The 72,089-nt window shown below is 40.4% G+C and overlaps 2 protein-coding genes across 5 annotated transcripts in view; both read right to left on the reverse strand.

The window, feature by feature from the left end:
* Nucleotides 1-14,310: 14,310 nt before the first annotated feature.
* SERPINB7 (serpin family B member 7) lies at nucleotides 14,311-58,243 on the reverse strand. 3 transcript variants are annotated; one of them, XM_066352697.1, is made up of 8 exons: nucleotides 58,179-58,243; nucleotides 33,200-33,385; nucleotides 30,282-30,332; nucleotides 29,594-29,710; nucleotides 23,496-23,613; nucleotides 21,148-21,290; nucleotides 18,142-18,225; nucleotides 14,311-15,458 (listed from the first exon to the last, which is right to left on the reverse strand). In XM_066352697.1, exons 2-8 carry the CDS (start codon nucleotides 33,365-33,367, stop codon nucleotides 15,060-15,062), a joined length of 1,080 nt encoding a protein of 359 aa, XP_066208794.1. In that variant the 5' UTR covers nucleotides 33,368-33,385; nucleotides 58,179-58,243; the 3' UTR covers nucleotides 14,311-15,059. The 3 variants fall into 3 exon arrangements, with proteins under 3 accessions (XP_066208794.1, XP_066208792.1, XP_066208793.1); XM_066352695.1 differs by having other exon boundaries at nucleotides 18,142-18,288; XM_066352696.1 differs by lacking the exon at nucleotides 58,179-58,243 and adding an exon at nucleotides 38,653-38,693 and having other exon boundaries at nucleotides 18,142-18,288.
* A 7,610-nt stretch (nucleotides 58,244-65,853) lies between these two features.
* SERPINB11 (serpin family B member 11) overlaps nucleotides 65,854-72,089 on the reverse strand; it is a 12,475-nt gene continuing 6,239 nt past the window's right edge. The window contains exons 5-8 of one of the 2 annotated variants that reach the window (XM_066352499.1): nucleotides 70,568-70,685; nucleotides 69,685-69,827; nucleotides 68,869-69,027; nucleotides 65,854-67,385 (exon numbers count right to left, since the gene is read on the reverse strand). In XM_066352499.1, coding sequence (XP_066208596.1) covers nucleotides 66,981-67,385; nucleotides 68,869-69,027; nucleotides 69,685-69,827; nucleotides 70,568-70,685 — 825 coding nt within the window. In that variant the 3' untranslated portion in view covers nucleotides 65,854-66,980. The remainder of the gene's footprint in view (nucleotides 67,386-68,868; nucleotides 69,028-69,684; nucleotides 69,828-70,567; nucleotides 70,686-72,089) is intronic. The other variant, XM_066352500.1, reaches the window with a different exon arrangement.

The following is a 72,089-nucleotide window of genomic DNA, read 5'->3' on the forward strand; positions in this document are numbered from 1 at the left end:
AGAGACAGCACTTATACCAACTAGGCTACCCAGCCAGCACTCCATTGCTTCTTCTTGATTTTACACCTGAGCAGCCCCACCAGCCTGATAAAATATTTAATGATAATAGTATAATACACATGGCCCTGGCCAGTTGACTCAGTGGTAGAGCATCAGCCAAGCATGTGGAAATCCCAGGTTTGATTCCCAGTCAGGGCACACAGGAGAAGCAACCATCTGCTTCTACACTCCCCTAAATCTCTCTCTCCATTCCCCCTCCCACAGCCATGGCTCATTTGGCTCAAGCTAGTTAGCCCTAGGTACAGAGGATGGCTCCATGGCCTCTGCCTCAAGTGCTAAAAATAGCTCAGTTGCCGAGCAACAAAGCCACGCCCCATAGGGGACTTGCCAGGTGGATCCCAGTCAGGACATGTCTCTCTGCCTCCCCTGTTCTCACTTAATTAAATAATAATAATAATAATGATAATAGGATACTTATAATGTACATCTTAAATAATTTTGTAATATATTACAATAACATATAATGATATAATACGATTGAGTATGTGGAGTCTTATTTACACTTTGCACTAGAGCTTATTGCTCTTGTTGCAGAAGAGAGCATTGCAAAAAACAATTAATTCTCTGATTTATCTCTAAAATCTACATGCAAAAGGAGATACTAACATAGTTTTCAATATCTCTCGTCACTTTATGAACTCATACTTTATTAACTCACATAGAATTATAACATAATGAAAAGAACATTATAACTTAAATGAAGGTTCCTGGCCAGTTCAAAAATTAAACCCGTGAGCCTGGCTTGTTTCTTCAGGGAGAAAATGCCACAAGTCATGGAAAGGAAGACATGGGTCATGGCAGGAAGTATTTTCCACTCCTGAGGAGAGCAGCACACATTCAAGTCATTTGCCTCATTTCAATTTTCTTATTTTATTTCTTTTGTATTTCTTCACAGATCAAAAGCCCAACCTAATTTTGGAAATAGTAGTTCACGCCACTGACCTAAGCAAATCCTGACCCAGATAAATTTACTAATTAAAATTGGGGGCAAAGAAATATCATTCCTCTTGTTTTTGTTTTCATCGTTATTATTGTTATTGCTTGCTCTTACAGTTTTATTGACTATATTAAAATTGCTCATCAAGATGATGGAAAAGTGTGTGTCATAGGTTGTTAAAATTCTGTAGAATTATCCCAGGGGTGAAGGGAAAATGGGAGATTGCACAAGTTACAACCGTAGCTTTTTTGGTTCTTTGTTTTAGAAACAATTCTTAAGTAGAATACTTGTTTTCAAAGAGCAACTTGTGAAAACATTTGAGGTTTATTTTTCAGACATTTTTCTTTGTAAAGAAATATGTGATTATATCTGTACTGAAATTTTAATTACTACTTTAAAATTAATTACAAGTGTTTACTCCTGATCCTCTGGCCATCTAGGTTGTCTTGGTTTGAGATGGTGCCGGGTGAAGCTTATTTTAAGTGTTCAACTTAATGATAATGATTTATTTGTTCCTTTGGAAGATTTCCTCCTCCTATTCCTTGTCCTGAGTTTTTTAACGTCGAGATCAAAGAGATTAATTCATAAGATATTTTCTTCAAACTTTATCTTTCATCTTCTGCCATATTTTTCTTAAAATAGAGACACAATGAACCAGCACAGATCTGCTAGGACAGAGTTGCACCCAGAACAGCCCTCAGGCATCCGCCCTGGAATGAGAGCTGTGAGGGAAGCGAAGCTTCTTAAGCAACCCAGTCTCCCTGTTGCTGTGTTGAAGGCGGAGCCGTCTGTGGATGGCGCCATGTTCCCTACAGATGCTCAAACAACAGGTGGTGGCTGACCAATTTCTCTAATACTCTTATTGATTCATGAGTAAATCCAAATGTAACGACGCCTTCATGAACTGTGTCAGCTGTATATAAGGCATGGAAACATGTAAATGTTGATGAATAGAAATAAAATATTTCTATCAAGTATAAAATAAGGGTTTTTTGAACCTATTATTCACGCTAATATCTGTAGGCAACTCCATGGTCACTTTTGCCTGCTTGTGTGTAGTCCACACACATTTCTGACTCTTTTGAAACATTGCTTCAATATTTGAAGTAAAAACATTTTTCTTTACTCCATGCTATCTATCAAAGCCACTGCTGGTCTTTTTTTAAAAGTATTTATTTATCATAGTAACTATGTATGTTGCCAGGTGGATACTGGAAATATTGGGTGGAACACTTTATGAAGTATATGATTGTCTAACCACTATACTGTTCACACAAAATGAATACAAAATAATATTGAATATAAAAAATGTAAATTTATAAATCTCTATGAAGAATAATTTGGTGATGTATATCAAAATCACAAATGCACATTAAAGTTTACCTAACAGATAAAATTTGCACATCATGGCTAAGTTATACAAACCCAGAATGGAAGACTCTCTAAGATGCCCTGTTAAGTGAATAGAGCCAAGTGACAAATGTTAACATTTGTTTAAAGGGGAAGAGAAGGAGAAAATTAAGCAATTTTGATTATATATATTTTACATGCTTTTGGAAAGAGACATAGAAACTCACAGCATTCGTCACTTTTAAGGACTGAGGTGCTCGGGACTTGGTGAGAAGGAGGTTTCTCCTTATATCTTTTGAGTAAGAATCATATAAATGTAACATTTATTCAAAAATAAATGATATTACACTTCTAAAAAAGTAAAACAAAAAATTTATCTTCAAAAATCAGTGTTTGTTAAGGGTCATCCTAAATGGTATTTAGATTTCTAAGTTTTCTTTATTTTTGTCATGATTTTCTTTTAGTATATTCTTTTCTGTTTTACACAGATATCCCCTCTCTCTCTCTGAGTGGAGTGTTTTCTTCTGTTTTGTTTTGACACATCTGCGTCAGGCAGATGGAATTCACAGAATTCTATTTACAATTTCTGTCTTTGGGTGTTGAGAAGCTTAGCATCCTCATGGGAGGTGGTTAGCTCATGTGACTCTTGGCGTGTCCTCTATGCAACATTCTTATCTCTACTTGTGTTCAGGAAATAGAAACTGCCACCTAATTCTGACTGCATTGTGTTTCTGTGTACCAAATGGATCCCATGCTGTTTCCAACAAAATATATTCATCAAAGCTGTGGAACTACTCAGATAGTCAGCAAATACTTTTATGATTAAAGTGAAGCCCAAACACATTTTAGTGGAAAGAAACTGCCTTGTTCTCACATAGTGGTCCCATCATTTAGTATCATTGAGTAAGATTTCAGTTTTCTTCTAGGGGAGGTAAGTGTATGAGGAAGTAGTTGTTCTTCCAGTGGACATAGAAAAACTTCTCTTTCCCTGAAGGAGAAGCGGAGAATAATCACGGCTAAATGAATAAAAATGGAAGAGAGGAGTAGAGAAGAGGAAAGGCTGGAGAAAAAGCATGAAGATGTGGGCTGGGAGAGGTAAAGTGAGGTATTGTTTGCAGGGAGAAGGCAAAGAAGCCTCAGGAATAAAATGCTGGGAGTAAAGATGAGATCACAAGCCCACATTGTCTCATCAACATCGAGATGCAAGTCGAGCAAAAAAAGTTTTAGTGGTGCTACCAGTGGAACAAGACGCCTGCTCAGGTAACTGAAGACATAACCCAATGTAGAATCAAAGAGTATAATCCACAAGTTCGTTCAGGGACACATCGTGGCAGTTAGTAAATCCATTTATGAAAGAAAAACAATGCTAAAGTGACTTAAATATCTCTTTTTTTAACCAACTACATTTTTTTTATAACTGAAATGAAAGGCACCACATAAAAAATCATGGCCAATTAAGCTTCATGACTTTACTTGTTGGGAATAGAAGGGCTGCCATCCATGACCAAAGGACTCCCTTCAGACCTGGGTACCACACCCTCCAGAAACATGTCCCTGGCAAGGAAAGCCTTGGAGAGGATACCTGTTTGTTTTGTTTACATTAGAGATGCACTGGTTCAGTCCTCAGCCTCTGTGCATTCTGTATAAACTACTCTAGACTCTTGGAATTTTATTTTCATAGAAAAAAGTTCCCAAATTTATATAAGTCCTATATTCCCCAATTATAATGTTCTTTTTCTTTTTTTCAGTATAGCTGAGCAGGGACATGGGTGTAAAAGCTTAATAAGAAGAAATATTTCCAGCACTAAAATGAAAACATTCCAAGTTGAAATGTTTTAACATATTGTATCCTCACCCTGGCCCCTCACCTCTGTTTGACTTCCTCGGCTTGACTGGCATTAATTGTCTTCTTGTACCTCTTTAGCTGCTTCTGACAGCACTTCATTTGGAAACTGTGGTGACTCAGATGTCAGCTTAGACAATGGAAGGTATTTACAACAAATTCTGGGAATGTGTTCTGAGGGTGCACCCTGTGCATGCAAAGTTACTCAATGCAAAGTACTCGAGGCAACTACTAAATGTTTCATAGCACAACATTACTAATACTTTTCCAGTAGTAACACATTATAGAATTTTTGTTTGGTTCTAACTATAACTGCTGTATCCAACCTAAGGCTCTTAAAAATCTGAATTGTGAGGGACTGGAGATTGGGGGGCCATCTCATTGCAATGAACCGGCATCATTGCAATGATTCACCTGACAGAAGTTTCCAATCCAGTGAGTTAAAAAAAAAATAAAGTAGTTAATATGAGATTTATCATATTAGTTCATTTAAAGTTGAATGTTAAAAATCAATTTTTAAGTTTTGACATGAGCAAAAGTGTTGAACTAGTTGTAAACTGGAGTGCAGCCCCAGCTCACTGAAAAGTAAAGATACGATTCAAATTTTAAATGTCTAGGGAAAATATTCAATACTGTTTCTCTGAATCATTGCCACCAGATAAAGACAAAGAAAAAATGTTGTAGGATTGCAAAATTATACCTCCAGGGTATGTAATTGGCACTAGATAATCAGGCCTGCAGATAACACAAAAGAGGAGTACATCTCTTCTTGTAAGAGAAAGCAGAGAGGAAAAGCAAGACCCAGCCAAAGAAGGGGTGACCCCAGAGTGGATTCTTGGGGCCCCCTGCCTTGTCCCGGGATGGCTGTGCATTTTGGCAGCATGTACTTGCAAAGTAACAACCATCAAGCATTTTCTTCTGTGCTAAATCTTGAATCTCTCAGCAGCCTTAGGAGGGGGGCAGGGTTGGAGCATCCACCGTTCAGAGGAGGATGCTGAGCCCTGAGATGTTACTGCCTCGCTCCAGCTTGTCACCCACCAAGTGCATGAAGTCAGGACTTGAACTTGGCCTTTCTGCTGCTCAGCCAGGGCTCTTTCCGGCAGTGCTCAGTGGGATCCTATGGAAAGGGACCTGAGACAATGAGTACCTGGAGGCCGGGAGGAGAAAGAGTTTGATGATCAGAAATTGGGAATTAAGAGGTGGAAAGGGACACGCGCACGCACCAAAAAGAGCATAAAATAACAATACTTTTTTCCTATTAAGCAACTTTCAGTATGAAGCTTCTTTGCAAACATGAAAAATTCTGCAAAGAAAGTGTTATTTCTAGTCCGTGCCTTTTGCTCTGTGAATAAAGGAGGAAATCAATCCTCTCTTCTCTCTGGGTCATGTTTACCGTGGAGGCCCCGGAAGTCTCAGAATGCAGACTTGTGACTAGGACATGGCTGAGAGGGGTTAAGGTCGGGCTTCCTGCGTGTGCAGTGATCAGGCTCAGAGCCCCCCTGGAGGCTGTGGCTGCACAGGGGCAGTGGTTTTCCTGTCCCAGGCCAATGTCCTCGCTAGGCAGGAGGATGACCATGCTCAGGGGATCCTCAAGGGACCTGGATCCCAAGTCCTTTACAAAGCCCAGTTCCAAGTGTCCTTGCAGCCTCATCTCTGGAACTGCTTTGCTTGGGACTGTAAATGCAAAAACAATGAAACAACAAGGCTAATGCCTCCTTATTTTTCCACTTAAGACAGGAAATTTACATTTATACTCATCCTCCAAAATTGCCCACATTGAGAGATCAAAACAAAAGCCATTCATCCTTCCGCAGAATTATGTCCGATCACTATCGTGCTGAGTTAGAGGTGAGGAAGCCCAGGCAAAGCAGCTGTTGAACTGCAAAGGACATTCTGTTTTAGTTCTGCAGTCCGTTCCTGGATGCCCACAAGCAGTTAATTCACTTCAAAGAGCTGAGAACTATGCACCCTATGATCTTATCAGGATAACCATTTCTAAAAAGTCAAATCGGTCCTTTTAAGAAAATAATTTAGGGTTCTCTCCAACTCAAGTAGAATCTGACCAGTCTGCCGCATTGATCTGCAGACTACAAAATAGTCATAAATTAGCTAAGAATGCGACAAAGTGCTGAGCTCTACATAATGAGGCCATTTAAGGAAATTTAGCTAAGAATACACCATATTTTATGGTCCTTCCCCATCACCTGACTTCAGCTCATAATGATGTAAGCTCAGCCTAAAGTCTAAACCTACAGAAAAGCTAGTCAAAGTCTATATTTTACATCAGTTTTTAATTTTACAACTATAAGTCTTTAAACAACAAAAGAACACAACAGCATGTCCACTTTCAAAATGGAGAATTTTTTAAAGGTTCAATAATTTAAAAAAAAAAAGTATCTTGTGAAACTCAATCTGCACTTTATTGCATGTACAGCTAAAACAGCCACTTGAAAAGGAATTTACCTACCTAAGCCCAGAAATATTAATTGAACATACTTGAAGGGCAAAAACTTCTGAGAATTCCCTTTCGTAGAAAGCGAATGAAATCGTGAGACTACGTCATCCAACCTGAAGGCCACAGTTTGGGCAGGGTCGTTCAGAAACAGACTTCCAGGCCCCTCTGAGAGAGGTGACGCCGACCAGCACCCAGTGCTCAGAGGGCGTGAGGCTGCTGGTGGCAGGAGGTCCTTGATTTCACCTTTGGGAAGACAAAACAGTAAGTTCATACCCGATCGGCCATGGAACATGCATGGTTTTCACTAGTGTTGCGTGAGATTGACCTAAGTCACCGCCGCTCAATATCTTTAGACCCACTAAAAAGACTTTTGAGCCAAGACGTAAAGTGTGCATAATTACTTAATAAATGAAGGATGTGGGCCACAGAAGGAAAAGCAAGTGTGTAGCCCATCTGCCTGCTTCGTGGCCACGTGGCTGATGAAGTTTACCTGTCTTACTCTACTAATAAGTGCTATGCTGTTAGTATGTCTTTGTTTTTCCACCTTTGCTAAAATTCTCACACTAATAATAATTTGGATTCCAGATAAAACAAAAAGGTAAGGGACAGGCCACTAAAAATCTCCTGAGAAAAACTTACATGTTTTCTTACATGTTCGTTTACATGTATAATCTGAGAGCGAGGGGAACCTTCTGCAACAATCTGAACACCTAGCAGCTATAGAAAACAAACAGGTCATGTTTGACTACAAAATTGTAAACGTACATGGCAAAAAGAACTTAAAGGTAATTTAAAAAATAACATTTATAAACAGTTGCAAGACATACAATAAATGTTAATATCTATCATATTCCATAAGCTCTGACAAATTCATGGGAAGAGGATTAAGAAACACATTAGAAAATTGAACAGAGGACATGCACAGGTAATGCACAGAAGACTAAGTATATACAACAGTTGTACAGAAGGGTGTTTAGAAAGGCATTGATTAAAATTATACAAACTTATTAAATATGTTTATTTCAGTAATGTTAATATTGCCAAAACATTTTAATAAATTATAATCTATCTACCATAAATTTTTAGAAAGATATTGTTAAAAAATGAATAAGCTCTCAGCCAAGTTGAGATGATGAGATTTCCGTGAGTGAGAAATTTTCTGATTTTACCCACATCACCTATCTGAGAGCAGGTAATCTGAAACTCAAATTCAGGATTCCACACTTAACCTGTGTGAGACCTTCATCAAGTTATTTAAGCCTCAGTTGCTTCATCTGTGAAATGGGGTTAATAATAGTACCTAACTCATTCTCTTTGGGGGGGGGATTAAATGAGGAACAGTGTGTGATATAGATTAAGTATCATCTAAGTATTTACTAAATAACAGATAAGGAGTCTTGAAAGTTGGGTAACCTGTTGAAGTTAATTAAACCTGATAAATTTATATAACAATTAAGCCCTCCAATTAAGAGACGGTTGATAGATATTAACACATTAACCATGAAGGTTTGACTTTCCTGAGACATTTCTCCTGGTACCACCTCTGCTTGGCACGACAAACACCCGACTGGGTGGTCTTGCAGACCACTACTGTTATCTGACAATGAGTTTCTACTAAAATCAAGCAAAAAATTGTAATAATTGAGAAAGTTGCAGAAGAAAAATTTTCCGTTTTTTATTCCTCCTCATATCTCAAGAGTAAAATTAATAAGCAGTCATGGCTCTCTGTTTTATGAAATGAAAAAGGAAGTGTTTAAATCTTCCACATTGGTGCTTATTATCCGTAATAAAGAAGGAAGTGTTTAAATATTCCACATTGGTGCTTATTATCCCTAATGAAGAAGAAAGTGTTTAAATCTTCCACATTGGTGCTTATCATCAGTAATGAAAAAGAAGGGTCTCCACTCTTATCTCACATCTTACATATAAGTCAATTTCAGATGGATCATAAAGCTAAATGTAGACACTAAAGCAATAAATCTACTAAAAGAAAACAAAAGAGAATATCTCTGTGACCTGAGGATAAGCAAAACTTTCTTAAAGAATATGCAGAAAGCACAAACCATAAGAGAAAAATATTGGATTTTATTAAAATTTAAAACTTCTGCACATCAAAAGTACAGTTAAGGAAGTAAATGTATAAGACATAAACTAGGAGAAAATATTAGTAATATATGCACCTGACAAATTATTTGTATTCAAAATATTTAAATAATTCCTGAAACTGAATAATAAAAAGAAAAAAACAATTAAAAATGGGGAAATAACTTGAATAGGTGCTTCATAAATAAAGATATATAAAGACATTTTAAAAAGTGTCTAATGTTATTAGTCATCAGAGAAATGTGAATTAAGACCACAATGAACTACTACTACACACCTACTAGAGAGGTTAAATGAAAAATATTGGTATCAGCAAAAATTGGAGATTTGGAGTAACTGGGACTTTCAAAGTGCTAATAGACTGTAAAATGGTTCGACCATGCTGGAAATCTATTTGGAAATTTCTTTAAAACATAAATATCCACCCAGTCTAAAACCTAGCAATTCTACTAGGTATTTATCCAAGAGAAATGAGAAAATATGCACACAAAAAGCCATTTTACAAGAATTTTTGTAGCAACATTACCCATAATAGCCCCAAACTAGAAATAACCCAGATTTCCATCAACAAGAAAATGAATAAACAGGGGTGTATAGTCATACTCAGCAATAAAAAGTCATGAACCACTGCGATAGCCAAAAATATGCACAGATCTCAAAAATAATATGCTGAGTATAGAAAACAGAACACAAAACAAGTGCAAACTGTATTACTCCATTTACTTGGAATTTTAAAATAAAAGAAACTAAGCTCTGACGACACAATCAGATCAGTGGTTGCTTGGGGTGGGCATGGAAAAGCTTTTCAGGCTGCTGGAAATGTTTGTGCCTTGATCTACATTTGTCAACACTGTCTCTGAGCATTACACTGAATGTAACCTATGCCTAAAATAAGATGGCGGAGAAAAAGAAAGAGCTGTGAGTTCCTTACTTTTGGTCTTATTTTCAATCCATGAGTTAATCTGCATTCTGGCTTCTTCTAAATTATTTTTGAAATACAAACTCTCAGGTTTCAGTTTATATAACTGTTCAATACAGTCTAAATATTTCAATAAATTGATCCCCAAAAAAGAAGAGACATAGCAAGTAAATTATAATTTAGACCATACATGGTAGGAATTATATGTAAATAGAGGCAAAAATATAGAAATGCCATTTTGCAGGACTAGGTCCAATTAATAAAAATATATACATTTGTCATTGAACAAAAATCAAAGACAAATACGTTTCTCTTTCTTTTCGGTCTCTGGAATTGAGCCATACACCCCTAACTGCATAATCAGGATACTCAGAGTTAGGATAATAGTGTCTTCAGCCTGGAGTTTCAAATATCAATTCCTCTTTATTACCAATATCAAAATAATTTCAGTGTTGTTGTTATTGTTTTTAATTAGACACTATGAAAAAATTCTGCTTTTTATGCTTCAACTGGGGTCACCTGAAACACAATCTAGAATATTACAAATTAGCATCTGAAAATTAGAATCCTAAACCATTCTGTGTTTTTATATGAAAAAATGCATATGTGAAGGATATTTTTATGTACTATGTATAACAGTAGCTATCAAAATATATGACATTCTTTCTATTTTTCTGCAGTTTGGATTGCACAAACAATGCTAGAACAGATTAAACAACAACAGAAAAGAAGACTTCTACCTTACCTAAGGAAACCATTCATTTTAACTCACCAGGAGGAATGGAGGGGCAGCGTCTGCAAACATTCCACCCGCCAGGTGGACTTGGCTGTGGCTGGACCAGTTGATTTCAGAGAGGAGTGCTTGAATGTGCGAATGGACCCCTGTACCTTGTTCACACTAAGAAAAAATTAGAAAATACGTACTGGAAAAGGAGTCTGTGGGCCCTGGCCGATTGGCTCAGCAGTAGAGTGTCAGCCTGGTATGTGGAGGTCCCAGGTTCAATTCCTGGTCAAGGCACACAAGAGAAGCACCCATCTGGTATATGTATGTTTTCTGTGCACTCCTTAGCGTCCAGCTTTGTTTGAAGGACTTTACTGTTAGGGTGGCTTTTGGGGTTCCATGATGAAATCTCTTTGAGAAGACTTTCCCTTCGGCCCTTTAGTACTCAAGGGAAGTAATAGCTCTTCTTTGTCTCTACCTCAACTTTTTGACAGTTTTCTCTTTGTCACCTCTTATTTCCAGATCTCAACAAGATTAATCATTTCCCAACAGTATATGCAAGAGTTTGACTGTACATGTCTACATTCTAGACTCAAAGAACATCTCAAATAAATATGCTGTTCTATTGCCCTAAACCTTTTGTCTTTGTGGACTAAAGATCGACTCTGTAAGAGAAGTAAAAAAGAAAGTAAGAACTGTATGTAGCTTTGTGTTTGAAGAATGTTCAGTTCTTATTCATTCATTTGAGGGGAGCATCTTCAAAGGGAAACAAAGAACTATTTTCAAAGGCTATGCAAATGCTACTCCCAAAGACCAGATGGTGTCATAGCAAATCACTTTCTTGCTATAAATGTTAAGCTCTTACATTTTTATGAACTTTGTATTATTCACCCCACCTTTCTCTTATCTGTTTCTTAGTTTTTCTCTTCATTTAAAAAAAAAAGATATTACTTCAAAGAAGAAAAGTACATTTGAAAACCCAAATCTTTCGAGTGCTTTCAGAGCAGAAGCCTGAGCATTAGAGAGTATTGGAGATTGGACAGGTGTTTACTGAGCACTTATTATGGGTAAGACACTTAGGACCTATACTCCCAACACATGGAAATAGAATTAAATTGAACCCAAGAGCTTCCACATTTAATTTCTCTTCGGTTCAAATATATTATTAAATTCAGAGTTTGACTTCAGATTTTTAAATTCATTTCCAATTTAAATCCTGACCAGAAGTTTTGTTTCATTATTTCTCTATAATAAGCAGAGAAATAGTAAGGCACGTTGAAAGATACCCACTAAGAAATATTTCTTCTAGTCACCCCAGAACTATTGGTTGATGTAAAGCACTGGTGATCGCCTTAGAGTTGTGATTGTACAGATTTTAAACCCTTACAGAATATGTTTGATGTGACCCGCATAGGAAGGCCTTAGGAACCTAAGCGTGTGTATGGTGGGGGAGGAGGTGGGACTCCCAGCTTCCCCGTGGTGATCGGCCTCATCGAGTGCCACTCCCTGTTCAGCCTCTGCTGCACCCACATCCCCTGCCCCTCAGGATAGAGCTTTGGGAAATCTTACCTTTTGCACCCATTTTTGAAAGAGCCAATTTGATAAGTAGCCTGAATTGAAGGTGGACATTCTCTCATGCTTACACATCTGGGAGTTTATGAAATCTCCATAACAAGAAGGGTTTGAAACTATCCCTTGATTGTCTTTTAGACATGGCTGCAAGTATGTTTGTGACACACCTTTTCTATCTGAGATGCACTGTCACATCTGGCCCCAAAGAGCACCATAGCCAGGGAGGACAGGAGACTCAGGGAGACAAGAGGACATTCTCAATTGTGTGGCCAGAGCTCCTCTCTTTAAAGACATCAAAGCATAACTGTGCACTTGTGCACTGAGTGAGCCCATTCCTTTTACTGGCTTCTGAAATACAAAGGCAATCAACAAAAAATCTAGGTCAAAACATCCCCACTTAGCAGTTTACTTCAAATCAGGGAGTTACTTCTATTTTATAAATTCTAAAAGAGTCAAAATGAGGCTTTATGGAAGAAACAAGAACACAGATTTTGGAATCAAATGTATTCTAATTCTGCCACAGTCTAGATTTATGATGGTGAGCCAATTACTTAAGTTTTCCTAGTCTCTTTTCTATTATGCAAAAGTGCCTAAGTAACAGCTTCCTTACAGGATTAGTGTGAGGGTTAAATTATGTAATGTTTGTTTGAACTGTGCCTGCATACGGTAGGTGGTCAAATGTGTCAATGAACATTGTCATTACCATTGTTGTTATGGTTAGTTTAGGTTAGTTCACTGGGTTAGGTAATAACAAAAAGTACAAGGTTATCGTTTTAATCCCAATAGACACACAACTGCTCTTAGTCTTTTGAAAATAAACAAAGGAACTGGCTAAGCAAGAGAGTGAGGACACACCAACCAAAGCCTCTTCCCACCATTGCAAAACCATCTCGGAGGGCACAGCTCCCCCCACAGATTGTCAGCACCATCAACATATATAATGGAGAGCATTGTTTTATAGAGTTCTCTAAGCCATGTGATCAGATGGGATAATAGAGAGAATTTTGAGTAAGATTAAAAAGAGCTTTGGAAACATCCATGTTAAATCAGATTGAATAGACATAACTTTAAAAAAATACGAAGTCATCTTTATATAAAAAGAAATGTATATATTACAAGATCAATGACTTGATCTTATACTAAGTGGTTCCTTAGGGTGTCATTTCCACCCCAAATCACACCCTTGTGATAAACAACAATGTTCATTGGAAAGACATGCTGACTGCCCACCACATGTTAACTATTGTTTGAAGGAAGTGGAGATACTAAGACAAATCAGGCATGAATCCTGCCCCAAGAATCATGAAGCTCAGGGTTGAGAGAAGTTGAACAGCTCTTACCTTCGCTTGATGTGTATTGGCAATGTTCAATTGAAAACATCAATTCTTCCACAACTCCTATTTTCTGAAGCTGTTTCAAACTTGTATAAGTTCCACCAAACTAAGTTTAGACTAGATAGTTCTTCTCTACATGAGCTTGAGGCCCCTAGCAGTGGTGGACATATGGGTAGGATGAGCCAACTGAAATTGTAGTGAAAGCTTGTATTTAGTTCTATGCTATTTTCTTACAGACCTGACTCACTTCCTTTGATGCTTGCCTCAAACCTCAATGACTTTGAGCCCCACCATGGCTTGCCCAGAGAACCCCATCAACAGAGAGGTATGCCCATACTTCTGCCCCACACAGCCACCATCAGGATGCAAGCTCCTGTGACACATTCTTGTACCTTTACTACCTAAGGACAGAGTCTAGAAGTATGTTATTTTTAAATGGCAAGAGGTAAGAATGAAGTTCATCAGAAAAACCAGTTATTCCCCAAAAAAATACCAGTAAAATTCACTCCCTGTAAAGGTCTCTGAAAAACAACATAGTTGTTTTAGGTGTGGCAAGTTAATGACCAAATTATTTCAGTCAGGGGCTTCTCTATATCATGTCACAGGTTCACTCACTCATACCATATTCATGGATTCCACAATACTTGTTGAAAGTCAAACACCGGCCAGGTCCAGCAACCAGCCCCACAGAGCCACGCTATAGGCTACTAGTAAGTTCAGCATGGTCTAGTGATTCTCAGTTTATTTTTAATCTGTTTTGTTAAAGCTACTTGTGACTTATAAATATTCATATATGCTAATCCTATCCTTATGCATTTAAAATTGGCTCATCAGTCTACGTAAGAAGCTATAAAAGGAACTTTTATGTGTGATAAATTAATGACATTTAACAAAATCAGATTTATATTTGAAGAGTATTCTTTCTTTTTCACTGCCTGCTTGCTTGGCATAGAAACAACAATGTACTGGTAGTCTCACAATTTGCCATAGGAGAACAATCACACTCACAATCATGTTGTATTTCTTTATTCTGATAAATAGAGAAAACAAGTGCAAACAACACAGCATACGAAATAATATACTGTAAATAACAACTGGCAACAGTTCAAAGGTATTTAATGTTTGAAAAAACTATGTACATAGTAAGTCTCTATCAAGGAAAAGCCAAAAGACATTCATTGACTTGAAGTTGTAAGTATGGATTTTAGTTGGCCCCTAACCCCAAATCCATATTTTTTGTTTTTAGATTAGACACTGATTTCATATCAATGTTAAAAGTCAACTCTAACATCTTCCTAGGTCAGCAAGGAAAAAATGATCCCTCCCACTTATTTCTACTAGCCAGGCTTACTTCCTCGATTATTGACAGTAAAACTAGAGTATCTGTGACAGCTATAGAGGTTGAGAAAAGACTGCTAGGACTGCTTCTACATTGTCATTTCCAGTGCAGCACGTTCCACGTCCCCAGATGCCGTGCCCAGACCTGTGTGCACGTGGCTTATGGGGCAGGCCAGAAGAAACGAGTGGGCAGAGAGACAATGAAATTGTAAGTGGGTGGGGCAGATGGTGGTAGGAATGCTAAGAGCAAGATCGGGATAATCAACCAGGTGTCTGAGTGGGGTCAAGTCACCAAAACCATCTGCTAGCCAATGTCAGAAGGAAGTAAACTAAAGGAAACACCGTATGCATCCCACTAAACTATATCTATTCACTTCAGTGGTTCCTTGATGCTGATGGCCTGTCATAACAGAAACCCACTAGATTGTCAAGGGCAAGAGACTTTGCCACTAAACAAGATGACGTCATTCTTCCTGATGACAAACAGGAACGGGTGATCAGCTCTGAACACCGTAGATGGGGGGAGTAGCTTTTCTACAATGTTATTTCCTGAGACAGCCGCGGCCTCTGTGCCATCCTCGTTAACCTCTATGTACGACTTGTGTATCAGTTTCGACATATAGAGACGACCCCCCGAAGCGATGCCGGAGAAGTCAGCTCTGGATTCATCAAAGATTTCCATCAGTCCCAGGGCTTGTAAATGGTGCTTGATTTCATAATCCTTCTCTATCTTGAACTGAGGAAGAAACACCTTGACATACTGGTAGGTCATTTTTCTTGGATTGGTCCATTTCATTAGCGTCTCAAAGGTCAGTTGGCTTTCAATCTGGAGGATTTAAAAGGCCATTTAGAGCCACATGGTTAAGAAACAGATGAAACAACAACTACAGAGACATACGGTTTTCCATGATCATCTTCTCCCAGATACTGTTTTTATGCATTAAGTATGTGAATGGGTCCTGGGGAGTTTGGAATAAGAAATGATTAAAACAAACAGTTCAAGCATTCTTTAATAAAACACATGTTTAAGTTGTTCTGCCATGACGAGGTGTGACTTAATTGTATTCCGGGGACTTTCTGTTCTCTGCGCATCTATGCACATAGATAGCCCAAGTGGAACAATGGGCGGGGAAGGAATTTGGGAATCAGAGACCATCAGTGGAAGAAAGAAGGTCAGTAGTCATTTAAATCAGCGTTGCCTGGCCATCTCCTCATCATGAAAGACATAGAAAATGATGTTTGCATAGCTTGCAGGAGTAAACCAATGAAAGGAACCCCAGGTGACCTGAGGCAAGGGACATGGAACTCCATGCTCAAGGACATGGGTGACCAATGCCTCCCAGCACATTCACCCAGCCGTCAGGGAGGCTTGGGTCCCAGCTGACTCTCCTACTCAACACATGACTGCATCTCAGGAGAACATCGGGAGATGTACCTGAGGCACTCAGCTAGGACACTTAAGTCACACAGGAGGGAACCCACGTCGCTCTCCAGTATCATTGCTGCCCCCAAATAACTCACTAACTCCCAAAAACTGGGCAGAGAGTATTCCAGATTTAACATGGGAAGACTTTTCCTGGGCATTGCTTGCAGATCTAATGTGTGGGCAGTTGTCCTCAAGTTCAGGCTTACTAGTATCTTAAACAGATTTTCACAGCTGTTGAACCTTACTTGTAATCTTCTCAAGGATCCAAATTGATATAATCAAATTCAGACTTATTTAAATTTTCTGTGTATAAATTATGCAGTTTGAAGTTCATCTGTAGTAACTTTTTGTGCTAAGTCAGAATTTTTTCTTATTTAGCGCACTGCAAAGCCAACTTCCTCATCATTAGAAATGTAGGATTATGGAGGTATGTGCACTGAGACCAGTCTGATCCACACACTAGGGCAATCTATTACAGAAAAAGACAACTCAAGCAATAAGTACAGAACAAATCTATCTTTTGAGTTATCTACCACTTGTTTTACCTAGACTACTTTTTCTATTATTGCAGATTATTTGAAGTTAAAATAATTGATATGTACTAAAATCTCACCGGTATAAAGATTATCAAGTGAATTATTTAATATGTGTACCAATATTTTATACTGTTACAATTCCAATTTTAAAATGCCAACTTTATGACATTTCACTGGCTGTTCATGTCAAAAAGGTCATATAAATGACGGACCTGGCACATAGTAGGTGCTCAAAATATAGTCCTTATAACTGAAAGTCATAAGGATGATGAGATCTAGGTTTCTGGGATTTCAGGCTGCAGACTGAGGTGGCCAAAGTCACTAGCACAAAGGGTTTCAAGACTATTGGGACCTGAGATACAGTGATGACGCCTGGCTGGCAGGGCCGTCACCGTCCGCCCCTTGCTCTGTGCTGGTCTGTCGCTTTTGGTACATCAGTCATAGGGAAGTCCCTAACCTCTGCTTTTCCTAAACACTCAGCAGCACAGAGTGAGATCATACAGTTTAATTCTCAGCGACTAGGGCTTCAAAACTGCATCATATCATTCCTGCCTGGAAATGCTTAGTCTATCAAAATGTCCATGTATATATGAAAGACAGTTCTCATGGCCAAGGGCAAAGAAGACCAAAGCTCATGCCCTTTTCCCTCCATCGCTGAGATCTGAGAAATTTCCAATTTTACAACTATTTAAATAAAATTATGCTAGACTGGCCGTGGCCGGTTGGCTTAGCGGTAGAGCGTCAGCCTGGCGTGCGGGGGACCCGGGTTCGATTCCCGGCCAGGGCACATAGGAGAAGCACCCATTTGCTTCTCCACCCCCACCCCCTCCTTCCTCTCTGTCTCTCTCTTCCCCTCCCGCAGCCGAGGCTCCACTGGAGCAAGGATGGCCCGGGCGCTGGGGATGCCTCCTTGGCCTCTGCCCCAGGCGCTAGAGTGGCTCTGGTCACGGCAGAGTGACGCCCCAGAGGGGCAGAGCATCGCCCCCTGGTGGGCAGAGCGTCGCCCCTGGTGGGCATGCCGGGTGGATCCCGGTCGGGCGCATGCGGGAGTCTGTCTGACTGTCTCTCCCCGTTTCCAGCTTCAGGAAAAAAAAAAAAAAATTATGCTAGACTGAGGTAAGGCAGTCTCTGCACCTACAACAATGCCTAACACATAGTAAGTATTCCTTCAATATTTGTCAAATAAAGGAATAAGTGGGTAAGTCTCTAATATCCCAACAACCTGCAATGTTAAAGATGATGGGTGAACACACAGTTAAAAGTACAGTGGTACCTTGAGATACAAACAGACCAACATACAAATTTTTTTAAGATATGAGCTGAGACTTGGTCCATATTTTTGTTCGAGATCCGAGCGAAATTCCAAGATATGAGTCATGATTCAGGAAGCTGCGGCTAGTTGGCTCGTTGGCGATGAGTCCAGTATTGGCAGTTTGATATACGAGTTGACTTATGAGCTCAGTTATAGAATTAATTAAATTCATATCTCAAGGTCTCACTTGTATCCTAAAAGTGTCCCCTGGAGTGGAAGTGGGGTGGGGACTTACTTGGGAGAGGTCCCACTCGGGCAGCAGGATGAACATACTCATGCCTCCATCGTATCTGAGTTCCAGAACTTGCAGAGACGGGTTCTGAATGACAGACAGATTGAACATCCGTTCTTGATACATCATGGTGACTGCTCTCCCAAGACACTGGAGATCAAGTCACAAAAACACTTGAATGAGCCCATCTTGTTTTGCTTATTGACCAGGTACAGAAGGAAGAATGTTTCAGTTTTTGTTCAGTTGACTTTTCCTCACATGTTACCCAGAGTGGTTGCACTGGTGTGCATTCTAGTGGCGAAAGCATAGATCTTTTAACTGCCTGAGACAGCTGTGTGACCATGGGCAAGTTACTTTACCTCTCTGGGCCTTCATTTCCTCATCTATGTAATGAGGGTAAGAATAGTCTCTACTGCACAAGATTATGGGAAGAATTATAAGAGTTATTATATCTTGCACTTGGAACATTTCCTTGAGCACTGTGTTTTTTCTGAAAATGTCTGTATAATAAGTAATAAATAATTATTCAATCGGGTTATAATTAAAAATGAAAGCTATAGATTTTTTTCTCTCCTCAGAGATAAAATACAGACTGGTACACACAATTTAGGAATGAGGTCTTACAAAAAAACTATTTTTTAATTCCTGCAAAATATTTGATAATATAGGTCATACTGACTTGGGGAAAACACAGTAGCTCTAACCTCAAGGAATACCATTTGTAGATTTGGAAACACCATAGCGGTGCAATAAACCATCCTTTTCCTAAAAGATGTTGTGATTCTGCAAACTTGTCATCATGCCTGTTGTATCCCCCTTTAGTACAGAAAGTTCTACACGGGGGAGGATAGAGCATTATTTTTGCTGGACCCAAAGGTCCTCCTCCCTCTGGAAAGAATATCCATTTTACTTAGGAGTTTTTTTGTTTTGTTTTTTTCAGAGACAGAGAGAGAGTCAGAGAGAGGGATAGATAGGGACAGACAGGAACGGAGAGAGATGAGAAGCATCAATCATCAGTTTTTCGTTGAGACACCTTAGTTGTTCATTGATTGCTTTCTCATATGTGCCTTGACCGTGGGGCTACAGCAGACCGAGTAACCCCTTGCTCAAGCCAGCGACCTTGAGTCCTAGCTGGTGAGCTTTGCTCAAACCAGATGAGCCCACGCTCAAGCTGGCAACCTCGGGGTCTCGAACCTGGGTCTTCCGCATCCCAGTCCGATGCTCTATCCACTGTACCACCGCCTGGTCAGGCTTGCTTGGGAGTTTGAACCTGCAAAAGAACACACTTGGAACAGTGAAGGGAAAAAGGCACCTGCCTAGTGAGACAGATCAGCCAAACTGAGCCTGGGAAACGGGGACTGGCAAGTCACAGCCGCCATATTGTAGTTCCATACCAGGGCGAGAACCAGACAGTGGACTTACGTTGGAGAAAGACTGAAACAAGACTTCCTAGCCAAGAGGCTAGTTCACCAAAACTGGCCTATCCTATTAGAAGCTATACATTATAATGACATTATAAGGGACATAAGATAGGCAGGAAGATTCTCTTAAGCAGTGATTACATATTAACACTTATGTAAGTAAAAACCTCTCTAGAAGCCAAAACAAAAACCCACAGTGCAGGCGACAGGCACGTGTGTTTTCGTTGAAGAAAATGAATGAACAAACGCAGTCTACATGGGGAGGTGTTGAAGGAAACAGTGGGGAACTAAACCTCACTTCCAAACTCTGCTAACAATGCTAGCCCCGCCCCTAAAATTCCAGCACGGCCTAATATTCTTCCCATTGCAATTATACAGATAATGTCTCTAAGGACAGAGCTACATTTTATTAGGATTGATTATGTTACTATGTTTTTACATACAAATTTCAAATTATTTCTGTGCCCCCTCTCCTTGCTCCCAACAGAGACACCTGCATTGTGAACTTGCTCTGCAAGGCTGTTTTTAGGACCGTCTTGTCAGGGACACAAGGCAGGTCTGACTGCACTCTCTGTGAGAAGGATGCAGGGGACAGTCACCACAGCCAGCCTAAGGGTCATCGTAGTCCCTGTCTCCTCCACACTCAAGTCCCTTCTCCTTCTGTACTGTGGTCCCAGCCTACCCGGGGGGCCCTATCTCCACCTCCTCCCTCACCCGCTGAGCTTTCATTTCTACCAGCATCCAGCACTCCTATGTCTTAGACTTCTCATGTGGGAACATGCAGAAAGAACAAGGCAATAGCATTTGCCACTTAAAAAATACAACTAAGTTTAAAAAGTTACATCTGAATTTCTCTACATCAACATCATAGACTGAGTGATTGAGAGGGAGATGGAGTTGTACTGATTTATCTCCCTTGTGGGGACGTCTGCAGTGGTCACATTAACATGTCTAAGTCACGGCGGCATCTAGAGGCGAGGCCAGGACCCCAGTGCCATATTTCTGGCTAAGATTATTATGCGCAAATTGTAAAAAATGTAAAAAAAAAAAAGATCTTTTGAAGAATATATATTTTATAAAGATTGTCTTCAATCAAAGAGAATTAAATGAAGAAATGGATATAACTGATACTTGGAAATGCATTTTATTACACATAACTTTATGTTTCCTAAAATGAAACACATAGTTTCTTTGACTCTGGAAAAACCGTCGGTGTTAGATGACTCTTAACTGTGCACCCTGCAGCGAGAATCATGAAAAGTAAAATTTTTTGTCCTATTTTCTTCCTACAGGCAGGCCCCCTTACTGCAATATCGTCAAATAAATTCAGATGTTGTTACTCTTCTCAATTTCAAATATAGTTTAAGACATATCAACTTACAGGACACCTCTGGTTGTCTCCTATAACCTACATTAGCAGAAGAGTAGAAAGTTTCCTTTAGAAGCACTTGATTGTATAATATGGTTAATGCAGTAGAACAATGAGTAAGGAATGGGAAAGCCCAGCATTGGTCTATATAAATACCACAATTGCTATAAAGAAATACTATAGGCAAAAAAACGACCGAAATTAACTAGATTTCCATACCTTGGGCGATTTGAAACGGCAATTTACTGAGTCGCTCTTGCTGAAGGCCGACTCCCACCTGCCCTTGAAGTACACGGCGTTCACCAGCACCATGATGGCGGACGAGCTAAGGCTATCATCACGAAGGATGTTCCTGACCTTGCCTGTTGAGAAAGAAATGGACAAAGTTAATTTTTTCATGGCATTTTTTTTTACTTCAAAGATGAGATAAGCATATTTTTCTTATCACTTCATTATAATAATTATTACATTAGCAGTCATCTATGGACAGTTACTCTGTCCCACACTTTTTAAATACTTTATGTGCAATATTAGGTCTACTCCTCACAAAATCCCTGCGAAAGAGGCCTATAATTGTTTCTGGTTCCTGTCAAATAAAAATGGGGCAGAGAGAGGTAAAGTCATTTGTACAAAGTCCCACAGGAAATCCTGGAAGGTGGATTCCGATGTAGGAGGATGACTCCCAGAGTCTCTACCTGCTCATAGGCACATCACTGGACCGCAGCACTCCACATAGAAGGTAACCCATTCTGATGAAAGAGCTAATTCCTTCCCCCATTCCTCGTTAATGAGATTTTTGCAAATGCTTTGAACTATTCCAGATAGTTGAATCACAAAAGTGAAAGGCACAGTCCATGCCCTCCCTGGGTCACTGTTGCAGCACAGGGAGGCACAGCCAGATGCGGGGGCAGCACACCATAGCCGCGTGCTCAGGGTGCTGTGGGGTCACAGGCCAGAGGCACCCCTCTCCAGCTGGGCCGGCCTGCTGAGCTGAGGGCAAGGCCAGCATAGGGTGTGAACTTTCATAGAACAGGACTGCTTATTCAAAGACCTGGAAGCCTGGAAGAGCAACGTGTACCTGGGGAACGCTGACTCATCCCGATGTTATAAAAAGAGTAAAGCTGGAAAAGTTGGAGACCAGATAATGAAGAGCCTTCAATGTCCAGTAACAATCTTGGATTATCCTGAAGGCAGTGCAGAAGTATTGATCGCGATTCATTGGAAGACCAGAAAGGTTGTGGTCATGACAGATTAGATTTGTCTTTCAAAAGGATGGCTCTGGTAGTGTGTGAAGGAATAGAGATCGATAAGACCTAGGCGGGTTTGTTACAATCTGAAGTGTTTTCACAAATGAGAATTGAATAGATATGTTTATCAAAATGGTATATGTGTGTGTATGTCTATATGTATATATATATGATATATAGACATACACACACATACCCACACACGCATTTGTATGGAAAAGGAAAGAACAGAAGTAAGTAAATGTTCCAAATGGAGAAAAGTATTGGTAATCTGAGATCCTTAAATACTAAACAGTAAATAGAAGCTGTTTTCTAATACACAGGCATTAGAAAAGTTATTGCATAGTTTTTTTGATGTATGAATAGTATATTTGAAACATGTGATGGTTAATGGTCAAAGTAACCTTCTACTGACATAATGATAAATTGAACAAAAGGAAAGTTGAGACACCATATTCTTGTTAACAAGACTAATTGCATGCTGTTGAATGTTTGCATTTACATGTACAAATCCCATGTCCCATATTTCTAACACAGAGCCAGACTCAGCAAATACATGTACATTGTTCAAACAAAGCCAATCTTAGGAAAAGAAATAGCTAGCTTGAAGTCAGTCAATTAAGAAAACAATAAGAAAGAGATTTTCTTATTTGTTTTGTACAGAACATTAGCTGTTTTTCAGTGTTAAGTCGTGCAAGAGATTTACCAATAGAGAGATGTCCTTTCACTTGAAGGTACTACCTGTGCCATATATACTATTTTGATAAATAAAAATAATATTTAAGTTAAAGTATGCATACTTTAAAATAAATAATGATATGAAATATATTTTTTAGACATAGGATGTTATAATTTTAATAAGATCCTTCAGTCCAAGAAAGAACGGTAAGATGCTGGATTGATCATTAGAATTAAGTATGTTGTGGTCATTAAAAATAATGTCTTATAAACCACTCTTAGTCTTGTTCACTAGCCAGGTATGAGATATGGAGAATAACTGAGTAAATTACCTTTGCTTATTACTAATTTATGAAATGGCCATACTAAAATCTATTTGTCTCACAAGATTATTTCCCAACCAAATGAGATAATGTAATAGCCAAGATTTCTCAAAAGTTTAAAGCATCCATATTATGAAGATTGCTCAACACCTACATTGCAGACAAATACTAAAGCAATTTTAAATAACAACACTCATTACTTCAGATTAGCAAGAGCCATTCCTTCTATGTACAAATGACTCCTAACTTTAATGTTAACAGTTCTCAACATACACATATAACTGACAAACCTTGTAGAAAAATCAAGCATTGCACTCACCATCTGTCTGTTTTTCAACCCAATTATTAATTTTATATCTGGTGTCTTCTAGAGAATTTGTAAAGTCAACTCGTTCCACTTTGGCATTGTATAATTTTCCAGCACACCCAATATATTCCTATAAATACAAATAATATACTGTTCTGTAAATGATACACAGTTCTTATATTTACAAATCACCACCAGCTAAGGATATAAGAAATATTCTTATACTTGTCTCTGAGATTTCCTGAGCCCCTTACAAGACAGTAAATTTGCTGAAGTCAGGACCATATATGCCTTACTTATTGTATTTCCAGCCCCTGGCACATAAGAGATGATCAAGAAATATTTATTGTTTTTAATAAAAAATAAATCACACCAACCTAATTTATCAATAGGCCAGCAATACAATAAATATATATAAATATACACACACACACGTGCGCACACACATATAGGAGGAATAGACATTTATAATTAAGGAAACTAAGATTCATTACAAATCACATGTATTGTCACTGTATAGCCCTGTGATGGCGAACCTATGACACGCGTGTCAGCACTGACACGCGTAGGCATTTTCAATGACATGTGGCCGCATACCAGAGAAGTATGGGGCCGCATGCCGAGAAGGACATTTCATCCTCGGCTCCTGCACGGCCAGGTGCAGTAGCTGAGAATAAAACATTTGCTGTAGACACTCTATGCTGGAGGTCTGTAGGCCAAAACAACAGAACTCTGGCACAGAGCGTCTAATTCTGGGACTTCTGGTTAGGCCATTTTTCTCGAAGTGACACACCACCTGAGTTATGCTTGGTTTTTTGGCGAATTTTGACACACCAGCTCAAAAGATTGCCCATCACTGGTATAGCCTGATAACTATAGGATTTTCAACCTAATAATGAGGATTGGTTACTTATCCACTGTCCGTCTAGGATTGATACTACCTCTATAACAAAGGCTTTGTAATTTCCATGCACAAGGCTTTTTTCATTTCTGATTAATCTATCTGTCCATCTGCTTTGACACTGACTATAAAGAGTAATTTTAAGAACCAGTCCCTGGCCAGAGAAGTTAATGAGTGTAGAGTGTCGACACTTCCAGAAAATTGCAGAAGAGCTCTGGGTCACCGAGAGAGAGAGAGAGAAAGAGAGAGAGAGAGAGAAATATTATTTTTGTTTAGTCCAGCTAGTATGTCTTTCCCATATCCTTCAAACAGTGCTGTTTAGGTCCCTGAAAGGATACATGAAACGTAGGTGACAAAGAATAAAACCATTGAGATGACTGTCTGTCCATATGTTTATTGGCCATTTAAATATGTTCTTTTGTAAAAATGTCAGTTCAAGATTTTCTATGGGGCTGTTTGTGGTTTTTTTGTTGTTTTGTAGGAGTTTTGGGATTTGGATATCAGTGTTTTGATGCCTATATATATAGGCATCAAATATATATATATATATATATATTGCAAATATGTTCTACCACTGTGGCTAACCTTTTTATTCTCTTGATAATGTCCTTTAATGAAAATAAATTAATAATTCTAACACCATCTATCCTATCTGTTTTATCTATCTGACTAGTGCGTTATGTATCCTAAAACAAATATTTAAAATTCTTTGCTTACTCAAGGTCTTAAGAATAATCTATAGTTATCTTGTAAGCATTTTGTTGTTTCACCATTCACATTTATGTCTACGATCCACCTGGAACTGATTTTCTGGTAAACAGATAGGTGTCAGGATACATTTCTCTCTATGGATAGCCAGTTGAACCAATGCCATTTATTAAAAACGTCAGCTTATGCTTGTTGCTCTGCAGAGTAAGATTTATCATAAATCAAGTTCCTCTGTTTGTCTGTTTCAGGATATTCCCTAATGTCTTCCACGGATCTACTGTCGATCTTTGCAGAAACGGCAGCAAATATTAATTATTGTAGCTTTTAAGCCTTAATTTCCAGCAATGTAAGTTCTCTGTGTTTTTTTTCACAATTAACTTTTACTTCTTCATATTTCCATATAAATTTTAAAATCACCTCATCAATTTCTCCAAAACCAATTGCTTTGAATCTATAAATAGACATCCTTATAATACCAAGTGTACTATTCATAAACAAAATATATACTTTGTTTTTAAATTATTTCTCTTTGCAATATTTTTGTTTTGTGAACATCTTTCATTAGATTTATTCCCAGGTACTTGATGTTTTATGATGCCATTGTAGATGTCATTGCTTTTCATTTTATTTTTTAATTATGAATAAAACATAAAAACACAAATGAGTTTATATGCTAACCTTGCTAATTCACTATTAAATCCAATAACTGATCTCTAAAATCTTTTGTATTTTCTACATACACAATTGTTATTTGTGAACAATGATGATCTTATTTCCTCCTTCCCAATCTAAATACATTTTACTTCTTTCTCTTCCTGTCTGTGGCCTCCAGTTCAAAATTTATATTGGTTATGACTTCAACAAAATGTTATGGAAATGTTACAGAAAACATCCTCATCTTTTTTCTGGTATTAGGGCAAAAATATTTTGTACTTTACCAAGAATATATTATGTAGAAAATTCCCTTTCTAGTTTGTGAGAATTTCATTTTCTGCATCTATTGATTTGACATTAAGTTCTTTCTCCTTTAATCTCTCAACACAGTGAATTACATTTATTGGTTTTTAAATGTTAACTCACAGTGAATCCCATAGTCACCTCTGTGTTCCCCACCGTATCTTGTATGGTGCTTTGCACTTAGTGCTCAGGAAACGGTTGTTGAATATTAAAAAAAGATGGTACACTAGTGGCACTTTAATTTTAGCTGCCACAACAATATGCATAATTTCTATTTTCAATGCATAGTGAAGATTCAAAATTACAAATTAAACTATAAGACTTGATAGCCACAGAGACTAGTTAGTACAGTTCTAGTACAGTACTAGTTAGTACACTTTATCATCAAGGAAACTGAGGTTTTGACACACAACCGGTTATTGAAGGACACAGAGCAATAAAGTGACAGATAGAGACTCAGGCAAACCTGACTCTTAACCTGGCGTTCTTGATTCTACCTGAATGCCTTTAAAATGTGACTAGCTAATTCAGTCATCTGGGAGGCCCCTTGATTACATGTAATACTGCAGGGTTTCAGATTGGGAAAGACTGCTCCTCCAATAGGTCTCGTCTTCCTGTAGACTATAGTTCTCTCTTCTTTCCATCAAGGACTGTTTTCTGCGTCAGTGTGGCCTGGGGAACACCGCTGTTTTATGTGTTCTGCATTGATACAGCCACCTGGTTGAGTTGTTGAACGAAAGGTTTTTTGATTGTGTGTGTTCCTATAAGTGGAGGAGACTGAGATTTCCCCATCCTGTGACCAAGAAAAAGAATTTTTTAAATTCAAGAATAAAGAACTTTCATTAATCAAAGTTCCACTATAGTATCATGATGCTTACACTGTTACTCTCCCACACTTTTGAAAATATCTGATGGTCATGAAGATGTAGTGGGAAGAACACATGTTACAGTAAAAACGCCTGGGTGAATTGTACATGCCAACCTTCAGCTTCCTGTGCACTTAATGAAGATAAAGTACATAGCTTTTGATTTGTAAGAATCAACTGCTCTATAAATATCACTATGTCATCATCTTCATGTTGCCAAACAATGAGCAAACTTTCAGCGTCTTCGTTTCTCAAGTTCTCAACCAGTGCTCACCTGTACTGTGCTTCTAGGTGTATTGCTCTGTACAACCACTGAGGCCAGAAAAGGGAATGGGGAGTCTGCTATAAACAGTAGCATGATAGACACCTGAACTTCCCATTTACGAGAGTTAGCAGTCCCTCAGGGACACAGCAGTATGCGTGAGAATAGAGACACAAACAGTGGGGTTGAGCACACCAGATGACCCCTGTAACACTTGGCCAGGAACTTATTTGGGGAGGTTAAAAACCACAGTGGCCTAATGCTTCACAATTGGCAGGCTGCTGAAAGAATGTGAGTGAGTGACAGGCAGAGGAGACAACAGCAGTTGGGTGGAACACAGAAAGTTGGGGAGGTGCAAACGGGGTTAGTCCAGCAATGTCAGAGGTGCAGCTTTGGAGTTGTCTCCGAATTGGAGGATGAAGAGAACAGACATGCCCAAAGAATCATGGGCACCATGCCTGCTTGAATGGCATGAACCAGCTGTGATGGTTCTAAAGCAGTGGTCCCCAACCCCTGGGTCGTGGACCGGTACCGGTCCATGGGCCATTTGGTACCGGTCCGCAGAGAAAGAATAAATAACTTACATTATTTCCATTTTATATATATTTAAGTCTGAACGATGTTTTATTTTTTAAAATGACCAGATTCTCTCTGTTACATCCGTCTAAGACTCACTCTTGATGCTTGTCTCGGTCACATGATACATTTATCCATCCCACCCTAAAGGCTGGTCCATGAAAATATTTTCTGACATTAAACCAGTATGTGGCCCAAAAAAGGTTGGGGACCACTGTTCTAAAGTATGGGTTGAGCACAGCAACATACAGAGGGCATTCTGGTCCGACTGGTCTTTGGATAAACAAAATACTATGAAGAATGAATTGGTAATACAAATGCCACCTAGTAATACTAAAATTTAATCTGCTGATCCCAAGAGAACCTCCTCCCCACCTCGGCATGGAGTCTGGGCTGTTTCCCACCACGGTCAGCCTCATCTGGCTGTATCACTTTCTAGGAACCCTTTTAACAAATCTTACTGAAAAGGTAAGTCAGTTACAGTGAAACAAGGAGCACTGACAGGAGGGAAGCTCAACACTGGAGATGCAAAACTACCCCAGCAGAGCAGGGCTGGGATTCAAACAATTTAACAACCGGTTCTCTGTCCTAATGATCATTTTAAGTATTAAAAAATGATATACCAAAAGATAATTTATTATTTCATGCATTTAATACTAAATTAAGAACAATAAAAGAGGTATACAAAACTAGATTATGTTATGAGTTTTAAAACATTAATAAAAAATATTAAATAATACCTGACAAAAGCAATAAAACTGTTATTTAAGATAAATCCATATTGATTCTTGATTGGCGTCTTCACTTCCTACTGAAGTAACAAACGCAAGGAAATTAAAATGTAGCACTTCATCAAAGGTATAATAAGTTTTATGAAATTAATAAATAAATATTACAAGCATAATGTCAAATTTTTTTCACCTATGGACAGAATGGACGATTAGAATACGCTGTTGCACAGATGATCATTAAAAAAGAGTAAGGAATGTAAATTTGTGATTTCCACTTCAGGCGGCTGCCCAGGTGCCCACCTTAGAGAGAACCCTAATTACAAGTGCCATTTTAACAACTGGTTTGCCAAACTCAACAAAAAATTAGGTACCGGTTCTGCAGAACCAGTGCAAACCAGCTGAATCCCACCACTGTAGTATACTCATGGACAACCCTAAGTGGGTGTCTGCTCCCCTCACCCCAATGACAGTGCCACAACACAGCGAGGGGGCAAGTTCTCTTTGGTTTTGGAACCTGTTCACATAGTGACCCTGAATATGTGGACCACTCGGGTGAAGTAAAGTTGTACTTTGAAAATAGGTGATGATATATTTTTAATACACCTGGGAACATAATTAGTAGTGACAAGAAAAAAAGATCACCTTTGTATGTCACAGTGGAAAGATGCAAACCTTTATTCCAGGGGTAGTCAACCTTTTTATACCTACCGCCCACTTTTGTATCTCTGTTAGTAGTAAAATTTTCTAACCACCCACTTGTTCCACAGCAATGGTGATTTATAAAGTAGGGAAGTAACTTTACTTTATAAAATTTATAAAGCAGAGTTACAGCAAATTAAAGCATATAATAATAATTACTTACCAAGTACTTTATGTTGGATTTTCGCTAAGTTTGGCAGAAAAAATCTTTATAAAACAACTTACTATAGTTAAATCTATCTTTTTATTTACACTTTGGTTGCTCCACTACCGCCCACCATGAAAGCTGGAACGTCCACTAGTGGGCAGTAGGGACCAGGTTGACTACCACTGCTTTATTCAAATGCTGGATTAAAGAAGACTCAGGTCCAGAATGGAAATAACTTTCTAAAACAGGAGGCTGGACTTACCTCGTGAACATCAAACATTTTCTCTACAAAAAGACCATTGGCAATGCTGAGTTGGTAATCCTTGTGGACTGTGTTTATATTGGAGAGAAATCTTTTCAGTTGAGATTGGAGTCCTTGCTGTTATTAAAAAGATTTACAAAACTTTATTCTTGGACTGCAAAGATATACATACTCTTATTATGTAGGAAGCACATCTATATTACACCATAAAATAAATGAGAAATAATAACACTGTGAAAGCAGCAAAGAATGCCACCTAAACTGACCATTTCTTACCTTTCTCACAATAGTGTCTGTGATCAAAATTAATTAAAGGATTTACTAAAATAAATGATTAACCCTAGGATAAAATCATCAACAGAAGATGATGTATTTGCCTAATATGTGTACTAAATAATTAATTTTACCAATGTAACTTGGCTGTGAATATCAAAGACAAAATTAAAACATTTTGTTCCACATGATCATGCTGAAATCTGGCCAACACACAAGTAAAATATTGGTAAATCAATAGTTAACAAAGAAATTATCAAGAATCGTGCTTGAAATGTTCACAATATGGAAATCTGAATGAAACACGTTCCTTGGCTATAAAAGGACAGAAACCAGAAGTAATACCAGTGAGACAGGAATTTTTCTAAATTTAGTCTTGCAATCTGTTTTTCTAAAAAGAAAACATTGCCTTTACCTGAGAATTAGAAGAATTTCCACGTCCAGAGACGGCATTGAAGTGGAGTATCTGCAAACAGGGACAACGAAAGCAGTTATCAGTTGGGCTGAACAAGAAAGGACCTGGAGAAAGAAAATTAGGCATAGAGACTTCATGGTTAGTGTCTGTGAGCGTGCGCACACGCACGCGCACAGAAGGCGGAAATGTGCAGCTGCCCTACTGACCTGGTTAAACATGGTTTGCTGGAGAAAGTGTAAATTGGGGGAGTGAAATCAATGGCTACAAATGAAATGTGTTTATTAATTTTAGCTTACTCATTCTGCAGGAGTCATTGACTACTCACTGATGGAACCTGGACAAGGATGTAAAGTCAAACAAAAAATAAATAAAAACTTTGCTAACTGAAGGTTAAGGCTAACCACGTGGCACCAAAGCATAAAATGTTGAAATCGTTTTCAACTACCTAGGAATTCCTAAGTATGAAGCTGAATTGGGACTTAGAAGATATAATTTTTGATCTTGCAATTATTTAAAATTAAGCAGTTTTCCATTTTTCCTAATGCCTTTTCTGAGGTAACTCTGGAACCCAGACAATGAACCACCAGAAATCATTCTTCTTAACTTTTGAAAAAAACTTTAATAAATAAGAATATTTGACATTATTCTTTATTTCTAACTTTACTTCATTTTGATATTAATTTGGTTGTCTTTTCTGATATTTCTAATTGGCTTTTAGTAAACCAGACTGGTACAATATTAAAATGATACATATGTTTTTATATTTTTAAAAATTCTAAGAAATTACAGATACAATAAAAATACCACTATAGCTGAAGATGAATAATAATACTAGTAAATATTTAAATGAGGTAGATATTAAATAAAATTTCAAATAGCATATTTGTCATAATTTAAAATTCTAGAAGTCTTATAGTTTCATATACCCTATAGAAAAAATTTTTAAATTTTTTATATAATTGATAACATATTCAAATGATTGCAAAAAGAGGAAAATTATGGGTCTATACAATGTAAGAAATTTCAGGATATTAATATTAAGGGTTAAAAGAAGATACTATGAGTCACCTATACCTCAGTGGGCTTCTACCTGTGTCTTCATGCCAAATTACAAAATTATTATATCTTCCCACAGAAGTGGTAGAACAAATTATATATTATAATGATGATTTTTGTAATGTTTTTGGCAACCCCAATTGTGTTGTAGGAAATATAAATTTGTATAGTTTTAAATAATACTATACTATGAAGCCATGATTTAGGATAAAAACTTACAGCATACTCTATTTCAATGGAAATGTTATGTGAGAGAGAAGAGAGGAACAGGAATTTCAAAAAAGGGGAAAGAAATTTTTTTTTAATTTTATTAAAACAAGAAAGTACAGTAATAGTAAAATTAAATTAAAGAAAAATGAACTTGAACACACTACCTTGTAAATAAATATGCTCTTCTGGTTCTTTCACTCAAATGACAAATAACTGCCCAATCACACTAACTCCACTGAACCTCACTTATGCCGATTCTGGGCTTTAATATTATCTGGTAAAGGAGCCAGGCTTTGCAGAGAGTAGCTGACCCTTCCTTGAACCAAGAAAATTCAAGACATGTCTGGAACATCATGCTATCAGTAGGCCAAGATATTTTATAGTCATCTAGAAGAATTTATTTAAAAAGAAAAGTTTAGGGAGGTTTGTGCTGGCCCAACTGTAACCATTCGAGTGTCAGAAAGAAAAACACAGTTGGGTCCATGGTAGTGCTTAAAAGAGACATATAAATGGATGCCATAATGGGGCTAATTGGCTGGCAAAAGAGGTGACACTTCCCTCCACATGAGCCTGGGCCTGGTGTCTTTTCTGCTCCTGAATTTCAATGACAAATTCTTGAGAGGAGAGAGGGAATCTATGACCATTTCACTTCCCAGTGCTGCCTGGCTCAGGACAGCATACAGAGTGAGTTAATAAGCATTTTCTAAAGGTGGTGGTGACAATGTGATGACCATCCAGGTAAGCGGCTATTATCTGGAATGCCCTATTATGTCATTTGCGCCCAGGTCACCGGTGTTTAAACTAGGGCTTTATTGGTGTGTCCTTGGAGCCCTGCTTTTTGATCCCTATCTACTACAGCAGGGGTCTGGAACTTTCATGCACACCTAGAGAATTTATTAGAACACAGATTGCTGGCTCCATCCATCCCCACAGTTTCTGATTCAGTAGTCTGGGTGGAAGCCCAAGCACTTGAGTTTTTTTTTGTTTTTTTGTTTTTTTGTTTTTTGTTTTGTTTTGTTTTTTCTTTCTGAAGCTGGAAACGGGGAGAGACAGTCAGACAGACTCCCGCATGCGCCCGACCGGGATCCACCCGGCACGCCCACCAGGGGCGATGCTCTGCCCACCAGGGGGCGATGCTCTGCCCCTCCGGGGCGCGTCGCTCTGCCGCAACCAGAGCCACTCTAGTGCCTGGGGCAGAGGTTAAGGAGCCATCCCCAGCGCCCGGGCCATCTTTGCTCCAATGGAGCCTTGGCTGCGGGAGGGGAAGAGAGAGACAGAGAGGAAGGAGGGGGTGGTGGAGAAGCAAATGGGCGCTTCTCCTATGTGTCCTGGCCGGGAATCGAACCCGGGTCCCCCGCACGCCAGGTCGACACTCTACCACTGAGCCAACCGGCCAGGTCCCCAAGCACTTGAGTTTTAACAAGTTCTCCAGGCCATGCTGATGCTGTTGGTCTGGGAGACACACTTCAAGAACCTGTCCTGCGGAAAACGACCAATGCCACAGCTCTGGAAATACCCGTGCTGTCTCCCAGCTGACAAAAAGACCTGTGAGCTGTGTACCTCCTCCCCACCTGGGACTGTTGCATTCAAATATATTAAGGGAAAACAAGCTGCCCTGAGGATCCACTGCAGAAGCCAGCCCCAAGACTGACCTTGTCCATCTGGGCAGCACAGTCCCCCCGCGCACCCAAGCGGACCATGGCCAACGCCGTGAGGATGCTCAGGGAGGAAAAGAACACATTTCCACTGCCTTGGCTGTTATCCATCTCTCGGAACAGGTTGAAGCAAAATTCTGCATTTACCGCAGCGAGGGAGGCCATCGTGAAACGGAGCGTCACCTGGAGAGGAATGAGGAAATGAAGTGAGTTCTGAGTCTTTTTTCTGTGAATATGATGGGTTGTATTGTCTTCTACTTTTTAAACACTTCATTTCTTCAGCCGTGGATGTGACCAGCAGTAACTTAGAACAACAATAACAACAACAACAACAACAAAAAAAAGTTTCTTTTGTCCAGTATTCTTGCTGCCAACATTCAAAAACTATCCCTTCTGGCAACAAGGTTATACTATGCTCCTTGGTTTTACCTTGATATTCTCTAGTGCAATGTTTCTACATTTCTGCCTATGGTCTCATATTTTATCTAGGACATATTCCCATGTCTCCTTGATGTGGCATTTCTATACAGTGGCCTCTGATACTTTCATTGTCAAGTCCTAAGCAGACACACTCAAGGGGCCTATTCTAAAATCACCTCATATTTTTAAGCTGAAATAAAGCAGAAGTGCTGTTTGCAGTGAAATAAATATTACAGCACTAGACAGTCTATTAGAGGGGTATAGTCATGGAGATTTAACATAGCATTTCCTTACCCATTCTCTCCATTATAGCCTACATAAACATCCTTAGAATAATCATACACCTTAACTTTTTTTTAGGACCATCCTAATTTCAAACATTATGCATCCTTGGTCTTATAAGTGTTCTTATTATTTTCAAACAATTTTCTGATTTGGGGGGGAATGGAAACGTAATTACCATATTATGTGCAATAGCATAAACATTCACAAGACTTTTCAACATGGAGATCTGTCTCTTACTAGAGAACCTAAGGTATGACAGCAAGTTCAGAATCCAGGATGAACATGTGATTATCTTTGAACTCTTGGTAATGTTGTTTCTGCCCCTATCGTGAAATTCTTTGGGGAATCTGTTTTGGTATTTCTTTGTAGACTTTCTCCATAATATTCAAACTATTCCAATGCCACAGTAGAAGTTGTTTGAGACTAGGGAAATTAACATGAATGCTCCAAATTATTCCTCTGGAATATTCTGTGATATCACACCTGATGGTTTTTACCAGTCCCAAGACATGTGGATTCTTAAGTGACCCAGTCCTGATCCCAACCTTACTGCTAAGAGTTGTATGAATGGGTCAAATCTTTAAGCTCTCTGAGCTTTAAAGTTTTATCTTTTTCAGTGAGATGATGGATTTACAGGAGAGAAAAGCATGCATCCTTCCCCCTTACCCCTGTAAGAGGACCACACCATAAGATCAGGGCATTTGGCATCAGAGGCCAGGGCATGGGGTGGAAGCAAAAGAGGGTCAGGAGGAGGGACATGCATGTGGTTTAAAACAAAAACATTCTAGCATCAGCCCGGTGTGTGGAAGTCCTGGGTTTGATTCCCAGTCAGGGCACACAGGAGAAGTGCCCATCTGCTTCTCCACTCTTTCTCCTCTCCTTCCTCTCTGTCTCTCTCTTCCCCTCCCACAGCCAAGGCTCCATTGGAGCAAAGATGGCCCAGGCGCTGAGGACGGCTCCATGGCTTTTACCTCAGGTACTAGAATGGCTCCAGTTGCAATGGAGCAATGCCCCAGATGGGCAAAGCATTACCCCCTGGTGGGCATGTGGGGTGGGTCCCAGTAGGGTGCATGCAGGAGTCTCTCTGCCTCCCCGCTTCTAACTTCTGGAAAGAAAAAAAAATTCTAAAATTGGCATCATGTTGATTTTGTTGAAGTCGCACAAGGTCAATGCCTTTCAAAATAACATTAAAATAAGTTTTCAATTTCTATTTTACCAAACGGGAGCTTGAGTTTAAAAATAAAACTGAGAAACAACTCCCTATTATGCCTGACCCCATTGTAGATGGTCAGCGGGTGACAGCTGCTACATTTGTTATTCTCTAGAAAATGACGTCGGCCTAGCATGCGGAGGACCCGGGTTCGATTCCTGGCCAGGGCACACAGGAGAAGCGCCCATTTGCTTCTCCACCCCTCCGCCACACTTTCCTCTCTGTCTCTCTCTTCCCCTCCCGCAGCCAAGGCTCCATTGGAGCAAAGATGGCCCGGGCGCTGGGGATGGCTCTGTGGCCTCTGCCCCAGGCGCTAGAGTGGCTCTGGTCGCAATATGGCGACGCCCAGGATGGGCAGAGCATCGCCCCCTGGTGGGCAGAGCGTCGCCCCATGGTGGGCGTGCCGGGTGGATCCCGGTCGGGCGCATGCGGGAGTCTGTCTGACTGTCTCTCCCCGTTTCCAGCTTCAGAAAAATGAAAAAAAAAATAAATAAATAAAAATAAATAAATAAATAAATAAATAAAAAAAAAAAAGAAAATGGTCACAATCTGTTCTGTCCTGAACAGCAACAAATTGGATATTTCCAGAGTGCGCGGATGACTCCATATTCTGCACTTTGGTATGCCAAGCTCTGAGAACATCAGTGAGGCCCAAGGCCAAAATGAGACTCTCTTTGAAGGTCAAATTCAGTCAGCCTTTAACTCACTATGGGTCCCTCTCTACAGTTATTCCGCCTGAAAACACAGGTGAGAAAGGCACTCACACTACACACACCCTTGACTCCAAGAAAGAACATCTATGCTCTTTTAATAACTACCCAGAAGATTTTTAACTGATTGCATGTTGAATTTAGTGAGCAAATTGGCAGAGTCTAAAACTCCCAAACTTTTCAGGGACTCAAAATCACATTTTACATCTGAAAAATAAATATTACTTCTAAAAGATAAAAAATGATAAGATCAAAATTAATGAACATACAAGTAAATACACTAAATTGTAGCATAAGTTGATTTTTATATTAAGTTTATAGCCATAAAAAGTTCCTTAATTTTAGGGAGAAATTGTGAGCTAGATTCTCTTGAAACAATTTCCAAGATTTCCTATTGATTGTTGAAAATTACAGTAAATGAAATTAATCATTCTTAGGAAAATAACTTTAAATGCAGAGTCACAACCTTTTTTGGCTCCTTTTTTATTTTTTAAAGATTTTATTCATTTTAGAGAGAAGAGAGATAAAGAGAGTAAAAGTGAAGGGGAGAGGAGCAGGAAGCATCAACCCCCATATGTGCCTTGACCAGGCAAGCCCAGGGCCCCAAACCAGCGACCTCAGCATTCCAGGTCAACACTTTATCCACTGCACCACCACAGGTGAGGCCCATAATAATCTTTTTAAACTATTTACGGTGAAAATTATATTTAATAGAGAATTGTGGGGATGTTTCAATATATTTGGTATATCATAGAGTCTTTAAAATAAGACTTGAAGATTTTTAAATGACTCTGTTTGGGGACTGGACTGTTTGGTCCAATGGGGTCTGGAAGCTGCTTGTTTGTACCATATCCCAAGGCACAAAAACACACTTTTTGACACATTTTTCTTTGGTCAAGCTCCAACTTGTCTTGATGCTTTACAATTTATATTTTACTTTTTTACCAAGAGGTACCTTTCAAATCATTCTTTAAATCACATTCTCAGCAAAAATCACAAATTTTCAGTTTCTAAATTTTAGTGACTTTTCAAAAAACGTATATGCAAGAGAAGAGACACTGCACAGACATCTGTGTATTTGGGCATCAAGTATATATTTTTTTATCACTTAGGTAAGTTTTATGGCAGAGAGACCATACTAGAAAAACCATCATTACCAAGAAATATGAACCGAGACATTCCTAGACCGTTATCAATTCTGAAGAAATGACTTTTAAAATGATAAATGGCATTATATAATGTATCATTAAGCATTCTTGTTCATACATGTTGAAAGTAAATAGCAAAAAGTATGTTTGCTTCACATAATTGATTTTATAAGCTTTATGCAGATGCACTGTAGGCGCCAGAAATGAAAGCAAGACTATTTTCCTTCTCATCTGACATAAAGTCTGAATCTCCGCAGATAGATAACTGCATTCAAGGTTGCCTGAGTTCGTTTTACACCCAGTTTCCATCAAGTGACAGATAAACATTACGTGGTACCAAACCTGTGATTTTTATTTCTCCTATAATTTCTTTTCACAGCAATTCTTTAAAAAAATCAACAAGCACCTGATGACTTGGGTCCTAGCTAAATAACTAAAGGAAAGTGAAAAGAAAAATAACTTCTGTGAAGCTACAGAAAAGACGTCAGTAAGACGCTATTCGGAATGCCGCTGTCCAGACGTGACGAGGAAGGAAAATTCTTTTCATATGGTAAGAACTTGACTTTTGATTAATTTTATATTTTTCTAAAAGCATACCATAGTCTCAACTTACTTCTATAAATATTTTAGCTTAATATGTTGATATGTAGTTAATTTATCATTTTCAAGTGAATAAAACTCATGAAGGATTTTTGATCACAAACATCAGACTTGAGATCTAGAAGTCCGCGGACACCTGAAACCTATTTCCTTACTTACGGTATATTTCATTCAAAGACATGTTTTACCCCTTCGTTGTTAACAGAAAAGGATAAATATTTAGTCACTAAAGAATTTTTTACAATCTAATGAAAAGAAAAAGAAGAAAATTTTAATAAAGCATAAGAAAAACCAGGGACAAAACACGTTCAATAAAACATGAAATTACAATGATAATATTTCATGTATCCAAGCTTATTATACTTAATTGATAAATTATGTACCAAAAATATTTGCTCAAAATATTATCTAATCTTAGAATAATTTTGTCTGTAAAAGAAAATAATCATATTTTACAGTACATTATTGAGATGGGAAAAAAACTATTTATCAGACCAAAATACACAGATTGGAGAAAATATAAATAACTACTATTTAAAATGTTTAATTTTTATTGTTACCACATTAGTTAAATGTAATGCTATAAACAGTTACTCTCTTGCAGAAATATTTCCAAACACTTATTAAAAATGTGGTTATCAATATTGATTAATCCCTAATCAGATGTGTATTTTGTAATGCAATTCAAACAAAGTTTAATTCTAACCTCAAAAATTAATATATTTCAACCTACAGTGCCTTCAATAAGATCACTGGAAATATGGACTTTAGATTTATACATAATCCTCTAAATGCTATTTATTGTTCCAAGAATGGAACAGGAAGTGTTCGACTGGTCTCTGACCCCCTGAGCGGTGATGCTGCCCGCAACGCCACGTACAATCAGCCACAGACAAAGCCATAGAGACAGAAGCTAAAAACAGGACGAGGCAACACTTTTGATATTGTTTGATGAGTTTAGACTCTCAGATACAAAGAAGCAGTCATAATTAATGCACTTCTCTCTTTCTCTTCTCTCTGTCTCTCTCTCAAAAGGGTCTGGCCAAACTTTAAGTTGTGGGCTTGAGAAATACTTACCTTATTGTCTTCATAGAGGAAGTTAGTCACTGGCTGGGTGAGTCTGGAAGACTTCCCTGCACGACTCTGAAATATAAAGCCTCTGACTCAGACACTCCCTGCTTCCTTTCATGATGACCATGGCAGTCTTAAATAATGCCATTGAGAAGGAATTGTGCTCAGACACCTTCTAGAGCAAATTAAAAGTGGGTAGAAAATCAGCTACAGATCCGATTCAAAGTAGTCAAGTACAGATTTTTAATAAATCAAATTTCAGCATGGAATTCTATCTAATTTGATATTACCATCACATATAGTATGTTTACATAGTCCATGCAGATATTCATACCCTGTGGTACTATGGGTATTTCTATCTATGGCAAGTTCTGCTTCTCAAATTCAATCACTGATTTTGGTGATTGTTTGTTTGATTGATTTCTCCTCCTCCAACTCTGGTATCTAAGGAGAACTATGGTGGAGCCTACCCTCAAGGCTGCCTAGTCTAGCATGTCTACATTTAATGATCACAGAGCAGCATCCGTGCAGTCCTAGAGAAATGAAGAGAGCAAAGTGCTGGAAAACGAAGTGGGGGAGGAAGTTGGGGGGAGAGGATTGCTCTGGCCGGGGGGCGGGGCTGGAGATGACTGGGCTTGCAGGAGAAAAGGGAGCTTCACTGTCTCAGGGGAGAGAGGCTTCACTTTACATGGTGTTTCTGACTTTCCCTTGCACACTACTCCTACAAGCATTTGCCCACCTTGCCTTTAACTGTATGTTGTAATGCTAAAATGGAATATCCTGGCCATTTGAAAGTTCTCTAAGGTGAATATTCTATCAGAGGGACAGACGTGTTTGGACATATTAGACCCCTGGGGAGCTGTCCACCAGCATTGAAAGGAACACATTACTGATGGGAACACTGAAAACTAAGCAAACACACACACAAAATTTAGAAAACATGATCATGAGTAAGTCTAGAGAAAACAAAGATTACGCAGTGGAATGTGTATCAGACCAACCCTTTATCGTTCAGTTGTGGATAATATTCTCTTTATTGTAATGATTTAGATGTTACATATTGAGCTGAACAAAGTGTATGATGTATCTCTGTAGGGGCATTAGGAGGAGATTGTGAGGGGTGGGTGGGGACTGGAGTATCCAAAAGGCACATACATGGTCCTAAGGTCTCTAAAAGGAAAAAGCAAAGAGGGTCAACGTTGGTATGTGTGTTCTTTTGTTTGTTTGTTTTTTGTTTTTTTAGATGTCTGGAGGAAGATACAAGAAGCAGCACTAAAGGAGTTGAGATTGGAGATAAGTACACACCCATGAAAGCATCATATTGAATCAATCATATCTCAATAAAGTGATTTAAAAGAGAAAAACAGTTGAGAGTTGCTGACCCTGTTAAGTGGGAGGCAGAGTGGGAGGGGGAGGGAGGCGGCTGCTGTTTTACATGATAAGCTTTTTGGTCTCATTTGGACTCCTCCCCTATTAGATCATATATGAACTTGGAATAAGCAAAGGATAAAATACTAAATGGAGGTGAAATCCCAGCTTGGTGACACTACCAGCTGTGTGACCTTGAGCAAGTAACTTCATTCTCGGGTCCCTGTTTCTATAGAATTTGGATCAATTGTTTTCATTTTAAATGCAGGCATGTATGAATTTTATATATGTATGTGTGTATGGAAGTATCTATTCACCAGCGTGGCATCTAATGCAGAATAGACCTTTAGTGATTTTCCTGCTTCCCACCTGCGCTCCATGCCCACATGGGCCGCGTTATATTGTACTTATAGTACAGAATTATGTTTTATCCTACAGTATAAGAAGCTGGATCACTTCAGTCACCTTTATAGACTAGAGCATTTTCCTCACAGAATCTGGGCTCTTACTGCTGTTATCCCTCTCCTGCGCTAGTTGATCCCTCTGAGGCAAATAATCCACAGATGTGGTCGGGAGCATTTTCATCACAAGGGTGAGGAGAGCTGTTAGGAGTCAAGGGCAGTTATGAGTGAAAGCTCAGAGTCAAGAGCAGGCAGAGGCCATGGCTAACAGCATGGAAGTTGATGTGTGGAAGGAAGGGCTGAGGTGACTAACCTGACCCAATCTGCCTGGGGCTTTCTTGGTTTGGGCAGCAAAAGTTCACATCCCTGAGTACCCCCGCCCCTGCAGTCCTGGTGAAGTGCCCAGGGGGTGTCTCCTCCCTCCAGCCAGAGAACCCAGAGCTTTCCCGGACCAGCACTTGCCTTGGGCACCCCAAATCTGTGCTCCACACCATCACACAGTTGTTCAATTCTCACTATCTTAAGACACAGAATATATTCCTGACACCCCTTAAATATGACCCCATCTGCTCACTGATACCCAGAATTGCCACGATGGGAGACGTGGGGTCCCGTACCAGTTAGAAGTCAGGCTGAGGAGCCAAATCAGTCAGGGTGAAAACAAAACAAAACAAAAAAAAAACAACACAATAGGGTTCCCGGTACAAAAAGATCAAGCCAGGCCAGATTGTGTTTTTAAAGATGCTTAGGTAGAAGGGCAGGCCACGTTAAGGAAATGTTCGCCTCTGCTTACCTCCAGTGGGGAGGGAGAATTCTATTGGCAAAAGGATGAGGAGGGGGAGGGGAACTTCAGAGGTTCTGGCAATGTTCTGTTTGTTAAACTGCAGGCATATATTGGATGTACTTTGATGCAACCAAGTTATATTTCATAATTTTTTAAGTCAGTCAAAAACATATAAAGAAATAAGACACTTCAGAGATAAGATCACAGCTCTTGGATTTGTGAGAGCCAGTTTTGATGGAAGATGGGTTTGGGACACTGAACCAAGGATAAGCAGGGTAGCAGTGAGGTGAAGAATAAAATGCCAAATAAAACCAGGAGGATTGACGGACATGACACATGGCAGAGACCAGGGCTCAGGGCATTCCCTCCAGCAGCTCCAAAACTGAGCAAGAATTCCTGGGGGGGACATAAGCAGCCTCCCCGGCAGAGCAATCCCCCAGAGAAGCCACCTGAAGAGATTTCAGGCTTCTGCATGTGATCATTGGACATTTTCTGTCTTTCTCGAGATTAGTAGTGAGCTTATCTCTCCCGAAGGCAGCAGAGATGGGAGCAGCCTGTTTGAATATGCAAATCGATACTACAGTCACACTGCGTCTGGTGGTAGCAATGATGAGGATCTGATCTCTCCCCAAAGTGATTTGCTCTCACTCACAGAGAAAACGTTTCCCCACGCACTTAGGAGGGTGGTGGTCTGATTAGCCACTCTCTAATGAAACCAAGCAAGCATTTCTAAACTGATTTTTTTCCCTAAAATCCTTAGAATTGGGTTTTAAAGGCTGACCTTATGTACAGTCTACACCCTGCACAAGCACCTGCTTGTTGACATGTAGACCAAGTTCCTGGGATGGTTTCCCTGTGACTCAGAGTACATGTTATCCCTAAAGGACCTTATAAACATTTAGCCCTTGCACCAGGTTTCAAAGTAGCATCTGACCTAGGAGGTCATTGTGAGGTTCATTCAGTTTGTGTGTGAACCAGACTGGAAGAGGTAACGTGCCCATCTCTGTTCTTTTCAATGCCAGTTGGTTTCCTGTTGCCAAACAAATGTCAGGGTCCATAGCATTTATTAGCCTGTCTCAGAACATACCCTCTGTTTGGGAGAGGGAGCATCGCTCGACTAAAGCAAGACTAAACTGTGAGTTTGGTCTACAATTTTACTGCAATATATCCTTCAGTTCTTTTAGACTAATTACTTCCAACCCTATCCTGTGTAAATGCCTGGCATAGGGACTTAGAATCAAATTTAATAGAATATTTTCATCATTCCTCAAACTCAGAAGTTCATCTGGACCCCAAAGTATTTGACAGTGGCTTCTCTTTGTATTGTTCTCCATGCTTCCCTGACTCCCTCTTCTTTCTGGTTTTCTCTGACTTGGAATTTTCCAGACAACTACCTGCCAGGTTAGTCACCTCACCTGGACGCTTACCTGCACCAAGCAACTTCAGCTAGGAGCTGAAGAGTGGGGTGTTAATTCATTCTTGTTCCCCTGCCAGCCTCTTCCCCACCCTTCCAAGCTGGCAATGGAAAGTCATATTAGCAACAACCAGACTCTCCCTGCGATAATACAGACCAGAGTTCACCGAGTGGGTTTTCCTCTCAAAAAGAGGCCAGGCGTAGACCAAGGTAGGTTGGGACTAATCGGTTGCTGGCCCCTTTACCATTAGAACACACCACATGGGGCACACGTTCCAGTCTTGGCTCCAGCATCACATCGCTGAGCTAGAAGCTGCACCCACCTGTATCTGCTATGCACAGAAGGAACAGCAAGCCTGGTTCTTCTGGCTGGATGCTTTCAAAAGCATAGCCAATGCTCACCCAGATGACCGAGTCCTCTGTTGTGAAAAGCTATTGGAATCTTTGGATACCATCATCCTATAGTTGCTTCTCAATTTTCTCTAGCTTTGCCTCTTTTCCAGAACGAAGGGGATCCTGGGGATTATCCAAAATCAAATATCAACTAAAGTAGCCTGAAAATTAATCCATCTTAACTTAGTGGTTGCAGTAATTTTTCTGATGGAGAAGGTTTTTCTGATCTCTGTATTCTGAGTCTGCTCATTGGCTAGACTCAAGTGAACCAAAATATTTTTAAATGCACAGTCTGTCTACTAGCCACCTCTTGTAGGTATCAAGGACTTTCAAGTGGTAAAATAGCTAGTAGGTAAAAGGCAAGAAACCTGAGTGACACACAGCTGGATAATCCTCCTGGATTATCTGCCATTATTAAAGCTTTCCATCATTGCTGTCTCCTCCACTTAAATCCAGCCAACCCTTACACTACCGCATTCACAATAGCTTACTCCCAACTAACTGACCCCAAAGTAACATATGTCTGAGACGGAAGCTCAGCTATGGGAACTAGCATGTCATATACATTCTTCTCCCTTGCCGTGCAATGATCACCATGGGCCTTACTGGTTCCTGAGCACATGAATTTTAATAACCTAAACTTGACTGTCTCTTGTCCTCACTTACTTACCCATGGTCACACGGTGTACAGTAGCTCATCACCCATCACCATCACAGACGCCTCCGGGTTTCTCTTCCGTTCCAGTGCCCTTATCCTCATCCTCAGTCGCCCGGAGTTTGAGAATCCCCCACCTCGGTCTTGGAGAGAGTTCCAGGGTCCCCACCAAGAAGGCTCCCCAGTGCCTTTACAGACCCCAAGCAGGGGGCAGAACCTTCATTTAGTCCCATTAAAACAAGAAGAAAGTTCCTTCCCCTCTCCTATACCTTTTTGCCAGAATCTAGCAGAGATGTTTACTGCACCTACGTCCTTCAGAGCTTATCATCGACACAGTTTCTCTGACTGATGCTTATCCTTGGGACCAGGCAAATAACAGAGATTCTTCTGCATTCTTGCATTCACCCACAGCACCCACAGATACCCACACATCATAAACATCTTCCTTGTGGTCCCTTGCCTCAGTGAAGTGAACGATTGTAAATAGGCACTCTGGGGGACGAGCAAGTCATCATACGGCCCATTTCCTCTACAATTGGAACTTGGTTATCTTTAACACTGTATATGAAAGTTTCATCTGAAACATACTCTACTGATATTATCTTCAAATCAACCACTAGCCCTACCTTCTCTTTAAAGGTATCATATAAAGTGAATTAAAATGTCTATCATTCCCAGCAGAAGACCTTGGGAAGAAAAAACCAAAATGGTCTATGTAGACCCAGAGCTCCACAGTGTGGATGTCCTACCTACTCAGCGAGCAATTGCGTAAGTAGCCAGGGGAAACCCCAGTGTCTGGCGCGAACACTGCTTTCTCACGGTCACCCTCGTGCTAACTCTACAAGGAAACGGATGATTTTCCCCGTAGCTTAGATGTCATGACTACCAATTTTGGAAATTTTTAATTTGGGATCATTCTCCAGCTACCTGAACAACAGTTCTTTTTGTTTTTTTGAAGATTAAAAAAAATATTTAATCAAGTTTAATGTGGAGGTTGCCACCATTATCAGACTAGGAGACTCCTTCAGGTCAGAAACCAAGAACTGATTCCTCTTTCCTCCAGCATGTATGTGATAGTCTCAGCCTTAGCAAGTGTTACACAGATGAGTAAAGTGATCTACAGAAAAATAAGTGTTATGACAGAAAGGCAAGCCGATGAAATCTCTGAGGAAGACACAGTTCGTGGGAAGTGGGTCTCACAAGTGAGCGAGTATTTGATCTGGAACTTGGAAAACAAAGATGAGAAACATACCAGGGAGAAAAGCCTGAGCCAAAGCCCACGAGAATTAGGTACATGATGTGTTCTGGAAAGAGCTAGCAAATACCTAGTAAAGGTAAGGTCGAGGGGTGGTGGCTCTTCAGGCTCTGCTGCCTGCATGGATGAGGATGTCATGAACAGGGACCAAGAATTTGGCACCTAGGTGTATGCACGACAGAGGAAGAAGAAATAATAAGTTCTGCTTTGGATATGTTGAATTTAAAATGCCCATAGGACACGCAGCTGGAAAAAGTAACTGGAAGTTCAGTTCTGTATATAGAAGTGGTTGGTGATAGAAACATTAATCTGGAGCCTTTCACGCATAGATTATAATGAAAACCATGATTGAGATTCCCAGGCAGAGAGTCCAGAGCAAGAAGAAGAAAAACTCATTGGGAAGACTCCTTGGGAAATTCCTACATTTAAACCCTAAGCATAACAAGGGTGTGGAGAGGCAGAGGCAAGAGGTGAGAGGGGTGTAGGGAAATTGGAATGCAGATCGACAGGCCTCCTAAATTATTATTCTTCTCACAACATTGAACTGGCTTCTACTCGTTGACGTTAAGATGTTTTTCACCTTTTCCCCCTGAAGTTTCTCTTTGCATAATTGAGATAGGGAAAATTAATTGTTTATAATATATATATTTGTGGCTACTTTTTAACCTTCCCTTTTGAAAAGCAATGAATTCATACATCATTTCTGCTTTTTATTTAGGAGCACTATTTTTAGAGGTAATTATTAAGATCCATCAATAAGAGTAGCGATAAAGTGTTAGTTAAGAGAAATTTTTTCCACATCCTAAAATATATTAGAATATCTCCAGAAACTGGTCATTTGTGTTTTATTTGTTTGTTTGGTGTATTATTTGTTTGTTCTGAACTGCAGAGATTGAAATTTTGGTATAAACTGTACTTACCATATCTAATCCTTCTAATCTAAGTTATCTATTAGAATAAAATCTTGTAGTAGCAAGTTCCAGGACTTAATTGCATGTTGTGTCATGGTTAATTTATTCTAAATGCTTTGCATGTTAGGTCTATTTTTACTTCTTGACCGTAGTCCTTGTTTCACTATGAGCAGGGCAAAAAGAATTCAATTAGTCTGCATTTGTATTTACATGTAAATATTTACCCTCCCTTTCTTCTCTCTCTACCTTCTCCACTTTCTTCTTCTTCTTCTCTTTTTCTTTTGAATTAAATAAACATAGCTTTCCCTTGGCAATCAATACTGTGATGTAGTATTCTCTTTAGACACTTAAATGAATGCAATCCCTGGAACTTCCTAGTATCTCTTCCAATCAGAATTCCAAACACTGGAGGCCTGAATGGCTTCACTTATTTGTGCCATGTCATATCATGTTGTCATGATCGCAATAGAATAGCGAATGGTAAATTCCCAAAGGACTTAGTCATCACTATTGCCTATTCACGACCTTTTTTATTTAAACTTTTTTAGTTCTATGATATTTATGAATACACCTAGACAAGAGATTTCTTCCCCCAAAAAATATAATTCTAATTTCTTAAGAAGCAAATTAGAATTCCCTTTCCACCACAGAATTTCTACTTCCCAAATAAATGTAATAATTGGTCTCATTTGATTTTCTGAACTATATTTTTCCACCTTGTCTTGAATATCATTATCTGTCATGAAAAAAATATTTTTTAAATCTCCAGATTCATTAAGCTTCACTCTTTAACAATTGCAGTGGCCAAGTTAAATGTAAATAATATTTTTTTTCTGTAAGCTTTTATTTTTTTATCCTTTAAAATCATTGTTCCATTCTTCATGGCTGCTTTAAAACTATAATTTAGCTGTGTTCTTCTACTTGCAATGTTATTTTAAAGTCTCCACATAAATTTAAATTAATTCTATAAATTCAGTGGCCTAGGAGGGAAACATAAATCTAATTCTATTTTTTATTAATAGGTAAAGGCAAGTTTAGAGATCATTTAAGTCTAAATCTGCCATTTTGCAATATGAAAAAACTAGGACTCAGAAAGTTTGTGCTTTTTTCAAAGAAGATGTGGTTAGAACTGCTTTATATGATAAGCTCAACATCTGATAGAAAAGCCATGGACACAATTTAATACCCATTTATAATAAGAAAATTTTAAAAATACTTAAAAGAAAAAAATGCCTATTATCTTTGCTACTCCTGAGCATTGTACTGACTGTATTAACAAGTAATCAGAAGAATGAGTAGGTCGAAAAAATATGTAAAATAATCTGTATTTGTGGATGATGTAAGAATATACCTGGAAAACCATAAATAATTAATGATAAAAGCAAATGAAACAATAAAAGAATTCAGTGAAGCAACAGGTATAAAATTAATTTACAAAAGTCAATAGAAAGTCCAGAGTTACACCCAAATGCCCAAGAAAAGTTAGAATATGATGAAGGCAACATCTCAAATCAATGGGATAAAGATGGATATTTAAATAAACAACTCTGGGAAAACTGAGTAACCATTTAGAAAAAGATAGAACCATATCCAGATCTCACTCCATACCTGAGAATAAACTCCAAATGGATTAGGAATCTAATATAACAAATAAAACCATGAATGTCTAGAAAATATATATATGTCAATTTCTTTTTAACTTCTGTGAAAGAAAAAGCTTTCTAACTATAACTCAAAATCCAGAGAAAGAAAATATTGATAAATTTGACTATAAAATTACAACTGAAATTGTGTACATCAGACAAATATGATATGATTTCACTTATATGTGAAATATAAGGAACATTAACAAACAAAACAGAAACAAGACTCATTGATACAGAGAACAGACTGATGGTTGCCAGAGGGGAGGGGATTTGGAAGAGGGAATGAAAAACATGAAGGGATTATATACAAATTGGCAGTTACAAAATAGTCACAGGGATGCAAACTACAGAACAGGGAACATCGTCAATAATACTATAATAACTATGTATGGTGCCAATGCGTACTGGAAATATCAGGGCCAAACACTTTGGAAAATATGTGATTGTCTAAACACTATGCTGTACACCTGATACTAACACAAGATAATACTGAATGTATACTGTATTTGAAAAAAAAAAAGAATAATAAATAACAAAAAAGTGTATATCAGAAAACACCAAAACCCAGCCAAATTGAAGAAAATATTCACAAAACACACCACCACAAAGGCTTATATCTCTAATATGTATAAAAAGAAAAAAAAACCCACTCTTAAACATGAGGAGCACAAAATACCAAAAACTTGATAGAAAAAAATGTAGAAAAGTCATGAACAGGCAGTTCACACATGCACACAAAAGGAAATGTTTAGCTTTTAATAAACTTTATTTTTAAGAGCAATTTTAGGTCTGTAGCAAAAGTGAATGGATAGTAAGGAGATTTCCGAGATACTCCTTGCCCGCATACTTGCATTGATTAGGTTCCGCATTATAAACACCCCCCACCAAGTGGGACATTTGTCACAACTAATGAGCCTCATTGACATACCACTATCACCCGAGTCCATCCAGTAACTTGCATTAGGGCTCACTCTTGGTGTTGTGCATTAGGGGTCTGGACAAACGCACGACATGTAGCCACCAATGTAGTGTCATATGAAGGCTTCCACTGCCCTAAAAGTCCTCCATGTTCCACCTCTTCAGCCCTTCCTCCTCCCCACTCCTATTTTAAATTTGTATGTAGTTAAAAATATATGATTTCTTTAACTGCTCTTATGTTTAGAAACTCCTTCTCTTCTCTGAGACCCAGTTCCTAATTACCCAGGTCTTCTGCTGCTTTGGTTTGTTTTATTTTTTATTTTTTCTATAAATTTAGGGGGGAGGGGGCTATGAAGTCAAAATCTACGTATGTAATTATACTAATAATCACTTATTCTACTATTATTTCTTTAAACTCTTTCCCCAAATATGATCCTTCTTCATTGAAGCTAAATTGAACTAGGTAAGTAAATTCTCTGAGCTATATTCTATTCCAGTAACTTCTCCCTTTATCTTCTATTGATTAAAACTGTTTAATAAAAATATATATTTCGGATTCAAAATTGCTTCTTGTTTTTAAAACATTATCAGCTATTTTTACTTATTTATTTTTTCCACAGGAATTTTAGACTTACTTTTTGAGAAAATCATGGCAGTAGAGAGTACAGTGCATTCATTTCTGTGATTTTAAAAACATACTGAGCCTCAGAGCTCTGGAACAGCCTCTTAGAGGACTGCATCCAGGTTCCTCAAGCCGCCTCGAACAGCAGCCTGGGAGGAGCCGGAAACTGTGTGCAGGGGATGTAGAAACGGATAGGGACAGCTAGCACTCAAACTAGTGCAGACCTTACTTCTGTCAAGAAAGGGCCCCCTCCATTCAGCCACTCAGTGGTTACCTGAATACGAATTAGAGAGAAGATAAATTTGGCTTTGAAATCCCAAACACACAAAAAATGTGTGTTAGCTTCTTCGGTTAGGTAACGAAGGCTGTCAGTAATTGAGATAACTCATCTAAGCCTATCCAATCGGTCCAGACTCCTAGAGTCCCAGTCTTGGGAGAATCTTCTTCTTTTATGCTGAAGGTCGGGTAAGTTTCACTCTCAGACCTGCCTTCTGTTTAGTCGGTACCATATCAGTGGCATGCAGAGTTTCTGTTTTCATAACCTGGGAAATGCTACCCAATTGTAATTGTATTGTAATGCAATTCTTTATAGTGACCCATTTAGAGACACAGGTCCAACTTGTTCTTTTCTGGCTTCCCTGCCCTGGAATATGGTCCCAAGTCATGGAATTCTGAAAGCATGGCGTGGGGAGATGTTAGATTTAAGTCATCAGAATTAGTCCTTCCTTTAGAACTTTAGTGAGTGTGTGCTCAAGGACATAATTTTTAACAAAGGAAAGTAGCTACAGTAGTTGTTGCCTAGTAGTGATTTCTGCCCCACTCGACTGAAATCAGTTATCACTGAAAGCTGCAACTCACCTATGTGATGCCTCTTAAGCCCTTAACCTTCTTTTCTGACTTTTTTTGTTATTGAAAGTACTCTTCATAAATGCTTTATATTCCTATAACACTTTAACATCAACTACTTAAATTTTAGACTACTGATCATCCTTTTGGTCAAGCATCTGATGAATTTGAACTTAGCTTCTGACTGTGACTTCATCAGGATTATTTAAAAATAATAAAAACCTACTTAGACCCCAAAATTTAGATAATTTTCTAATTTTTTAAAATATTAAAAATTAGACCAGCTCAAACATAAAATCGTTTTTTGCTGAAAACTTTAAAATATTTAGGTAATAACAGGAGAAACCATATAGGTCAATTTATTCTAGTGACCGAAGTTCTTTCTAAGAGATGTCTTTGCTTCTACTTGTTAGCATACCAGTTATAGTTGCTCGAAAATGAACTAGAAGCAGGAAAGTTTGGAGTGCATAGCTACGTGAAGGTGATCAAACTTTCAACAACTCTCTGGAAGATCTCAGAAAAAATTTACATCTACATTTTGATGATAAAAGGTAGAGGTTTGTGTGCTATTAGTGAGGCTGCTCAGTTTCTTTCTAGAACAGGACTTTCATCCCTCCTTTCATTCCCTTCCACAAACAATTACCAAGAGAGTCTTTGACTAACCACGACCCACCCAAACCTCAAAGTGATAGCATAATTTTTTTTTATTTTTTTTATTATTTTTTTTTTTTCTGAAGCTGGAAATGGGGAGAGACAGTCAGACAGACTCCCGCATGCGCCCAACTGGGATCCACCCGGCACGCCCACCAGGGGCGATGCTCTGCCCACCAGGAGGCAATGCTCTGCCCCTCCGGGGCATCGCTCTGCCACAACCAGAGCCACTCTAGCGCCTGGGGTAGAGGCCAAGGAGCCATCCCCAGCGCCCGGGCCATCTTTGCTCCAATGGAGCCTTGGCTGTGGGAGGGGAAGAGAGAGACAGAGAGGAAGAAGGGGGGGTGGAGAAGCAAATGGGCACTTCTCTTGTGTGCCCTGGCCGGGAATCGAACCCAGGTCCCCCGCACACCAGGCTGACGCTCTACCACTGAGCCAACCGGCCAGGGCGTGATAGCATAATTTTAACACGAGACTAAATCCACAACTCCACATTGTTTTTCTGATGTAATCTAAAATTCAAGAAACGACCTGACCCCAACAAATCTCATCAACTTCTTAATTTACAATTATCTGCTTATATTATGGGCATAAGTGTAATTCAATGTTTAATTTAAAATACCTTCTCATAGTTATACAACTCTTTCCTTTAACCAAATATCTGAGAACTGAGAAATAAAGATTAATCTAGAATTTGAAAAATGTTATCACATTAAATGACTTTTCTTCCTAAATATTTTTACGGGAAGGGGCAAAGATTAGTAAAGTCCATATTTGGCACACATTTAAAAAGCTTCAATGTTTATAGCACTCAAGTGTATCAGTAAAACTCAGACCTCTCTGACACCGGGTCTCCTGCACTTGCCAATGCCATGGATGTTTCCTTCTAAGGTGGATGGGAGTCAGATCACATCCTCTTAGTCTTTGCTGGCCCCTCCTGCTCCCTTTATGTTCTAATTGTTGGTCCCTTTTCTCTTCCCACTCTTGCTCCAAGCGATCTCACCCACCCCATCACTTCCAAGACCACCCACTACTGCAGACACCCAAATGTGTATCTCTAGACCTCACTTCTCCTTTAATCCCTATATTCCGATGCCTACGTGACATTTCAAGACATCTCAAACTTCTCACCTTCACATCTGCTCTTGTGCCCCCTCCCCAAACCTGCTCCTCCTCTGCAGACGTCCCCATCTCAGCAAACAGAGCTTCCATGGCCCAAGTGTTCGAGTGTGGGATCTGAGAATGACCTGTGACTTCTCCATCTCCCCCACCCTCATGCAATCTGTGGCCAATGCTGCCAAGTCCTCCAAACACACCTCAGGACTGTCCATCAAGCATCTTCCCTCCGAACTCCGGTCAGAGGTTGAATCGTATCCCTCATAATATATATATAGAGAGAGAGTATGCTCAGAAGCTGCATGGCCCATGTTGAGTTAGCTGAATTCTATCAACTGGGTTCAAGTAACGTTTACAAAATGTTGACACAGTAAATTATATTCCATAGGTATAGGATGAATCCAACTAAATCAATATGACATTTGAAATTAAAATGCCATTAGCAGGGAAAATGCCTCCTCTGATATTTCATCCCCTGGGGTAATAGGTGGGTATTTGCTTGCATGCACCTACTGCCACGTGAACTGGCTGAGACGGCCACATGCACAGTTCAGTACCATGCAAGGGAAACCATGCACAGATACTTGACACATGAATTCATCTGAAGCCAAGATCCTTAATATATACGATCTCTCCCCATTTCCTTTCAGGCCATAAACATGTCAGGGAAGCCACCATGTCTCCTCGAACTCATACACATATTGAGGCACAAAACCAGATACTTGGGCAGGTGAGGTCTGAGTCGGGATACAAACACTGTATCACCAGAGAGAAGAGAAAACGTCACAATCCCACTTCAGAGGGACATCCCATGGACATTTTGGCGTTGTACACAAAGCCACAGAAGACTGTGAACTATAATAGAGCTTATTTGAATAAAGTTGCCCATTCAGATCTCTCATCTTTTCGTCACTCGTTGATTCAACATTCACCCACTCATTGATGCAACAGACTTTCATTGGGTTGGATGAGGTGTTGGACCCTGTGCCGTACTGTGGGGACACTACAGTAAGGGAAACACATTCTCTTCCTTCGTCAGGCTCCTAGTTGGGACTAGGAGACAATTTGTGAACAATTATAAGGCAGCATTAAAAAGTGCCACAGAGGGCCATGTCTGAACAACCAAGAAGTCGAGTCCACTGAGTACTGGAGGGAGCAGAGAAACCCATTCCCGTCAGACACGATGGAGCTGCTCAGACCTGGGGGCAGGAAGGCAGCAGAGACGCACGTCTGAGATTTCAGGGCCGCGGGGAATGTGGAAGCTCTCCCAGTGACCAGCGGAGCTAGTGGTCAAAGGCAGGAAAAACAAAAATTAAAAAGTCAGAATGAGAGAGAATTAAGCAAAAAGAAAAGCTAGACAATGAAATGATAAGGAAATCAGAATTAGAAAATAATTGACTGTGAAAGAAAAAAAAGACAAGTATTCCTAGAGAGCTCTCACTTATGTCCCCATGTCTTGTTTCTATGTGAAGGAAAATATATATTGTTTCCCCCGCTGTCGACTTTAGTAGGCAAGCTCCATTAATGTTCATACTATCAAGAACATTATTTTTCAAACTTCAGGTTACATTCCATGGGGGGGAAATGAAATAAATTTAGTGGCCAGATGCAAGCATATTTGAAGTGAAATACAGTAAAATAGGATAATACAGGATAGAACGGAACACATCCAAGTGGATGCATAAGATACACCAGATCACAGGCTCTGCTCACAGTAGGGTGAGTATTATTTCTCACGTGCACAGGCATGTGATCAATCAATTACAACACTACTGGGGGGTCGAGATCAAAGTTACTTGAGAGCCACTGACCAAGAATTCCACATTCCACAATGATTCCACTCTAGTGTTGACATCCCTTTGAAGTCTTCCTTAAATATTTAAGGCTTCACACAAAGTCCTCCTGGATCCTGGCTACAGACAAAATTCCTGCCCCTTGTGCTAAGCACACTTGGACCCTGGGAGGATGCGTCTGAAGAGGTGGACTTTCTACCCAAGCAAGAAGGGGAAGCCTCAGAGTGTTCACCTTCCTGGTGAGATGGTGGGTGCTGGAAAGGCATGGGCCCGTCACACTCGGGCCCCAATGAGTGTTTTCTTTTACACTTTATGTTATGTATACCAGCCACACAGACAATGAGGATCTGGCCATGGAGGGACCAGGCCCTAGAGAATTGTCCCGAATGCATTTTTCCACAGTCACCTGTTACCTCTCCCACAGTCAGACACAGAAGAGGTGAGACTGGGTGGAAAGCCACTGTCGTTTACAACCAGTTTCTAGACAAGGTTAGATTTCTGAGTGTTACGGTGAACCAGGGAGCATCTTTAAGAAAGGAATTCATGGCTTTTTGCTTCACTTCGTATTAACTGGTTTGTTCTAGACAGTAAAACATTATTCACAATGAAATTGAAGTCCCATGTGCTGCATTTCATCAGCCAGAAAGTGTACAAATAGGTGAGGAAAAAGAGCTAATCATTGTGGGTGGTGTCCAGCTATGGGTGGGGCTAGTCCACTGGGATAAGTCATGGTCATAATACCATTTAAAATGTCTGGGCTTTTATATTTGTGAACATGGTCAGGTCACGTAGACCATGCCTTTGTCTTCTGCTATATAGGCTGAAGTTGATAATGCCTGTGTGTACAAAGAGTGTGTGTGTGTGTGTGTGTGTGTGTGTGTGTGTGTGTGTAGAAGAAACAGAGAGAGAGAGAGAGAGAGAGAGAGAGCAAGTGAATACTGTGAAAATGTGGCAATGTGACAGTGTCCCCAGGTATGAAGACATGATTATTAGAATATGAGGCCAACACACCCTCCTGGTAAAGCTGCTTGTCGTTGAGAGCAGGTTAGGGATGGACAAGCACACAGGCCAGAATCCCTCAGACACTCAATCCCATCAGGAAGGAGAACTAGACTGTGAACGTCAAAGGGAACTTGACTACTATCTCTCCCGGTGCTGACAATTATATGAAAGATAAAGCAGCGCACTGCAGGTTACAATGTGCTTCATCAAGAACTCTCGAGGGCAGAGGCTGGCAAATGCTTTCTATAAGGAGCCAGATAGCAGACAGTTGTGGGTTATGGGCTATGTGGCTGCTGTCACAACTCAGTTTTGCAGCTGTGCCATGAAAACAGACACAGACATAGCAAAATGTAAACTGATGGACACATCTGTGTTCCAATAAAACTTTCTTTACAAAATCAAGTGGCGAGCCAGGTTTAGACCACGAGCTCACGTTTGCCAACCTCTACCCTACATGGCACTTGGAAGTCAAACGTGGAGTTAAGGCTTTGGGAAACGACACAGCCGATTTTTGACATGTCTATATCTGTCTCTATACCTTAAACTTTTATGCCAACAAAATCTAGAAAAAAAGACAACAGCAAGTTGACTTATCTCTTGATCCTCACAAGGATCGATATATTATTACTATTTATTCTATTATAGTTATTGCTATTTTGCAGATGAAAATTAAGATTTCAAACTATCCAATTATTTTTGCGAAGGTACACACAGTCTAATGGATGAGCTAAAATTTATGCACAATCATTTGATTTTATAAAAATCAGAAACTCTAGAACCTAGATTTCTATGTTGTGGCTGGCTAACTGAATTTCCTAGGTAGGTGGGCCCTCAGTGTTACTAACGTTTAACATTGAACAGAAACTTTTAAAATGGCGGTGGTGATTAATGTGGGCAGAGGTAGAGAATTTGAGGGGAAAAAGGCTTTTAATCCACTAAAATGTCAGCTACAAAGAGATTAGGATGCTTGTAAGTTTCTCTTTTTTTCAAACACACACACACACACACACACACACACACACATGCATTCCTTCCTAACCAGCTCGCTGAAGCATCGCACACACCCACACAGTGTAATGCTTTATGGTACCTGGTACACAGTGTAGTTCATATTTGAGACTGAAGCAGGTAACAACATGTGTGAGAAAATATCTCTGGTCTGTACTTCACATCCCCTGTGGCACACTCACATTACACAACCTCCCTGTGCACTGATGTTTTAAAAAGCATCCCTCTACTTTTCAAAGGGTCCTGTGTAAATCCCTAACACTCATTTCACTGAATACTGTTGCTATTTGTTTACACCTTGGGTGATAGGTAATAATAACATTTTGGTACGCAATTATATTGACCTTACAGAGAGAACTTGATACGTTTTTATCTAGGAAGTGATGTGATTCTTCTGGATGGTCAACTAAGAACTTCTAAAGTTCTTCAAACTGCAGTTCTATTGAGCAGCATGTGCCTCTCTAAGTCAACTCTCAAAATGATGTTATTGCAAGTGAGTTTTGCTCAGCGAACCCACAAACTCCGGTGCCTGGCATTCAGCCAGGCTAATTATATACCAAAGGGACTCGTAGGAAGAATCTAAGATCCTTCTCATTGTGTCCCTAATTCTCATCCCTAGTCATGCCTCTGCCAATCTGCAAATCCCTCATGACTTCTCACAGGAAGAGAAAAATGAGAAACAAGTGGGAAATGGGAAGAAATAAAGAAAGACAGAGTGTTTTGCATCATTTCAGATGAAGTAGGGATGCAAATTGAAGGTCTCTAACTGTGACCTGAAACAACACCATCTTCAGTTCAACACCTTGGCTTACACACCGTGGGCTCCCTGGAAATTATTCAGACATGCTTCCTCCTCCTGCTACCACAGAGGCCCATCCCCTGAAAGCAAACTAGAAAAGTGGACTGCACTGTGATGACCGTGATATCTAGAGATAACGAGCGTGTGCTTTCGGGAGGCGGGAGGGCTGCCGAAGGCTCTCCAGTGGAGGGGATGCTCCAACTCCCCCAGCAGAGAAGAGGACACAATGCAAGGAGGTGGGCTGAGCTAGAGGGGGAGCTCAGGAGCAGAGATTCAGGTTGTTGCCATTCTCCCTGCTGTGAACCGCCCACCCGGTGACCGGCAGCGACCCTGCCCACCGTCTTCCCGGCTCGGAGGAGCAGCCAGACAGGGCCCGCGCCTGCACAGTGTGGTCATGGAGCTTTTACCTCTTCCCTGGTTCTCTACTCAGCATGACCTGTGGTCACACAGCCGGGTTCACACAAGGAAACACAATCGGATTCCTTCTCGGAGAGTAAAAGAAGAAACCGTGTTTGCTGTGTAGCAAACCCAAACCAGTCTTCACTCATTAAACCTGAATGACACAGCACAAGTCCTAGGGGTAAGAGGAGACTCCGTTTTTCATCCACCCCCTTGCGTACATCTCTAAAGCGCTCTTCAGACATGCTGGAGACTTGACCCCTTTTTATAAGGAGATCTTCCAGGATAACATTACTTAATCTGTGCAGAAGTAGTCACGTGATTTTCTTCCTCGGTAGAAACAGAACCTTCTCTGCTCCTGTGATGGCATGAAGAAGCCTGCTACAGACCTCGGCTCAAAATCTCCCAGATTGGGCTGCCATCAAACGCAAGGTTTCTCATTGTTGCCGTTCTAACCACCAGGGATGTTGGGACCTCACAAATGCAAATAGTCCTCCTCCCTCTCCCCTGGGTCACGCCTGTCTCTAAGAGGATCCCATGAGGAGCCCACTCCCCAAATCATTGTTACTGGGTACAGAAACACAAGCAGAGATGCACAGGCTATAAATTATTGCAGATGAAGACAGTCTCAGCACAGAGATATTCCAAAGCTCAGCTGTACCCAGCGCTTTTGCATTTTTTTTTTTTTTTTGAGAACCTTTGATTCTGAATAAGTTTACCAAGTACTCAAACGTGCCTAATATTACTAAAAACAACGTCAACAAGCTCAGGCCTCTCCCCATTGCTACTAATGTTGCCAAACGTCATTGTGAATAATAATAAAAACATAACCAACAAGGAGTGTCCCCCAGTTAGCAGACTTTTGGGGAGGCTGTTGTCATCATTACATGGTGGTCTCTGGCTTTTATTTAATGACCTGAGAGTTGGCATGTAACTTGTCACTGAGGTTTTAGATCATTTGCTATAAAAATAAGAAAAGACTAGCTTGTAAATATCTGCTCATTCATTCATTCACACATACTTATTCAATATTGCTGTGAACCCCAGGAATAGAAATCCCAGACACAGGTGATAAATATATTCAATGTGCAAGTGATCTTTTATAAGCGTCAGGATTTGTCCAACAGTGGGTAGGCGTAGTTCACATAAGGTAAAGAACAATGCTGGTTTTTCTATATCCAACATGTTGGCCAATGTGATAGATGCTGTCATACACTGTCGTTTAAGCTCGAAGCTCACTCTACAACAACCGTGGATAGGGGAGCTTATGATGCCTTCAAGGAACTGTGGGAGGCTATGGTTTTACTAAGCAAGTGGGTGTCTGTCAGAGCCAGACACCCGACCCAGGAGCCCTGAGGAGAGCGAGGTGCAGAGGCTGGTGGTGAAGTGGGGGGTTGTAGTGATGCACTTAGGGGGAAAGCCGTTACTAAAGGCAGAGGAATGCTCCCACAGACAGTTCCAGGGGCTGTCCACTCATTTTAGGGAGCCTGAGAACACTCAGAAGCCTAGAATATATAAAAATCACCCAGCATGCATAAAAATGCCACTTACCTCCTCCTACTGCACTTCCGAGGCCTTCTCTGCGGGCTCCAGGTCCTCCTGCCTCTGGCCTCCTAAGACTCCTCACCCCTCCCATCTCACCTCTGCCAAGGTTCAGGGGAAATGTCCCAGACACCCCATTGGCTCAACCCCAAGGGAGAGGTTGGCAACAGCAGCAGCAGCTGCAGCAGTGACAGCAATGCGTGCTAGGTCCCTCCCTTCTCCCTGACTCCACTCAGAGCAAAATCAGGAAGAGACAGCAGACAGGCATCCTCGTCTGGCTCAGGAAGGTTTGTGGCAGCTCCCTGCTCGGCTGGAACCCGAGAACAATGCCCTGGTGCCTGTTATTCACCCCAATACTCATTTGTAAAGAAGCAAACCCAATAAACCACAGAAGCAGAACACGCACAGGACTCCCCTTTCTGGCACCTGCCCCCCCTGCATGCACCTGGACAGAGAGAGGACAAACGACAGGTGGAGCATCGGGAGTCAGGGCCAGCAGAAGCACCAGGAAGAGGCGAACATGAGGGTGTGCCAGAGCCAAGGGGGGCCAAGCAGCAGGGGGGAAACGTGGCCGATCCTGTCTTCCATCCAGGACGGAGGTCCACTCTGAGTTCTATTCACTCTCAGGGCAGTCATTATCTAGGGTTCAAGTGGTGTCCCTGAAAAATGAAGTGACTCAAGTCCCAGATCTCATGATGAGCTTGCAACACATGGATAGTTTTGTCAGTAACACATGGCAATGTGCAGCTCTGGAGAGAGGCTGACAGCCCACACATGCAGCAGGGACCATCGATTCTGCAGCAAACATCAGGGGTGACTTCCAGGAAGTGCACTTCTGCTCGCAAGCACAGAGTACAGGGTGGGGGTAGTGGGAAAACCCGAGCTTCTCACCTTGAACACAGGTGACCTTCGGCAGGCTGTCAGCCTCTTTATGCCTGGCGCTTCTCATTTGAAAAAGGGACAGAATTTTAGTGAATTTGTGGTTGAGAGTGTCATAGGTAACATGTGGAAAGTACCTAGTATATACATTGGATCCTTGGACATTGAAGGGATTAGGGGCACTGACCCCCTGTAGCGAGAAATCCACATGTAACTTTTGACTCCCCAAAAACTTAACTACTAACAGTTCACTTTCAAATATCCCTCAATCACATCAGCAGAGACCTTGAGGGAGTAAGTGATAGAGACCCTGCACTCTACATGCCTAGACATGAAACAGTGGAAGTGGCAGCAATACCAACCAAAGTAGCTTTCTGTGATTCTCTTTCTTGAAAAGTGGACCCTAGAAATCCATTTGGCTATAAGAGCAGAGAGCCCTGAAAGGGGGGTTTCTTGAGATGACAGGACATCTCTTTGGATTCAGCTATTGCCTGACAAAAAATGGTCTTGAAAACCAAAGGTACTAGAAGTTATACCGAGATATACATCATTGGCAAAGTTTTAGAAGAGAGAAATCCCAAAGTGGCTTTGTTATATATTGGTGAATAAAACAAGGTTATTCTAGTCAAAAATGGATTGGATGCCTGTCCACAGAGCATCCTCAACCAACCTCCGGGTTTGGGAAGACAACCAACACCGCAAGACAGAAGCAAAACAAACAAATCAAAACAGAGACGACCGCACAGAAGCGAGCTCTCCCCTCAGACCCGTCCGTGACTCTGGAAGCTCTGCTTCTTTCCTGACACTTGCACTGCAAACTCAGCAAATATAAATATTGATGGTATATTTAAAAGGATCTAAAAATAAGAGCATATGCAAGACTTCCTCATAGAAGATTGAAAAATATAGTTGAGAGGAATAAAAGAAAACTTAAATGGCAGGGTATAGCATATCTGTGCATTGAGCAACTAAATATTGCAAATATGTTAATTCCCCAAAACTTTTTTCAAAGATTTTTTCTTATAATTCCAGACAAAATCCAGCAAGTTTTAATGTGTATGTATTTGTAAATCGACGGCTGATTTTAAAGTTTATAGAAAAATACAGAGGATAATCTTGAAGTATAAAAGTCAAGTTGCAGCCTCACCTTAGCAGATGCCAGACTGTAAAGCTACAGTAATTAAGAGAATGATAAGAGTGCAAGAATAGATAAATAGGTCAATAGAACAGAAAAGAGAAGACAGGAACAGATCAACCAATTTGATCTTGACTTAAAACAAAGGCACCATTTAATGAGGGAAGAGGAAGAAAAGTGTATTTTCAATAAATGACTCTGGACCAACTGGACATCCACACTTTTCTTAAAAAATGAAGTTTAAACCATACCTCACAGCATTTACAAAAACGAATTCCAGATGGAATGAAAGCCTTATGGAAAACAAACCCTAAAACTTCTAGATGAGAACAACAGAGAATATCTTTGTCAACTTATTATAGACAAAAACATCTTGAACAGATCACAAAAAGTATGGGTCATAAAGAAAAAATCAAGGTCTTGGCAAAGCAAACTCAGTGAATGAAGTGTCAACTAGGTGCTCCAGAGGTCAGGGGTTTGACACCCTGGTCAAGACACCCAGGAAAGGCAATCAATGAACACACAGCTAGACTGAGCAACTAAGTGAAACAACAAACTGATGCTTCTTTCTCTTTCTTTCTTTCTCTCTTTCTCTCTCTTCCTCTCCCCTCTCTTTCCCTCTCAAATGAATGGGGAAATTTTTTTAAGAGAAAGATTAATAAATTTACTGCATTAAAATGAAGAATTTCTGGTCATCAAAGAAACACCTTCAAGAGCCTGAGAAGACAAGCCACAGACAGGCAGAAGATATTTGCAATAAATATTGCGGCAAAGATCTGCCATCCTGAATATATAGAGTAGTTCTACAAATTAGTAATAAAAGGAAAGACCACCCAGTAGGAAAATGTGCAAAAGATTTGGCCAGGAACATGCACTGCTGTGAAAGTGTACCTTGGAAAACGCACTTCGGAATAACACTCTGGCCGTGTCCACTAAAGCTGACCGTGAGTTCTTTGCCGGAGCCGTTTCAGGCCTCTGAGCACGCACTCCACAGAAACGGGAGTCAAGTCAATCACAGGTTCTGCTCCTCTCACAGTTCGCACCCTGCCTATTCAGCGCCACATCTTGTAAATTCAGAGCCTAGTTGCTTTCAAATTCAGGTATATGGGAGGAAAAGTTTGACTTTCAAGGCTATAGAATCCATTGAGAAATCCTAGCAACATTTTGGTGCCATATATACAGTCTTTTCTCATGAAGGCAGCTACGTAGAAAGTCTGAAATCAAAGGGGAAAGTAACCCCTCAACTACCATCTAAAATTGTCATCAGATATACATTCAAAATTTTAAAAGTAAACTAACTGGAAAATATATAATAAAATAATTTATATAAATCCTGCTGCATCCTATAAATAAATGCTGTGCTGTTCTTAGGAATGATCTTATAGAGAATGTTTATAGACAAAAAAAAATGTTCAAAATATATTAAATGCAGTAATCAAGTTTAACAGGGTATGTGTACTATGATCTTTCTTAAAATAGAAACAAATATATGTAAATATATACATAGAAAGTTTCTGCATAATTTTAGCAAGGTTACAGTTAAAGAAAGTATTAGGAGTTTTTTCTTTATGAATACCTGTAATTTCTAATGATTATACCACTGGGTAAATTTTTGTAAATACCAAATCTCTTTATATTTTCAATGGACTTAAGAGGGTAGCTCCTATTCAATTAATTATTGTTGATATTTGCTTCCAATATTTTTTTAGAACAAGCTTCTCACTTTTAAAATATGAAAATAGTCAACAGGCAGTAGACATACAATATATGCTAAAAAGTTTGTGGACAAAAGTTTGAGGAGAGCCCTGGCTGGTTGGCTCAGCAGTAGAGTGTCAGCCCGACATGTGGAGGTCCCGGGTTCGATTCCCGGCCAGGGCACACAGGAGAAGCACCCATCTGCTTCTCCACCCTTCCCTCTCTCCCTCCTCTCTGTCTCTCTCTTCCCTTCCCGCAGTCAAGGCTCCATTGGAACAAAATTGGCTCGAGCGCTGAAGACGGCTCCATGGCCTCTGCCTCAGGCGCTAGAATGGCTCTGGTTCTCTGGTTGCAGTGGAGCAACACCCCAGATGGGCAGAGCATCGCCCCCTGGTGGGCATGCTGGGTGGATCCTGGTCCGGTGCATGTGGGAGTCTGTCTCTCTGCCTCCCCGCTTCTCACCAGAAAAATACAACAAAAAAAAAAAGTTTGAGGAAATATAGAACTTGCATAATCTTTAAAAAAAATCTCCTAAAAAGTATTTATTAACTACAAAGGGATGTAAACAAGTAACCTGACAGTGGAGGAACCAGCAATCATTAAATTTTCCATGTAATCAAGGTAAATGTCACTGACGTGGTGAACAGAGAAAGATGCACATTATCCTCCTGGCTTTTTGCCCAAAGTGCACCATCTCCCTCCAACTGGACTTTATCACACAAATCCAGACCAATGGACATTCTACAGAATAACGGATTGGTGCTCTTTAAAACTGTCAAGGTCACAAAACACGGGGAAAGACCAGGGACTGTTTACTGACTAAGTAGAAATAATAACTAAATGCAACATGAACCCCTGGATCTGATCCCAGAATAAAAAAAAGGGCATAAATGAGGGGTGGAAAATTAGTCAAATTTTAAGAAAAACCTAGTTTGTAGTTTAATTAATAAGACTACACTAATGTTAATTTTTATTCTTAATATCTATAATATTGTTATGTAAGACATTAACATTCCTAGAAATGGAGTTAGAGATATAAAGCAAATTTTTCCTGTGATTGCAACTTTTCTGTAAGACCACAATTTGTTCAAAATAAAAGGAGCTTTCACAACTCAGTGCTTAGAAGATGAAAGAAAGAGAAGCAATTACCAAGCTTTGAGCTCCTATTTTAGGCTAGATCCTGTCCTGGACATAGTCATGATTGAAGTGAATTCCCAGCTATCTGATTTATACTTCTTTTGCAAATATTGTATACATTGCACAAATAAAGAGGAAAAATGGAGCTATTAAATACAAGGTGAAAGGAATTTAATTAAATATTTATAATGCCTGATTGAAACAGCCCGTGAAATATTTTACCAGTAGGATTCCAGATGAAATTTTCAAATTACATACCAACTACCACACCCTCCACACCCCCTGCCAACAAGCCTGCCATCTAGTGATAGGATGGGGGACTGCAGCACTGTACCTACAGCCTCTAAATTAGTGAGAGTCCGCTCAAAATGTTTAAGGATTACAGGATTTTAAGAGGAGTTGTGTCAGAAACAGAGTTGGAACACAGGTCTCTAAATTCTAAACTCTCCTTTAAAGTTCACAAATGTACTGAGTAGAATTATAGCAATAGTGCCAAAGATGAAACATAGACTCTAAAGCCAAGCTTCTTGGGCTCAAATCTTGGCTCTACAACTAACAATGTGACCTTAGACAAGTTACTGACACACTGTAAGTTTCAGTCTGAGTGACCAAGTGGTATCACATACAGTGGTGGGGACCAAAATGCTAAAATACTTAAAATGGTTTCTGGTGTGTAGTAATACCTCAATAAATGGCAGTTCTCACTGCTGTCGTCATAGACTCCCACAGCACAGATAACATCCCATATGCATCGTATGTTGTTGTCTCACCCACTAGGAGGAGCTCAAGACACACTTCTTGACTCAGAGGCTGTAACTTCAGTGTAAAAGCTAAATAAAAATGTAGCTGAGCCTGACCAGGCGGTAGTGCAGTGGATAGAGCATTGGACTGGGATGCCAAGGTCCCAGGTTCAAGACCCTGAGGTTGCCAGTTTGAGTGTGAGCTCATCTGGTTTGAGCAAAAAGCTCACCAGCTTGGACCCGAGGTCTCTGGCTCAATCAAGGAGTTACTCCATCTGCTGAAGGCCCACGGTCAAGGCACATAGGAGAAAGCAATCAATGAACAACTAAGGTGTCGCAACGAAAAACTGATGACTGATGCTTCTCATCTCTCTCCGTTCCTGTCTGTGTCTGTCCCTATGTATCCCTCTCTCTGACTCACTCTCTATCTGTGTAAAAAAAAAAAAAAAAAAATTTTTTTTTTAAATGTAGCTGAATAAGTGGCCAAAACTGGTTACATTTTTTTTTTTTTACAGAGACAGAGAGAGAGTCAGAGAGAGGAATAGATAGAGAGACAGGAACGGAGAGAGATGAGAAGCATCAATCATCAGTTTTTCGTTGCGACACCTTAGTTGTTCATTGATTGCTTTCTCATATGTGCCTTGACCATGGGCCTTCAGCAGACTGAGTAACCCCTTGCTCTAGCTAGAGACCTTGGGTCCAAGCTGGTGAGCTTTTTTTTGCTCAAACCACATAGTAGGCACTCAAAACATTGAAGTACTAAAGGAATAAATTACTTCATTCATTAAGTTAAACTTACTGAGTATCTACTATGCATGAGAAATTGTCGGCACTGGAACAACAACAACCAAAAACAATTTTCTTTTAAACCCTGACTTCACCAAATTCACATACTAATGGGAAGAGATTCTCCATAGCAAAATAGAATAAGATGTATGAGAGCAATAAGTACTAGTGAGAAAATTCAAACAGAAAAGAGTCACGCAGAAATCCAGGTGGTGTGTCGTGCGGGAGGAGGGAGGGAGTAAGGAAGCTCACTGCTTCCTAGTGCGCGAGGGACCAAGGGGCCTCCTGGAAAGAGCTCGGGCTCCGGTAAGACTCAGGGTGTCCACGACCCAAGGCGGTGGTTCAGGATTGGAGACAGAGGGCAGCTGTGCTAGCAGCGCACCCGTGTGCTCGGGCCCGAGTTGCAGAGAGAAAAGCCTCCCATGGGCCAGTTCCATAGCCTCTGCACACTTTTGAACCAGACTGGAGATGACCTTGAGAACAAGGGGATGGGGTGCAGCCGACAGGTGGGGAGAGTTTTCCCATCGCGGCTTCCCCTCTGAGCACTGAGATGCTTCCCCACACCAAATCCTTGAGCCTCTGGGCAGGAACAGCAGCTCCAGGAGCTCAGGGACTCTTGGTCCAATGCAGTTCTGGGCGCAGCACCAACAGAGGGTGGCACCTCCCTGTGCCTGGTGGCAGAGCCACAGGCTTTCCCACCGCTCTGGGGCACGAGAGAGAGGGGAGCGGATTCCACACGGAGCCAACCATGAGTTGGGGGAGAGGGGGCAATCCCAGACAGGACTGGGGGAACGAGGGAAGTAAGGCATGGATTCTGAAGGACCCACAGTAACCAGTGAGATCTATGCAGACTGTTGGGGCCATACAGTCTGGGAGATGCAGGCTATACAAAGCCACACAGAGATTTAATTAACAGAAAGCAGTATTTAAAAAAATAAATCTGTAGATTGCATATAGAATTTGGAAACCCTGCCAAATCCCAGTCTGGTAAATGTCAGACGACAGCCTTATTGCATCTTAACAAAGGGTCCTTTCAACGCTGACAGTCAGAGGTGCTTGGGGAGCAGACTGGGGAGTTCCTGGCAGAGAAGCATCAGGACTGCTGTGGGTGACTCTGACTCATGTCCACATTACTGGACGATTCCATCACCCAATTAAGCATCCTAATGGTGCCCTTCACTGTCACACCTAAATTGTCGAAGATGCTATCTACACGTAACCAAAATAAACCCTGAGCAGGCGGTTTATCCCCACTGCGGAGCTGCCCCAGTCTACTGACATGACTATTGGTATGGAAAATGCTCTTTATTTCATGTCGTTTATCATGTATCTTTCCCATTGTGAAGACAGCCATTTGGAAGCCCACGTGATGTTTCTAGAATGCAAATCTGATCAAGTCACTGTCCTCAGAAGAGAGACCTCCATCCCTGAAACAGCTTACAGGGCTCACAAGTGAAATGACTGCCCCACAGCACACAGCACACACACAGAGACAGGTCACTCAGACTTCTCACAGCAGTCGTCAGCCATTGCCATTACTGCTCCAAAGTCTGAGTTCCCTGCTGACAAATAAGCTGAGGAAATCTAAGGCGGGGGCTCTTTGTTATTCACTGCATAGATCCGTGGCTTAATATGCTGTTAGAACTTAGTAGGTGCTCAAGAAGTATCTGTGCAAGAAATGAACCAGGATATCAATGAATAATGACCAGGGTCTTAAAGTCAGTCACTCTGGGACAGCAGCAAGCCTGGTGTCTGGCCGGAGGTGGATGTGCCCTTTCAGGTCCGGTGGTGACGTGAAGCTGGGCACCCCAGTGAGCCCTGCTCTCTGTTGACACAAAGAAGAGACACATGCCTATCGTGGAAAGAGATAAAAGGGGCGTCTGTTATTCAAGTGGGAGTCTGGCAACATTTGGCCAAAAATTCCATTGAATTGTCTTCAAAAGAACATAAGGCATTTCTTATATTTATTACATCCAATGCAGAGTTTTGAACTAAAATTCATGACATCATATTTACACAGGCAAGGAAAGTTATATAATATTTAAAAATTCAAACAAAGCAAAAGCCCTTCGACTGGTTTTCAAAGGAAAATAAGTCACTTATTCAAAAGCTCATTGACATATACAACTTTTAAAAAAACAAAAAACGTAATTCTTTAAAATTTTCTTTGATGACTTGATTATGTCACCCAGGCAGCATTTAAATGAGCCCCCAAAGATAAGAGAATCAGAAAAGCTTTTTTTTTTTTTGTAAATATACCTTTTTCCATGGTTACCATAATCTTAGGGTTTGCCAACTCACAAAGTTGAGAGAGATCTTAGACCCATTTCGCAGACAAGCAAATTGAGGCACACAGTGTGAGAGGCAGGAACCACACTGAGTCACAACTTTGTCCTTGCACCTCCTCTGTGACTTTGAGCCTTGCTCAACCCCATCTGTTCAGGGAGAGGCCAGCTTGCCACAGAAGAGAATGGTGCTGGTGTCAGTATGCCGTATGAAGAACAGGAAAGGGTGGTCCGCCACGAACTGAGCTCGGATGGGGAGTCTTTTTACAATAAGGTTGTCCCCAGTGGCCGCTGCTGCCTCGGTGCCCTCTTCATTGACATCCACATATGACTTGTGGATGACCTTTGATAAATACAGGCCCTTTTCTGGTGATATTCCAGACAGGTTGGCTTTGATCTGGCTGAAGACATCTGTCATCCCGAGGGACTTCAGCAGAGAATTCAGCTCATACTTGATCTGCAGTCTGAATCTGGGCAGATGGACTTCCACATCCCTCTCCATCATGCTGGAAGCGCTCGTCCACCTGTCAAATGTCCTCACGTTCAGCTGCTTCTCTATCTAGGAGACAAAACACAGATGGGCCCACACGAGCCAGGCATGCACCTTGGCATTAACTGCTGTGTGTTTGATAATTCTCACTGCAAAGGATTCAATCTCACTGATTTCTCCTCTACCTTTAAACTGTGCTTAACTTTTATCTGGGGACAAAAAAAAAAAAAAAAAAAAAAAAAGAATCTTGCATTCATCCATGTCTTCCCTTTCCTATTGTCTACTTCTCGTTGATATTTCATAATTGAACTTGTCCAATGTGCTGCCTAGTTCATTTCTTCAGAGCGCGTGGACTTGACCTAACCTCTTTCTAATGCTTCTGCAGTTGCTTTCCCGTTTCCCGGATGCACTCGCCCATTTCTCCTTGGTTCTCATGCCTGAAACACTTCATAGCAACCTCTGTCAGAGCTCATGCATCATGTGGCTTCCAGGAGCTCCACTCTGCTCTGCTCCAATCTCCTCCTGTCCCTGCCTTTGGCACTGAACTCTGGATGCTTCTGCCTAGCATGGCAGCTCCCTCGTCCCTGCTCAGACCTCCCAAAGCAGCCTCACAACTCTGGGACCCCATTCTCCACTCAGTTCCAGAAGTTTCTGTAGACTCTTCCAACTTACATCCTCGGGCATTAGAGACTGCCTGCAGCCCTCCCCGCAGGTCCACACCAGCAGGGCAAGGCCATCATCTCTCTACTACAAGGGCTGTAGACTTTTTGTCACCTTCTGGCCATCTTGGCAATATAAGAGCAGTGGCTTCTCTTCCTGTCTTTTCCTTTTGTCTTCTGCCCTGGCCCAAGCTACCACAGCTTCGTGACACAGAGCCATCTCGCTGCCTCATGCTTCTAAGGCCTTTGCACGTGCTCTGTGCTCTGATTAGAACAGCCTCCGCATGCATGTCAGCTTTAGCAAGAGGCAGAGGCTCAGCTGGTCTCAGAGCCCGGAGAGGTCCCGGCAGGGCTGGGGAGGAGCAGCGGCCAGTGCACATCGGCAGCTTGCCCGCTCTGTGCTCGGCAGCTGGGGCGGTAGCTGGGGAGAGGGTTAGACCCCAACCCCCACTGCCACTGTGGCCTCTTCTCAGCGGCTGTGGCTCTCACTCCCCCACAAAACCAGGACACTAGAAATGGTGCTTAGCCCACAAAATCATGTTACACTCGGAGCAGACATGCCGCTCCTGAGAGAAGGACGGTTTCTTCAGATTTCCAGGGAATAAGTGTCAAATGACGTGTGTGTGTGTGTGTGTGTGTGTGTGTGTGTGTGTGTGTGTGTACAACATGGCACTTTTGCCTCCAGGCACATTTTTAAATATAAAAATAGATTGTTTTCCCTAGATACAAAATCTTGAAGGCAGGGACTAGGAGTTCCCCTTCCCTCACAGTCCCTGGGGCAGTGCCACTAAACCCCCACCACGAGTTAGTTACTGGCTGCGCTGACATCGCAGGACACACACACACAGAGTGCACACATGCTTTCTCTGCTGCTGGCACCCCAGTTGGGTTACCTGGTCCAGAGTAGCTGTGCCCGCTGGGAGCAGGATGACCATGCTCAGCTGGCTGTTGGCGTAGGGCAGCTCGAGCACCTGCATCGGCGGGTCCTTCAGGACGGCCAGTTTAAACATCCCAGTCTGACACATCATCTCCACCGTGACGCTCTTACCCTGCTTTGTAAGAAGATTGCAATTAGGTGGTGGTTACATATGTGCGTGCACAGGCATGTATACTGATTTCCTTGCATAACATAAGTATCGCCTCTAACACTCTAAGGGCACGAGTAAAACATAAACTACAAAATATACCTTATTACTTTCCTTCACAAGGGCTATGATATTTTTATTTCAAAGTAAGTCCTTGTTAGAGCCTGAATAGTTCAAATAATGTGTATAGTAACAAGAACAATAAAATCGCGTTTCCCAAAAACAAAGCCAGGGTTTCCCCATAAAATGAGTTATGTGGGGGAAAATGGTATCATGGGATCATTTCCTTTTTCAACTCAATTAGAGACTTTCAAGAAGAAAAATAATAGATAGTTGCGTTGAGCCTCTAGAGCAAACCCACAGCATATATATAATATATGGAAAGGACAGACAGACAGACAGGAGAATAGTAAGGAAAGGGTTGGCTCTTGTCTCTTCCAGTTGCCCTGTGACAAAAGTTACCAACACTTCATAAGGAAAAATAAAAATAAAATTCATAGAAGACACAGTTAAAGGAACCTACAGAAACCTAGACCGGTATTCTCATTAAATCTTTCTAACTTGTCCTTAAACAATTGTTTCAGTCTCCAAAATTTATCATCTATCTGAAGATGTAATACGTACCTCACCTAGATGAAAAGGGGTTGTAATGGTCTCTTTTTCCTGAAATTTATTCTGCCATTGTCCCTTGAAATAAATAGCATTTACCAGGACCATTACAGAAGAAGGGTCAATTGTGCCCTTTCCAAAGAGGTTTGTAATTTTTCCTTGTAAGAAAAAAAAATAGATAATATATTTGGATTTGAACTTATTGACGAGAGACAGTTAAATAGTCACAATAACTAACATTAAATGCTTTCTCTCTATATATATATACATATATATGTGTGTGTGTGTATATATAAGTTGGTAATTGTATAAAAGAATTATTAAATAAAAGTAATTATTAAATAAACACACAGTGTGTGGATCCCTAAAGTACACCCATAGCAGACAACACTAATCAAACCATTTATGCTAAAACTATTTTAAGAGATTTCTATGTGCCTGGCACTGTTCTAGGCACTGGGCATATTAATATAGGCCATATGTAGTAAATATTTCAGTTGAGTGATGGGTAAATAGGATTCATTATATTATTCTCTTTTATCTTTACATTTTTCCCTAATTAGGGTTTTTGAAAAGAAATGGACACATCTGTGATGTGACTAATGTTCCATTCAAAAAGGAAATACTTAACAATATATAGAGTTTTCTTTAATACTGGGAAAGGTAGATCTAAGATAGATTCTATGATAACACCTCTCTAACGTAGACATGGTGTTCCCCTCATGTGCAGAGTCACTTGGCTAGGTCACTTAGGACAAATGGCTATAAGGGATATTCCAAAATATTTTTCCACTTCCTCCATTGTTAACCTGCTGAGTCAGCTTTCAGCCCTCTTTAGCACTGACTCAGGGAGTCAGCACCAATCAAGTTAGGAGACACACATGTGACTTATCCTTACCATTAGTTTTACTTTCAACCCAAGCGTTAATAGTTTGCCTCGTTTCTTCTGTAGAGTGTTTAAAATCAACAGCTTGCAGCCTGGCTTGATACAGTTTCTCAGAGCAGCTTAAATATTGCTGTAAAAAAAAAGAGAGAGAGAGAGACAAATTGCATAACAACAGAGAAATAACTTAAGGAAAACGAGCACCTCCAACTCACTGTACTCTAAACTCACAACAGAAAAAAAGCAGCGCATGTCTAAACATCTGAAAGGAAGGAGAATCCATACAAAAGTATTCAAACAAATCAAAAACTTTCCAAAAGAAATGTCCAGAAGTTTTTGGTTGCTACTTCCATCATATCGTGGGCATTCTTCATTTAAAACATTCAAAGCAAAAGTCACAAATTGCAGTAGACTGCCTACCTTTTCACTTGATTTCTCCCCTTCCCTCTTCGAAGGACACAAACGGATGGGGGGACAGCACTAACGTTCCCCATGGGAAAAGCGAGGACCAGAGCGATTGACCGGTTTGCTTGTTTGCGGTCTAACAGAAGGTTTGGTCTCCACCTGGCCCATCCCAACCTCCTCACAAACCACCATACATGAAAAAATAATGATACATTCCTCTGATGTAGACATTGATTTTTTTTTTTTTCTGTATTTTTCTGAAGCCGGAATCGGGGAGATACAGTCAGACAGATTCCCACATGCGCCGGACCGGGATCCACCCGGCACGCCCACCAGGGGGCGACGCTCTGCCCACCAGGGGGCGATGCTCTGCCCCTCCGGGGCGTCGCTCTGTTGCGACCAGAACCACTCTAGCGCATGGGGCAGAGGCCAAGGAGCCATCCCCAGCGCCCGGGCCATCTTTGCTCCAATGGAGCCTTGGCTGCAGGAGGAGAAGAGAGAGACAGAGAGGAAGGAGAGGGGGAGGGGTGGAGAAGCAGATGGGCGCTTCTCCTGTGTGCCCTGGCCGGGAATCGAACCCGGGACTTCTGCACGCCAAGCCGACGCTCTACCACTGAACCAACCGGCCAGGGCCGATGTAGACATTGATTTTTTTTTTCAACTTTATGTAAAATGTATGCCAAAGTACATTAAGGACTCACTAGTCTTTTCACATCTATTATCCAAGTAAAAACTAATGTACAAATTCAATATAAAGAAGCTAGCCCTCTCTTTAACCAACTTCCCACTCTCAAACCAGCCCCTGGGTAGCATTCCGGAGCCACCACTGATGACCACACATCCCCCCTAATTCCTAGCATTCAATCTACGTGGATTCAAATGAAACTGAAATTCCATTCTTGAGACCTCTGTAGTCCAGCAGGACCCAGTGTCCCACCCAGAACATCTAGGGAGAGATAAAGGCTTAGGAGTATGGAAGCTATGGAAGTGGCTGCCTGGCCTTTGGCTTGTCCTTTGCTTAGCTGGGTTCCCTTGTGCCTGAGTCCAGTGAAGAACCACAGGGGATTCACCAAGAACAAACCTGGGCCTCGACATGATTCTTGTCCTGAGTTGGGTCTCACTGTGGCTCGAA

The sequence above is a fragment of the Saccopteryx leptura genome, chromosome 11 (genome assembly GCF_036850995.1).
Source record: "Saccopteryx leptura isolate mSacLep1 chromosome 11, mSacLep1_pri_phased_curated, whole genome shotgun sequence".
NCBI lineage: Eukaryota > Metazoa > Chordata > Mammalia > Chiroptera > Emballonuridae > Saccopteryx > Saccopteryx leptura.

Excerpts from the sequence above, each read along its gene's own strand:
- SERPINB7 (XM_066352695.1), bottom strand. The coding sequence starts at position 33,367 with ATGGCCTCCCTCGCTGCGGTAAATGCAGAATTTTGCTTCAACCTGTTC. Across the intron at positions 21,291-23,495 it reads GGTTGAAAAACAGACAGATG|GCAAGGTCAGGAACATCCTT; the intron begins GTGAGTGCAATG and ends CTTTCTCAACAG. Across the intron at positions 15,459-18,141 it reads CCGAGTGGGACCTCTCCCAA|ATTGAAAGCCAACTGACCTT; the intron begins GTAAGTCCCCAC and ends TAAATCCTCCAG.